Genomic DNA, 72089 nt, shown 5'->3' on the forward strand with positions numbered 1-72089 from the left:
GTGGGGTGTCCTGCTACACCCTGGAGTTAGATGAGTCTTTGATACTGGACAGTTTTTGTTTTATTCTCATCTAAAAACAGGGATGATAGCTCATATATGAGACTTCAAAGGTCTTTTATTTTGAAACTCTACATCAGAAAGTCCTGATTCTCCCTGAGTGACTAGGTGGGGTGTCCTGTTATCACCCTGAAGGGAAATGAGTATTTGATACTGGACAGTGTTTGTTTTATTCTTATCTAAATGCAGAGGGATGACAGCTCATATATGAGATTTCAAAGGTCTTTTATTTTGAAACTCTACATCAGAATGTCCTGATTTTTTCTGAGTGACTAGATGGGGTGTCCTGCTATCACACTGGAGTGAGATGCGTCTTTGATACTGGACAGTTTTTGTTTTATTCTCATCTAAAAACAGGGATGATAGCTCATGCAATAGAGATTTCAAATGTCTTTTATTTTGAAACTGTACATCAGAATGTCCTGATCTTTTCTGGGTTCACTAGGTGGGGTGTCCTGCTATCACCCTGGAGTGAGATGAGTCTTTAATACTGGAGAGTTTTGGTTTTATTCTCATCTAAACAGAGAGGGATGATAGCTCATACAATAGAGATTTCAAAGGTCTTTTATTTTGAAACTCTATATCAGAAAGTCCTGATTCTCCCTGAGTGACTAGGTGGGGTGTCCTGTTATCACCCTGGAGGGAAATGAGTATTTGATACTTGACAGTGTTTGTTTTATTCATATCTAAATACAGAGGGATGATAGCTCATATATGAGATTTCAAAGGTCTTTTATTTTGAAACTGTACATCAGAATCTCCTGATTCTCCCTGAGTGACTAGGTGGGGTGTCATGATATCACCCTGGATTGAGATGGGTCTTTGATACTGGACAGTGTTTGTTTTATTCTCATCTAAAAACAGGGATGATAGCTCATACAATAGAGATTTCAAAGGTCTTTTAATTTGAGACTCTACATCAGAAAGTCCTGATTCTCCCTGAGTGACTAGGTGGGGTGTCCTGTTATCACCCTGAAGGGAAATAAGTATTTGATACTGGACAGTGTTTGTTTTATTCTTATCTAAATACAGAGGGATTATAGCTCATATATGAGATTTCAAAGGTCTTTTATTTTGAAACTCTACATCAGAATGTCCTGTTTTTTTCTGAGGGACTAGATGGGGTGTCCTGCTATCACCATGGAGTTAGATGAGTCTTTGATACTGGACAGTTTTTGTTTTATTCCCATCTAAAAACAGGGATGATAGCTCATATATGAGACTTCAAAGGTATTTTATTTTGAAACTCTAAAGCAGAATGTCCTGATTGTCCCTGAGTGACTAGGTGGGGTTTCCTGCTATCACCCTGGAGTGAGATGAGTCTTTGATACTGGAGAGTTTTTGTTTTATTCTCATCTAAACAGAGAGGGATGATAGCTCATATATAAGATTTCAAAGGTCTTTTATTTTGAAACTCTACATCAGAAAGTCCTGATTCTCCCTGAGTGACTATATTGGGTGTCCTGCTATCACCATGGAGTTAGATGAGTCTTTGATACTGGACAGTGTTTGTTTTATTCCCATCTAAAACAGGGATGATAGCTCATATATGAGACTTCAAAGGTATTTTATTTTGAAACTCTAAAGCAGAATGTCCTGATTGTCCCTGAGTGACTAGGTGCGGTGTCCTGCTATCACCCTGGACTGAGATGTGTCTTTGATACTGGACATTTTTTGTTTTATTCTCATCTAAAAACAGGGATGATAGCTCATACAATAGAGATTTCAAAGGTCTTTTATTTTGAAACTCTACATCAGAAAGTCCTGATTCTCCCTGAGTGACTAGGTGGGGTGTCCTGTTATCACCCTGAAGGGAAATGAGTATTTGATACTGGACAGTGTTTGTTTTATTCTCATCTAAAAACAGGGATGATAGCTCATGCAATAGAGATTTCAAAGGTATTTTATTTTGAAACTGTACATCAGAATGTCCTGATTCTCCCTGAGTGACTAGGTGGGGTGTCCTGCTATCACCCTGGAGTGAGATGAGTCTTTGATACTGGACAGTTTTTATTTTATTCTCATCTATGAGATTTCAAAGGTCTTTTATTTTGAAATTCTACATCAGAATGTCCTGATTTTTTCTGAGTGACTAGATGGGGTGTCCTGCTATCACCATATAGTTAGATGACTCTTTGATACTGGACAGTTTTGTTTTATTCTCATCTAAAAACAGGGATAATAGCTCATACAATAGAGATTTCAAAGGTCTTTTATTTTGAAACTGTAGATCAGAATGTCCTGATTCTCCCTGAGTGACTAGGTGGGGTGTACTGCTATCACCCTGGAGTGAGATGAGTCTTTGATACTGGACAGTTTTTGTTTTATTCTCATCTAAAAACAGGGATGATAGCTCATACAATAGAGATTTCAAAGGTCTTTTATTTTGAAACTCTACATCAGAAAGTCCTGATTCTCCCTGAGTGACTAGGTGGGGTTTCCTGCTATCACCCTGGAGTGAGATGAGTTTTTGATATTGGACAGTATTTGTTTTATTCTCATCTAAAAACAGGGATGATAGCTAATACAATAGAGATTTCAAAAATATTTTATTTTGAAACTCTACATCAGAATGTCCTGATTTTTTCTCAGTGACTAGATGGGGTGTCCTGCTATCACCCTGGAGTGAGATGAGTCTTTGATACTGGAGAGATTTTTTTTTATTCTCATCTAAACAGAGAGGGATGATAGCTCATATATGAGATTTCAAAGGTCTTTTATTTTGAAACTCTACATCAGAATGTCCTGATTTTTTCTGAGTGACTTGATGGGGTGTCCTGCTATCACCATGGAGTTAGATGACTCTTTGATACTGGACAGTGTTTGTTTTATTCCCATCTAAAAACAGGGATGATAGCTCATATATGAGATTTCAAAGGTATTTTATTTTGAAACTCTAAATCAGAATGTCCTGATTTTTTCTGAGTGACTAGGTGGGGTGTCCTGCTATCACCCTGGAGTGAGATGCGTCTTTGATACTGGACAGTCTTTGTTTTATTCTCATCTAAAAATAGGGATGATAGCTCATACAATAGAGATTTCAAAGGTATTTTATTTTGAAACTCTACATCAGAATGTCCTGATTCTCCCTGAGTGACTAGGTGGGGTGTCCTGCTATCACCATAGAGTTAGATGACTCTTTGATACTGGACAGTTTTGTTTTATTCTCATCTAAACAGAGAGGGATGATAGCTCATATATGAGATTTCAAAGGTCTTTTATTTTGAAACTGTACATCAGAATGTCCTGATTTTTTCTGAGTGACTATGTGGCGTGTCCTGCTATCACCCTGGAGTGAGATCAGTCTTTGATACTTGAGAGTTTTTGTTTTATTCTCATCTAAACAGAGAGGGATTATAGCTCATATATGAGATTTCAAAAGTCTTTTATTTTGTAACTCTACATCAGAATGTCCTGATTCTCCCTGAGTGACTAGGTGGGGTGTCCTGCTATCACCCTGGAGTGAGATGCGTCTTTGATACTGGACAGTTTTTGTTTTATTCTCATCTAAAAACAGGGATGATAGCTCATACAATAGAGATTTCAAAGGTATTTTATTTTGAAACTCTACATCAGAATGTCCTGATTTTTTCTGAGTGACTAGATGGGGTGTGCTGCTATCACCCTGGAGTTTGATGAGTCTTTGATACTGGACAGTGTTTGTTTTATTCTCATCTAAAAACAGGGATGATAGCTCATGCAATAGAGATTTCAAAGGTATTTTATTTTGAAACTGTAAATCAGAATGTCCTGATTCTCCCTGAGTGACTAGGTGGGGTGTCCTGCTATCACCCTGGAGTGAGATGAGTCTTTGATACTGGACAGTTTTTATTTTATTCTCATCTAAACAGAGAGGGATGATATCTCATATATGAGATTTCAAAGGTCTTTTATTTTGAAATTCTACATCAGAATGTCCTGATTTTTTCTGAGTGACTAGATGGGGTGTCCTGCTATCACCATATAGTTAGATGACTCTTTGATACTGGACAGTTTTGTTTTATTCTCATCTAAACAGAGAGGGATGATAGCTCATATATGAGATTTCAAAGGTCTTTTATTTTGAAACTGTACATCAGAATGTCCTGATTTTTTCTGAGTGACTATGTGGCGTGTCCTGCTATCACCCTGGAGTGAGATCAGTCTTTGATACTTGAGAGTTTTTGTTTTATTCTCATCGAAACAGAGAGGGATTATAGCTCATATATGAGATTTCAAAGGTCTTTTATTTTGTAACTCTACATCAGAATGTCCTGATTCTCCGTGAGTGACTAGGTGGGATGTCCTGCTATCACCCTGGAGTGAGATGCGTCTTTGATACTGGACAGTTTTTGTTTTATTCTCATCTAAAAACAGGGATAATAGCTCATACAATAGAGATTTCAAAGGTCTTTTATTTTGAAACTGTAGATCAGAATGTCCTGATTCTCCCTGAGTGACTAGGTGGGGTGTACTGCCATCACCCTGGAGTGAGATGAGTCTTTGATACTGGACAGTTTTTGTTTTATTCTCATCTAAAAACAGGGATGATAGCTCATACAATAGAGATTTCAAAGGTCTTTTATTTTGAAACTCTACATCAGAAAGTCCTGATTCTCCCTGAGTGACTAGGTGGGGTTTCCTGCTATCACCCTGGAGTGAGATGAGTTTTTGATATTGGACAGTATTTGTTTTATTCTCATCTAAAAACAGGGATGATAGCTAATACAATAGAGATTTCAAAAATATTTTATTTTGAAACTCTACATCAGAATGTCCTGATTTTTTCTCAGTGACTAGATGGGGTGTCCTGCTATCACCCTGGAGTGAGATGAGTCTTTGATACTGGAGAGATTTTTTTTTATTCTCATCTAAACAGAGAGGGATGATAGCTCATATATGAGATTTCAAAGGTCTTTTATTTTGAAACTCTACATCAGAATGTCCTGATTTTTTCTGAGTGACTTGATGGGGTGTCCTGCTATCACCATGGAGTTAGATGACTCTTTGATACTGGACAGTGTTTGTTTTATTCCCATCTAAAAACAGGGATGATAGCTCATATATGAGATTTCAAAGGTATTTTATTTTGAAACTCTAAATCAGAATGTCCTGATTTTTTCTGAGTGACTAGGTGGGGTGTCCTGCTATCACCCTGGAGTGAGATGCGTCTTTGATACTGGACAGTCTTTGTTTTATTCTCATCTAAAAATAGGGATGATAGCTCATACAATAGAGATTTCAAAGGTATTTTATTTTGAAACTCTACATCAGAATGTCCTGATTTTTTCTGAGTGACTAGGTGGGGTGTCCTGCTATCACCCTGGAGTGAGATGAGTCTTTGATACTGGACAGTTTTGTTTTATTCTCATTTAAACAGAGAGGGATGATAGCTCATATATGAGATTTCAAAGGTCTGTTATTTTGAAACTCTACATCAGAATGTCCTGATTTTTTCTGAATGACTATGTGGCGTGTCTTGCTATCACCCTGGAGTTAGATCAGTCTTTGATACTTGAGAGTTTTTGTTTTATTCTCATCTAAACAGAGAGGGATGATAGCTCATATATGAGATGTCAAAGGTCTTTTATTTTGAAACTGTACATCAGAATGTCCTGATTCTTTCTGAGTGACTAGATGGGGTGTCCTGCTATCACCATGTAATTAGATGAGTCTTTGATACTGGACAGTGTTTGTTTTATTCCCATCTAAAAACAGGGATGATAGCTCATATATGAGATTTCAAAGGTATTTTATTTTGAAACTCTAAATCAGAATGTCCTGATTTTTTCTGAGTGACTAGGTGGGGTGTCCTGCTATCACCCTGGAGTGAGATGCGTCTTTGATACTGGACAGTCTTTGTTTTATTCTCATCTAAAAATAGGGATGATAGCTCATACAATAGAGATTTCAAAGGTATTTTATTTTGAAACTCTACATCAGAATGTCCTGATTTTTTCTGAGTGACTAGGTTGGGTGTCCTGCTATCACCCTGGAGTGAGATGAGTCTTTGATACTGGACAGTTTTGTTTTATTCTCATCTAAACAGAGAGGGATGATAGCTCATATATGAGATTTCAAAGGTCTTTTATTTTGAAACTGTACATCAGAATGTCCTGATTCTCCCTGAGTGACTAGGTGGGGTGTCATGCTATCACCCTGGAGTGAGATGAGTTTTTGATACTGGACAGTTATTGTTTTATTCTCATCTAAAAAATGGGATGATAGCTCATATATGAGAATTCAAAGGTATTTTATTTTGAAACTCTACATCAGAATGTCCTGATTTTTTCTGAGTGACTAGATGGGGTGTCCTGCTATCACCATGGAGTTAGATGAGTCTTTGATACTGGACAGTGTTTGTTTTATTCTCATCTAAAAACAGGGATGATAGCTCATACAATAGAGATTTCAAAGGTATTTTATTTTGAAACTCTACATCAGAATGTCCTGATTTTTTCTGAGTGACTAGGTGGGGTGTCCTGTTATCACCCTGGAGTTTGATGAGTCTTTGATACTGGACAGTGTTTGTTTTATTCTCATCTAAAAACAGGGATGATAGCTCATGCAATAGAGATTTCAAAGGTCTTTTATTTTGAAACTGGACATCAGAATGTCCTGATTCTCCCTGAGTGACTAGGTGGGGTGTACTGCTATCACCCTGGAGTGAGATGAGTCTTTGATACTGGACAGTTTTTGTTTTATTCTCATCTAAATACAGGGATGATAGCTCATACAATAGAGATGTCAAAGGTCTTTTATTTTGAAACTCTACATCAGAAAGTCCTGATTCTCCCTGAGTGACTAGGTGGGGTGTCCTGTTATCACCCTGAAGGGAAATGAGTATTTGATACTGGACAGTGTTTGTTTTATTCTTATCTAAATACAGAAGGATGATAGCTCATATATGAGATTTCAAAGGTCTTTTATATTGAAACTCTACATCAGAATGTCCTGATTCTCCCTGAGTGACTAGGTGGGGTGTCATGCTATCACCCTGGAGTGAGATGAGTTTTTGATACTGGACAGTTATTGTTTTATTCTCATCTAAAAAATGGGATGATAGCTCATATATGAGAATTCAAAGGTATTTTATTTTGAAACTCTACATCAGAATGTCCTGATTTTTTCTGAGTGACTAGATGGGGTGTCCTGCTATCACCATGGAGTTAGATGAGTCTTTGATACTGGACAGTGTTTGTTTTATTCTCATCTAAAAACAGGGATGATAGCTAATACAATAGAGATTTCAAAAATATTTTATTTTGAAACTCTACATCAGAATGTCCTGATTTTTTCTCAGTCACTAGATGGGGTGTCCTGCTATCACCCTGGAGTGAGATGAGTCTTTGATACTGGACAGTTTTTGTTTTATTCTCATCTAAAAACAGGGATGATAGCTAATACAATAGAGATTTCAAAAATATTTTATTTTGAAACTCTACATCAGAATGTCCTGATTTTTTCTCAGTGACTAGATGGGGTGTACTGCTATCACCCTGGAGTGAGATGAGTCTTTGATACTGGAGAGATTTTGTTTTATTCTCATCTAAACAGAGAGGGATGATAGCTCATATATGAGATTTCAAAGGTCTTTTATTTTGAAACTCTACATCACAATGTCCTGATTTGTTCTGAGTGACTTGATGGGGTGTCCTGCTATCACCATGGAGTTAGATGAGTCTTTGATACTGTACAGTGTTTGTTTTATTCCCATCTAAAAACAGGGATGATAGCTCATATATGAGATTTCAAAGGTATTTTATTTTGAAACTCTAAATCAGAATGTCCTGATTTTTTCTGAGTAACTAGGTGGGGTGTCCTGCTATCACCCTGGAGTGAGATGAGTCTTTGATACTGGACAGTCTTTGTTTTATTCTCATCTAAAAATAGGGATGATAGCTCATACAATAGAGATTTCAAAGGTATTTTATTTTGAAACTCTACATCAGAATGTCCTGATTTTTTCTGAGTGACTAGGTGGGGTGTCCTGCTATCACCCTGGAGTGAGATGAGTCTTTGATACTGGACAGTTTTGTTTTATTCTCATCTAAACAGAGAGGGATGATAGCTCATATATGAGATTTCAAAGGTCTTTTATTTTGAAACTGTACATCAGAATGTCCTGATTTGTTCTGAGTGACTATGTGGCGTGTCCTGCTATCACCCTGGAGTGAGATCAGTCTTTGATACTTGAGAGTTTTTGTTTTATTCTCATCTAAACAGAGAGGGATTATAGCTCATATATGACATTTCAAAGGTCTTTTATTTTAAAACTCTACATCAGAATGTCCTGATTCTCCCTGAGTGACTAGGTGGGGTGTCCTGCTATCACCCTGGAGTGAGATGCGTCTTTGATACTGGACAGTTTTTGTTTTATTCTCATCTAAAAACAGGGATGATAGCTCATGCAATAGAGATTTCAAAGGTCTTTTATTTTGAAACTGTACATCAGAATGTCCTGATTCTCCCTGAGTGACTAGGTGGGGTGTACTGCTATCACCCTGGAGTGAGATGAGTCTTTGATACTGGACAGTTTTTGTTTTATTCTCATCTAAATACAGGGATGATAGCTCATACAATAGAGATTTCAAAGGTCTTTTATTTTGAAACTCTACATCAGAAAGTCCTGATTCTCCCTGAGTGATTAGGTGGGGTGTCCTGTTATCACCCTGAAGGGAAATTAGTATTTGATACTGGACAGTGTTTGTTTTATTCTTATCTAAATACAGAAGGATGATAGCTCATATATGAGATTTCAAAGGTCTTTTATTTTGAAACTCTACATCAGAATGTCCTGATTCTCCCTGAGTGACTAGGTGGGGTGTCATGCTATCACCCTGGAGTGAGATGAGTTTTTGATACTGGACAGTTATTCTTTTATTCTCATCTAAGAAATGGGATGATAGCTCATATATGAGAATTCAAAGGTATTTTATTTTGAAACTCTACATCAGAATGTCCTGATTTTTTCTGAGTGACTAGATGGGGTGTCCTGCTATCACCATGGAGTTAGATGAGTCTTTGATACTGGACAGTGTTTGTTTTATTCTCATCTAAAAACAGGGATGATAGCTCATACAATAGAGATTTCAAAGGTATTTTATTTTGAAACTCTACATCAGAATGTCCTGATTTTTTCTGAGTGACTAGATGGGGTGTCCTGCTATCACCATGGAGTTAGATGAGTCTTTGATACTGGACAGTGTTTGTTTTATTCTCATCTAAAAACAGGGATGATAGCTAATACAATAGAGATTTCAAAAATATTTTATTTTGAAACTCTACATCAGAATGTCCTGATTTTTTCTCAGTCACTAGATGGGGTGTCCTGCTATCACCCTGGAGTGAGATGAGTCTTTGATACTGGACAGTTTTTGTTTTATTCTCATCTAAAAACAGGGATGATAGCTAATACAATAGAGATTTCAAAAATATTTTATTTTGAAACTCTACATCAGAATGTCCTGATTTTTTCTCAGTGACTAGATGGGGTGTCCTGCTATCACCCTGGAGTGAGATGAGTCTTTGATACTGGAGAGATTTTGTTTTATTCTCATCTAAACAGAGAGGGATGATAGCTCATATATGAGATTTCAAAGGTCTTTTATTTTGAAACTCTACATCAGAATGTCCTGATTTTTTCTGAGTGACTTGATGGGGTGTCCTGCTATCACCATGGAGTTAGATGAGTCTTTGATACTGGACAGTGTTTGTTTTATTCCCATCTAAAAAAGGGATGATAGCTCATATATGAGATTTCAAAGGTATTTTATTTTGAAACTCTAAATCAGAATGTCCTGATTTTTTCAAAGTGACTAGGTGGGGTGTCCTGCTATCAACCTGGAGTGAGATGCGTCTTTGATACTGGACAGTCTTTGTTTTATTCTCATCTAAAAATAGGGATGATAGCTCATACAATAGAGATTTCAAAGGTATTTTATTTTGAAACTCTACATCAGAATGTCCTGATTTTTTCTGAGTGACTAGATGGGGTGTCCTGTTATCACCCTGGAGTGAGATGAGTCTTTGATACTGGACAGTTTTGTTTTATTCTCATCTAAACAGAGAGGGATGATAGCTCATATATGAGATTTCAAAGGTCTTTTATTTTGAAACTGTACATCAGAATGTCCTGATTTTTTCTGAGTGACTATGTGGCGTGTCCTGCTATCACCCTGGAGTTAGATCAGTCTTTGATACTGGAGAGTTTTTGTTTTATTCTCATCTAAACAGAGAGGGATTATAGCTCATATATGAGATTTCAAAGGTCTTTTATTTTGAAACTCTACATCAGAATGTCCTGATTCTCCCTGAGTGACTAGGTGGGGTGTCATGCTATCACCCTGGAGTGAGATGAGTTTTTGATACTGGACAGTTATTGTTTTATTCTCATCTAAAAAATGGGATGATAGCTCATATATGAGAATTCAAAGGTATTTTATTTTGAAACTCTACATCAGAATGTCCTGATTTTTTCTGAGTGACTAGATGGGGTGTCCTGCTATCACCATGGAGTTAGATGAGTCTTTGATACTGGACAGTGTTTGTTTTATTCTCATCTAAAAACAGGGATGATAGCTCATACAATAGAGATTTCAAAGGTATTTTATTTTGAAACTCTACATCAGAATGTCCTGATTTTTTCTGAGTGACTAGGTGGGGTGTCCTGTTATCACCCTGGAGTTTGATGAGTCTTTGATACTGGACAGTGTTTGTTTTATTCTCATCTAAAAACAGGGATGATAGCTCATGCAATAGAGATTTCAAAGGTCTTTTATTTTGAAACTGGACATCAGAATGTCCTGATTCTCCCTGAGTGACTAGGTGGGGTGTACTGCTATCACCCTGGAGTGAGATGAGTCTTTGATACTGGACAGTTTTTGTTTTATTCTCATCTAAATACAGGGATGATAGCTCATACAATAGAGATTTCAAAGGTCTTTTATTTTGAAACTCTACATCAGAAAGTCCTGATTCTCCCTGAGTGACTAGGTGGGGTGTCCTGTTATCACCCTGAAGGGAAATGAGTATTTGATACTGGACAGTGTTTGTTTTATTCTTATCTAAATACAGAAGGATGATAGCTCATATATGAGATTTCAAAGGTCTTTTATTTTGAAACTCTACATCAGAATGTCCTGATTCTCCCTGAGTGACTAGGTGGGGTGTCATGCTATCACCCTGGAGTGAGATGAGTTTTTGATACTGGACAGTTATTGTTTTATTCTCATCTAAAAAATGGGATGATAGCTCATATATGAGAATTCAAAGGTATTTTATTTTGAAACTCTACATCAGAATGTCCTGATTTTTTCTGAGTGACTAGATGGGGTGTCCTGCTATCACCATGGAGTTAGATGAGTCTTTGATACTGGACATTGTTTGTTTTATTCTCATCTAAAAACAGGGATGATAGCTCATACAATAGAGATTTCAAAGGTATTTTATTTTGAAACTCTACATCAGAATGTCCTGATTTTTTCTGAGTGACTAGGTGGGGTGTCCTGTTATCACCCTGGAGTTTGATGAGTCTTTGATACTGGACAGTGTTTGTTTTATTCTCATCTAAAAACAGGGATGATAGCTCATGCAATAGAGATTTCAAAGGTCTTTTATTTTGAAACTGGACATCAGAATGTCCTGATTCTCCCTGAGTGACTAGGTGGGGTTTCCTGCTATCACCCTGGAGTGAGATGAGTCTTTGATACTGGACAGTTTTTGTTTTATTCTCATCTAAATACAGGGATGATAGCTCATACAATAGAGATTTCAAAGGTCTTTTATTTTGAAACTCTACATCAGAAAGTCCTGATTCTCCCTGAGTGACTAGGTGGGGTGTCCTGTTATCACCCTGAAGGGAAATGAGTATTTGATACTGGACAGTGTTTGTTTTATTCTTATCTAAATACAGAAGGATGATAGCTCATATATGAGATTTCAAAGGTCTTTTATTTTGAAACTCTACATCAGAATGTCCTGATTCTCCCTGAGTGACTAGGTGGGGTGTCATGCTATCACCCTGGAGTGAGATGAGTTTTTGATACTGGACAGTTATTGTTTTATTCTCATCTAAAACATGGGATGATAGCTCATATATGAGAATTCAAAGGTATTTTATTTTGAAACTCTACATCAGAATGTCCTGATTTTTTCTGAGTGACTAGATGGGGTGTCCTGCTATCACCATGGAGTTAGATGAGTCTTTGATACTGGACAGTGTTTGTTTTATTCTCATCTAAAAACAGGGATGATAGCTAATACAATAGAGATTTCAAAAATATTTTATTTTGAAACTCTACATCAGAATGTCCTGATTTTTTCTCAGTCACTAGATGGGGTGTCCTGCTATCACCCTGGAGTGAGATGAGTCTTTGATACTGGACAGTTTTTGTTTTATTCTCATCTAAAAACAGGGATGATAGCTAATACAATAGAGATTTCAAAAATATTTTATTTTGAAACTCTACATCAGAATGTCCTGATTTTTTCTCAGTGACTAGATGGGGTGTACTGCTGTCACCCTGGAGTGAGATGAGTCTTTGATACTGGAGAGATTTTGTTTTATTCTCATCTAAACAGAGAGGGATGATAGCTCATATATGAGATTTCAAAGGTATTTTATTTTGAAACTCTACATCACAATGTCCTGATTTTTTCTGAGTGACTTGATGGGGTGTCCTGCTATCACCATGGAGTTAGATGAGTCTTTGATACTGGACAGTGTTTGTTTTATTCCCATCTAAAAACAGGGATGATAGCTCATATATGAGATTTCAAAGGTATTTTATTTTGAAACTCTAAATCAGAATGTCCTGATTTTTTCTGAGTAACTAGGTGGGGTGTCCTGCTATCACCCTGGAGTGAGATGAGTCTTTGATACTGGACAGTCTTTGTTTTATTCTCATCTAAAAATAGGGATGATAGCTCATACAATAGAGATTTCAAAGGTATTTTATTTTGAAACTCTACATCAGAATGTCCTGATTTTTTCTGAGTGACTAGGTGGGGTGTCCTGCTATCACCCTGGAGTGAGATGAGTCTTTGATACTGGACAGTTTTGTTTTATTCTCATCTAAACAGAGAGGGATGATAGCTCATATATGAGATTTCAAAGGTCTTTTATTTTGAAACTGTACATCAGAATGTCCTGATTTGTTCTGAGTGACTATGTGGCGTGTCCTGCTATCACCCTGGAGTGAGATCAGTCTTTGATACTTGAGAGTTTTTGTTTTATTCTCATCTAAACAGAGAGGGATTATAGCTCATATATGACATTTCAAAGGTCTTTTATTTTAAAACTCTACATCAGAATGTCCTGATTCTCCCTGAGTGACTAGGTGGGGTGTCCTGCTATCACCCTGGAGTGAGATGCGTCTTTGATACTGGACAGTTTTTGTTTTATTCTCATCTAAAAACAGGGATGATAGCTCATGCAATAGAGATGTCAAAGGTCTTTTATTTTGAAACTGTACATCAGAATGTCCTGATTCTCCCTGAGTGACTAGGTGGGGTGTACTGCTATCACCCTGGAGTGAGATGAGTCTTTGATACTGGACAGTTTTTGTTTTATTCTCATCTAAATACAGGGATGATAGCTCATACAATAGAGATTTCAAAGGTCTTTTATTTTGAAACTCTACATCAGAAAGTCCTGATTCTCCCTGAGTGATTAGGTGGGGTGTCCTGTTATCACCCTGAAGGGAAATTAGTATTTGATACTGGACAGTGTTTGTTTTATTCTTATCTAAATACAGAAGGATGATAGCTCATATATGAGATTTCAAAGGTCTTTTATTTTGAAACTCTACATCAGAATGTCCTGATTCTCCCTGAGTGACTAGGTGGGGTGTCATGCTATCACCCTGGAGTGAGATGAGTTTTTGATACTGGACAGTTATTCTTTTATTCTCATCTAAGAAATGGGATGATAGCTCATATATGAGAATTCAAAGGTATTTTATTTTGAAACTCTACATCAGAATGTCCTGATTTTTTCTGAGTGACTAGATGGGGTGTCCTGCTATCACCATGGAGTTAGATGAGTCTTTGATACTGGACAGTGTTTGTTTTATTCTCATCTAAAAACAGGGATGATAGCTCATACAATAGAGATTTCAAAGGTATTTTATTTTGAAACTCTACATCAGAATGTCCTGATTTTTTCTGAGTGACTAGATGGGGTGTCCTGTTATCACCCTGGAGGGAAATTAGTATTTGATACTGGACAGTGTTTGTTTTATTCGTATCTAAATACAGAGGGATGATAGCTCATATATGAGATTTCAAAGGTCTTTTATTTTGAATCTCTATATCAGAATGTCCTGATTCTCCCTGAGTGACTAGGTGGGGTGTCATGCTATCACCCTAGAGTGAGATGAGTTTTTGATACTGGACAGTTATTTTTTTATTCTCATCTAAAAAATGGGATGATAGCTCATATATGAGAATTCAAAGGTATTTTATTTTGAAACTCTACATCAGAATGTCCTGATTCTCCCTGAGTGACTAGGTGGGGTGTACTGCTATCACCCTGGAGTGAGATGAGTCTTTGATACTGGACAGTTTTTGTTTTATTCTCATCTAAATACAGGGATGATAGCTCATACAATAGAGATTTCAAAGGTCTTTTATTTTGAAACTCTACATCAGAAAGTCCTGATTCTCCCTGAGTGACTAGGTGGGGTGTCCTGTTATCACCCTGAAGGGAAATGAGTATGTGATACTGGACAGTGTTTGTTTTATTCTTATCTAAATACAGAAGGATGATAGCTCATATATGAGATTTCAAAGGTCTTTTATTTTGAAACTCTACATCAGAATGTCCTGATTCTCCCTGAGTGACTAGGTGGGGTGTCATGCTATCACCCTGGAGTGAGATGAGTTTTTGATACTGGACAGTTATTGTTTTATTCTCATCTAAAAAATGGGATGATAGCTCATATATGAGAATTCAAAGGTATTTTATTTTGAAACTCTACATCAGAATGTCCTGATTTTTTCTGAGTGACTAGATGGGGTGTCCTGCTATCACCATGGAGTTAGATGAGTCTTTGATACTGGACAGTGTTTGTTTTATTCTCATCTAAAAACAGGGATGATAGCTCATACAATAGAGATTTCAAAGGTATTTTATTTTGAAACTCTACATCAGAATGTCCTGATTTTTTCTGAGTGACTAGGTGGGGTGTCCTGTTATCACCCTGGAGTTTGATGAGTCTTTGATACTGGACAGTGTTTGTTTTATTCTCATCTAAAAACAGGGATGATAGCTCATGCAAAAGAGATTTCAAAGGTCTTTTATTTTGAAACTGTACATCAGAATGTCCTGATTCTCCCTGAGTGACTAGGTGGGGTTTCCTGCTATCACCCTGGAGTGAGATGAGTTTTTGATATTGGACAGTATTTGTTTTATTCTCATCTAAAAACAGGAATGATAGCTAATACAATAGAGATTTCAAAAATATTTTATTTTGAAACTCTACATCAGAATGTCCTGATTTTTTCTCAGTGACTAGATGGGGTGTCCTGCTATCACCCTGGAGTGAGATGAGTCTTTGATACTGGAGAGATTTTGTTTTATTCTCATCTAAACAGAGAGGGATGATAGCTCATATATGAGATTTCAAAGGTCTTTTATTTTGAAACTCTACATCAGAATGTCCTGATTTTTTCTGAGTGACTTGATGGGGTGTCCTGCTATCACCATGGAGTTAGATGAGTCTTTGATACTGGACAGTGTTTGTTTTATTCCCATCTAAAAAAGGGATGATAGCTCATATATGAGATTTCAAAGGTATTTTATTTTGAAACTCTAAATCAGAATGTCCTGATTTTTTCAAAGTGACTAGGTGGGGTGTCCTGCTATCAACCTGGAGTGAGATGCGTCTTTGATACTGGACAGTCTTTGTTTTATTCTCATCTAAAAATAGGGATGATAGCTCATACAATAGAGATTTCAAAGGTATTTTATTTTGAAACTCTACATCAGAATGTCCTGATTTTTTCTGAGTGACTAGGTGGGGTGTCCTGCTATCACCCTGGAGTGAGATGAGTCTTTGATACTGGACAGTTTTGTTTTATTCTCATCTAAACAGAGAGGGATGATAGCTCATATATGAGATTTCAAAGGTCTTTTATTTTGAAACTGTACATCAGAATGTCCTGATTTTTTCTGAGTGACTATGTGGCGTGTCCTGCTATCACCCTGGAGTTAGATCAGTCTTTGATACTTGAGAGTTTTTGTTTCATTCTCATCTAAACAGAGAGGGATTATAGCTCATATATGAGATTTCAAAGGTCTTTTATTTTGAAACTCTACATCAGAATGTCCTGATTCTCCCTGAGTGACTGGGTGGGGAGTCCTGTTATCACCCTGGAGTCTTTGATATTGGACAGTTATTGTTTTATTCTCATCTAAAAACAGGGATGATAGCTCATATATGAGACTTCAAAGGTATTTTATTTTGAAACTCTACATCAGAATGTCCTGATTTTTTCGGAGTGACTAGATGGGGTGTCCTGTTATCACCCTGAAGGGAAATTAGTATTTGATACTGGACAGTGTTTGTTTTATTCGTATCTAAATACAGAGGGATGATAGCTCATATATGAGATTTCAAAGGTATTTTATTTTGAATCTCTATATCAGAATGTCCTGATTCTCCCTGAGTGACTAGGTGGGGTGTCATGCTATCACCCTGGAGTGAGATGAGTTTTTGATACTGGACAGTTATTGTTTTATTCTCATCTAAAAAATGGGATGATAGCTCATATATGAGAATTCAAAGGTCTTTTATTTTGAAACTCTACATCAGAATGTCCTGATTTTTTCTGAGTGACTAGATGGGGTGTCCTGCTATCACCATGGAGTTAGATGAGTCTTTGATACTGGACAGTGTTTGTTTTATTCTCATCTAAAAACAGGGATGATAGCTCATACAATAGAGATTTCAAAGGTATTTTATTTTGAAACTCTACATCAGAATGTCCTGATTTTTTCTGAGTGACTAGGTGGGGTGTCCTGTTATCACCCTGGAGTTTGATGAGTCTTTGATACTGGACAGTGTTTGTTTTATTCTCATCTAAAAACAGGGATGATAGCTCATGCAATAGAGATTTCAAAGGTCTTTTATTTTGAAACTGGACATCAGAATGTCCTGATTCTCCCTGAGTGACTAGGTGGGGTTTCCTGCTATCACCCTGGAGTGAGATGAGTTTTTGATATTGGACAGTATTTGTTTTATTCTCATCTAAAAACAGGGATGATAGCTAATACAATAGAGATTTCAAAAATATTTTATTTTGAAACTCTACATCAGAATGTCCTGATTTTTTCTCAGTGACTAGATAGGGTGTCCTGCTATCACCCTGGAGTGAGATGAGTCTTTGATACTGGAGAGATTTTGTTTTATTCTCATCTAAACAGAGAGGGATGATAGCTCATATATGAGATTTCAAAGGTCTTTTATTTTGAAACTCTACATCAGAATGTCCTGATTTTTTCTGAGTGACTTGATGGGGTGTCCTGCTATCACCATGGAGTTAGATGAGTCTTTGATACTGGACAGTGTTTGTTTTATTCCCATCTAAAAAAGGGATGATAGCTCATATATGAGATTTCAAAGGTATTTTATTTTGAAACTCTAAATCAGAATGTCCTGATTTTTTCAAAGTGACTAGGTGGGGTGTCCTGCTATCAACCTGGAGTGAGATGCGTCTTTGATACTGGACAGTCTTTGTTTTATTCTCATCTAAAAATAGGGATGATAGCTCATACAATAGAGATTTCAAAGGTATTTTATTTTGAAACTCTACATCAGAATGTCCTGATTTTTTCTGAGTGACTAGGTGGGGTGTCCTGCTATCACCCTGGAGTGAGATGAGTCTTTGATACTGGACAGTTTTGTTTTATTCTCATCTAAACAGAGAGGGATGATAGCTCATATATGAGAATTCAAAGGTCTTTTATTTTGAAACTGTACATCAGAATGTCCTGATTTTTTCTGAGTGACTATGTGGCGTGTCGTGCTATCATCCTGGAGTTAGATCAGTCTTTGATACTTGAGAGTTTTTGTTTTATTCTCATCTAAACAGAGAGGGATTATAGCTCATATATGAGATTTCAAAGGTCTTTTATTTTGAAACTCTACATCAGAATGTCCTGATTCTCCCTGAGTGACTGGGTGGGGAGTCCTGTTATCACCCTGGAGTTTGATGAGTCTTTGATATTGGACAGTTATTGTTTTATTCTCATCTAAAAACAGGGATGATAGCTCATATATGAGACTTCAAAGGTATTTTATTTTGAAACTGTACATCAGAATGTCCTGATTTTTTCTGAGTGACTAGATGGGGTGTCCTGCTATCACCCTGGAGTGAGATGAGTCTTTGATACTGGACAGTTTTTGTTTTATTCTCATCTAAAAACAGGGATGATAGCTCATGCAATAGAGATTTCAAAGGTCTTTTATTTTGAAACTGTACATTAGAATTTCCTGATTCTCCCTGAGTGACTAGATGGGGTGTCCTCTTATCACCCTGAAGGGAAATTAGTATTTGATACTGGACAGTGTTTGTTTTATTCGTATCTAAATACAGAGGGATGATAGCTCATATATGAGATTTCAAAGGTATTTTATTTTGAATCTCTATATCAGAATGTCCTGATTCTCCCTGAGTGACTAGGTGGGGTGTCATGCTATCACCCTGGAGTGAGATGAGTTTTTTATACTGGACAGTTATTTTTTTATTCTCATCTAAAAAATGTGATGATAGCTCATATATGAGAATTCAAAGGTATTTTATTTTGAAACTCTACATCAGAATGTCCTGATTTTTTCTGAGTGACTAGATGGGGTGTCCTGCTATCACCCTGGAGTGAGATGAGTCTTTGATACTGGACAGTCTTTGTTTTATTCTCATCTAAAAACAGGGATGATAGCTCATACAATAGAGATTTCAAAGGTCTTTTATTTTGAAACTGTACATTAGAATGTCCTGATTCTCCCTGAGTGACTAGGTGGGGTTTCTTGCTATCACCCTGGAGTGAGATGAGTTTTCGATATTGGACAGTATTTGTTTTACTCTCATCTAAAAACAGGGATGATAGCTCATATATGAGACTTCAAAGGTATTTTATTTTGAAACTCTACATCAGAATGTCCTGATTTTTTCGGATTGACTAGAAAGGGTGTCCTGCTATCACCATGGAGTGAGATGAGTCTTTGATACTGGACAGTCTTTGTTTTATTCACATCTAAAAACAGGGATGATAGCTCATAAAATAGAGATTTCAAAGGTCTTTTATTTTGAAACTCTACATCAGAAAGTCCTGATTCTCCCTGAGTGACTAGGTGGGGTGGCCTGTTATAACCCTGAAGGGAAATGAGTATTTGATACTGGACAGTTTTTGTTTTATTCTTATCTAAATACAGAGGGATGATAGCTCATATATGAGATTTCAAAGGTCTTTTATTTTGAAACTGTACATCAGAATGTCCTGATTCTCCCTTAGTGACTAGGTGGGGTTTCATGCTATCACCCTGCAGTGAGATGAGTCTTTGATACTGGACATTTTTTGTTTTATTCTCATCTAAAAACAGGGATGATAGCTAATACAATAGAGATTTCAAACATATTTTATTTTGAAACTCTACATCAGAATGTCCTGATTTTTTCTCAGTGACTAGATGGGGTGTCCTGTTATCACCCTGGAGTGAGATGAGTATTTGATACTGGACAGTTTTTGTTTTATTCTCATCTAAATACAGGGATGATAGCTAATACAATAGAGATTTCAAAAATATTTTATTTTGAAACTCTACATCAGAATGTCCTGATTTTTTCTCAGTGACTAGATGGGGTGTCCTGCTATCACCCTGGAGTGAGATGAGTCTTTGATACTGGAGATATTTTGTTTTATTCTCATCTAAACAGAGAGGGATGATAGCTCATATATGAGATTTCAAAGGTCTTTTATTTTGAAACTGTACATCAGAATGTCCTGATTCTCCCTGAGTGACTAGGTGGGGTGTCCTGTTATCACCCTGGAGTTTGATGAGTCTTTGATATTGGACAGTTACTGTTTTATTCTCATCTAAAAACAGGGATGATAGCTCATATATGAGACTTCAAAGGTATTTTATTTTGAAACTGTACATCAGAATGTCCTGATTTTTTCTGAGTGACTAGATGGGGTTTCCTGCTATCACCCTGGAGTAAGATGAGTCTTTGATACTGGACAGTTTTTCTTTTATTCTCATCTAAAAACAGGGATGATAGCTCATGCAATAGAGATTTCAAAGGTCTTTTATTTTGAAACTGTACATCAGAATGTCCTGATTCTCCCTGAGTGACTAGGTGGGGTTTCCTGCTATCACCCTGGAGTGAGATGAGTTTTTGATATTGGACAGTATTTGTTTTATTCTCATCTAAAAACAGGGATGATAGCTCATATATGAGACTTCAAAGGTATTTTATTTTGAAACTCTACATCAGAATGTCCTGATTTTTTCGGAGTGACTAGAAACGGTGTCCTGCTATCACCATGGAGTGAGATGAGTCTTTGATACTGGACAGTCTTTGTTTTATTCTCATCTAAAAACAGGGATGATAGCTCATACAATAGAGATTTCAAAGGTCTTTTATTTTGAAACTCTACATCAGAAAGTCCTGATTCTCCCTGAGTGACTAGGTGGGGTGTCCTGTTATAACCCTGAAGGGAAATGAGTATTTGATACTGGACATTTTTGTTTTATTCTCATCTAAACAGAGAGGGATGATAGCTCATATATGAGATTTCAAAGGTCTTTTATTTTGAAACTCTACATCAGAATGTCCTGATTCTCCCTGAGTGACTGGGTGGGGAGTCCTGTTATCACCCTGGAGTTTGATGAGTCTTTGATATTGGACAGTTATTGTTTTATTCTCATCTAAAAACAGGGATGATAGCTCATATATGAGACTTCAAAGGTATTTTATTTTGAAACTCTACATCAGAATGTCCTGATTTTTTCGGAGTGACTAGATGGGGTGTCCTGTTATCACCCTGAAGGGAAATTAGTATTTGATACTGGACAGTGTTTGTTTTATTCGTATCTAAATACAGAGGGATGATAGCTCATATATGAGATTTCAAAGGTATTTTATTTTGAATCTCTATATCAGAATGTCCTGATTCTCCCTGAGTGACTAGGTGGGGTGACATGCTATCACCCTGGAGTGAGATGAGTTTTTGATACTGGACAGTTATTGTTTTATTCTCATCTAAAAAATGGGATGATAGCTCATATATGAGAATTCAAAGGTATTTTATTTTGAAACTCTACATCAGAATGTCCTGATTTTTTCTGAGTGACTAGATGGGGTGTCCTGCTATCACCATGGAGTTAGATGAGTCTTTGATACTGGACAGTGTTTGTTTTATTGTCATCTAAAAACAGGGATGATAGCTCATACAATAGAGATTTCAAAGGTATTTTATTTTGAAACTCTACATCAGAATGTCCTGATTTTTTCTGAGTGACTAGGTGGGGTTTCCTGCTATCACCCTGGAGTGAGATGAGTCTTTGATACTGGAGAGATTTTGTTTTATTCTCATCTAAACAGAGAGGGATGATAGCTCATATATGAGATTTCAAAGGTCTTTTATTTTGAAACTCTACATCAGAATGTCCTGATTTTTTCTGAGTGACTTGATGGGGTGTCCTGCTATCACCATGGAGTTAGATGAGTCTTTGATACTGGACAGTGTTTGTTTTATTCCCATCTAAAAAAGGGATGATAGCTCATATATGAGATTTCAAAGGTATTTTATTTTGAAACTCTAAATCAGAATGTCCTGATTTTTTCAAAGTGACTAGGTGGGGTGTCCTGCTATCAACCTGGAGTGAGATGCGTCTTTGATACTGGACAGTCTTTGTTTTATTCTCATCTAAAAATAGGGATGATAGCTCATACAATAGAGATTTCAAAGGTATTTTATTTTGAAACTCTACATCAGAATGTCCTGATTTTTTCTGAGTGACTAGGTGGGGTGTCCTGCTATCACCCTGGAGTGAGATGAGTCTTTGATACTGGACAGTTTTTCTTTTATTCTCATCTAAAAACAGGGATGATAGCTCATGCAATAGAGATTTCAAAGGTCTTTTATTTTGAAACTGTACATCAGAATGTCCTGATTCTCCCTGAGTGACTAGGTGGGGTTTCCTGCTATCACCCTGGAGTGAGATGAGTTTTTGATATTGGACAGTATTTGTTTTATTCTCATCTAAAAACAGGGATGATAGCTCATATATGAGACTTCAAAGGTATTTTATTTTGAAACTCTACATCAGAATGTCCTGATTTTTTCGGAGTGACTAGAAAGGGTGTCCTGCTATCACCATGGAGTGAGATGAGTCTTTGATACTGGACAGTCTTTGTTTTATTCTCATCTAAAAACAGGGATGATAGCTCATACAATAGAGATTTCAAAGGTCTTTTATTTTGAAACTCTACATCAGAAAGTCCTGATTCTCCCTGAGTGACTAGGTGGGGTGTCCTGTTATAACCCTGAAGGGAAATGAGTATTTGATACTGGACATTTTTGTTTTATTCTCATCTAAACAGAGAGGGATGATAGCTCATATATGAGATTTCAAAGGTCTTTTATTTTGCAACTGTACATCAGAATGTCCTGATTCTCCCTGAGTGACTTGATGGGGTGTCCTGCTATCACCATGGAGTTAGATGAGTCTTTGATACTGGACAGTGTTTGTTTTATTCCCATCTAAAAACAGGGATGATAGCTCATATATGAGATTTCAAAGGTATTTTTATTTTGAAACTCTAAATCAGAATATCCTGATTTTTTCTGAGTGACTAGGTGGGGTGTCCTGCTATCACCCTGGAGTGAGATGCGTCTTTGATACTGGACAGTCTTTGTTTTATTCTCATCTAAAAAAAGGGATGATAGCTCATACAATAGAGATTTCAAAGGTCTTTTATTTTGAAATTCTACATCAGAATGTCCTGATTCTCCCTGAGTGACTAGATGGGTGTCCTGCTATCACCCTGGAGTGAGATGAGTCTTTGATAATGGACAGTTTTTGTTTTATTCTCATATAAAAACAGGGATGATAGCTCATGCAATAGAGATTTCAAAGGTATTTTATTTTGAAACTGTACATCAGAATGTCCTGATTTTTTCTGAGTGACTAGATGGGGTGTCCTGCTATCACCCTGGAGTGAGATGAGTCTTTGATACTGGAGATATTTTGTTTTATTCTCATCTAAACAGAGAGGGATGATAGCTCATGCAATAGAGATTTCAAAGGTCTTTTATTTTTAAACTGTACATCAGAATGTCCTGATTCTCCCTGAGTGACTAGGTGGGGTGTCCTGCTATCACCCTGGAGTGAGATGAGTCTTTGATATTGGACAGTATTTGTTTTATTCTCATCTAAAAACAGGGATTATAGCTCATGCAATAGAGATTTCAAAGGTCTTTTATTTTGAAACTCTACATCAGAAAGTCCTGATTCTCCCTGAGTGACTAGGTGGGGTGTCCTGTTATCACCCTGAAGGGAAATGAGTATTTGATACTGGACAGTGTTTGTTTTATTCATATCTAAATACAGAGGGATGATAGCTCATATATGAGATTTCAAAGGTCTTTTATTTTGAAACTCTACATCAGAATGTCCTGATTCTCCCTGAGTGACTAGGTGGGGTGTAATGCTATCACCCTGGAGTGAGATGAGTTGTTGATACTGGACAGTTATTGTTTTATTCTCATCTAAAAAATGGGATGATAGCTCATATATGAGAATTCAAAGGTATTTTATTTTGAAACTCTAAATCAGAATGTCCTGATTCTTTCTGAGTGACTAGATGGGGTGTCCTGCTATCACCCTGGAGTGAGATGAGTCTTTGATACTGGAGAGTTTTTGTTTTATTCTCATCTAAACAGAGAGGGATGATAGCTCATATATGAGATTTCAAAGGTCTTTTATTTTGAAACTCTACATCAGAATGTCCTGATTTTTTCTGAGTGACTAGATGGGGTGTCCTGCTATCATCATGGAGTTAGATGAGTCTTTGATACTGGACAGTGTTTGTTTTATTCCCATCTAAAAACAGGGATGATAGCTCATATATGAGACTTCAAAGGTATTTTATTTTGAAACTCTAAATCAGAATGTCCTGATTCTCCCTGAGTGACTAGGTGGGGTATCCTGCTATTACCCTGGAGTGAGATGCGTCTTTGAGACTGGACAGTTTTTGTTTTATTCACATCTAAAAACAGGGATGATAGCTCATACAATAGAGATTTCAAAGGTATTTTATTTTGAAACTCTACATCAGAATGTCCTGATTTTTTCTGAGTGACTAGATGGGGTGTCCTGCTATCACCATGGAGTTAGATGAGTCTTTGATACTGGACAGTGTTTGTTTTATTCTCATCTAAAAACAGGGATGATAGCTCATACAATAGAGATTTCAAAGGTATTTTATTTTGAAACTCTACATCAGAATGTCCTGATTTTTTCTGAGTGACTAGGTGGGGTGTCCTGTTATCACCCTGGAGTTTGATGAGTCTTTGATACTGGACAGTGTTTGTTTTATTCTCATCTAAAAACAGGGATGATAGCTCATGCAATAGAGATTTCAAAGGTCTTTTATTTTGAAACTCTACATCAGAATGTCCTGATTTTTTCGGAGTGACTAGATGGGGTGTCCTGTTATCACCCTGAAGGGAAATTAGTATTTGATACTGGACAGTGTTTGTTTTATTCATATCTAAATACAGAGGGATGATAGCTCATATATGAGATTTCAAAGGTCTTTTATTTTGAATCTCTATATCAGAATGTCCTGATTCTCCCTGAGTGACTAGGTGGGGTGTCATGCTATCACCCTGGAGTGAGATGAGTTTTTGATACTGGACAGTTATTTTTTTATTCTCATCTAAAAAATGGGATGATAGCTCATATATGAGAATTCAAAGGTATTTTATTTTGAAACTCTACATCAGAATGTCCTGATTCTCCCTGAGTGACTAGGTGGGGTGTCCTGCGTCTTTGATACTGGACAGTTTTTGTTTTATTCTCATCTAAACAGAGAGGGATTATAGCTCATATATGAGATTTCAAAGGTCTTTTATTTTGAAACTCTACATCAGAATGTCCTGATTCTCCCTGAGTGACTAGGTGGGGTGTCCTGCTATCACCCTGGGGTGAGATGCGTCTTTGATACTGGACAGTTTTTTTTTTATTCTCATCTAAAAACAGGGATGATAGCTCATACAATAGAGATTTCAAAGGTATTTTATTTTGAAACTCTACATCAGAATGTCCTGATTTTTTCTGAGTGACTAGATGGGGTGTCCTGCTATCAACATGGAGTTAGATGAGTCTTTGATACTGGACAGTGTTTGTTTTATTCTCATCTAAAAACAGGGATGATAGCTCATACAATAGAGATTTCAAAGGTATTTTATTTTGAAACTCTACATCAGAATGTCCTGATTTTTTCTGAGTGACTAGGTGGGGTGTCCTGTTACCACCCTGGAGTTTGATGAGTCTTTGATACTGGACAGTGTTTGTTTTATTCTCATCTAAAAACAGGGATGATAGCTCATGCAATAGAGATTTCAAAGGTCTTTTATTTTGAAACTCTACATCAGAATGTCCTGATTTTTTCGGAGTGACTAGATGGGGTGTCCTGTTATCACCCTGAAGGGAAATTAGTATTTGATACTGGACAGTGTTTGTTTTATTCATATCTAAATACAGAGGGATGATAGCTCATATATGAGATTTCAAAGGTCTTTTATTTTGAATCTCTATATCAGAATGTCCTGATTCTCCCTGAGTGACTAGGTGGGGTGTCCTGCTATCACCCTGGAGTGAGATGAGTTTTTGATACTGGACAGTTATTTTTTTATTCTCATCTAAAAAATGGGATGATAGCTCATATATGAGAATTCAAAGGTATTTTATTTTGAAACTCTACATCAGAATGTCCTGATTTTTTCTGAGTGACTAGATGGGGTGTGCTGCTATCACCCTGGAGTGAAATGAGTCTTTGATACTGGATAGTTTTTGTTTTATTCTCATCTAAAAACAGGGATGATAGCTCATGCAATAGAGATTTCAAAGGTCTTTTATTTTGAAACTGTACATCAGAATGTCCTGATTCTCCCTGAGTGACTAGGTGGGGTGTCCTGATATCACCCTGGATTGAGATGAGTCTTTGATACTGGAAAGTTTTTGTTTTATTCTCATCTAAAAACAGGGATGATAGCTCATACAATAGAGATTTTCAAAGGTCTTTTATTTTGAAACTGTACATCAGAATGTCCTGATTCTCCCTGAGTGACTAGGTGGGGTGTCCTGCTATCACCCTGGAGTGAGATGAGTCTTTAATACTGGAGAGTTTTTGTTTTATTCTCATCTAAAAACAGGGATGATAGCTCATACAATAGAGATTTCAAAGGTCTTTTATTTTGAAACTCTACATCAGAATGTCCTGATCTTTTCTGAGTGACTTGGTGGGGTGTCCTGTTATCACCCTGGAGTTTGATGAGTCTTTGATATTGGACAGTTACTGTTTTATTCTCATCTAAAAACAGGGATGATAGCTCATATATGAGACTTCAAAGGTATTTTATTTTGAAACTGTACATCAGAATGTCCTGATTTTTTCTGAGTGACTAGATGGGGTTTCCTGCTATCACCCTGGAGTGAGATGAGTCTTTGATACTGGACAGTTTTTCTTTTATTCTCATCTAAAAACAGGGATGATAGCTCATGCAATAGAGATTTCAAAGGTCTTTTATTTTGAAACTGTACATCAGAATGTCCTGATTCTCCCTGAGTGACTAGGTGGGGTTTCCTGCTATCACCCTGGAGTGAGATGAGTTTTTGATATTGGACAGTATTTGTTTTATTCTCATCTAAAAACAGGGATGATAGCTCATATATGAGACTTCAAAGGTATTTTATTTTGAAACTCTACATCAGAATGTCCTGATTTTTTCGGAGTGACTAGAAAGGGTGTCCTGCTATCACCATGGAGTGAGATGAGTCTTTGATACTGGACAGTCTTTGTTTTATTCTCATCTAAAAACAGGGATGATAGCTCATATTTGAGATTTCAAAGGTCTTTTATTTTGAAACTGTACATCAGAATGTCCTGATTCTCCCTGAGTGACTTGATGGGGTGTCCTGCTATCACCATGGAGTTAGATGAATCTTTGATACTGGACAGTGTTTGTTTTATTCCCATCTAAAAACAGGGATGATAGCTCATATATGAGATTTCAAAGGTATTTTATTTTGAAACTCTAAATCAGAATGTCCTGATTTTTTCTGAGTGACTAGATGGGTGTCCTGCTATCACCCTGGAGTGAGATGAGTCTTTGATACTGGAGATATTTGGTTTTATTCTCATCTAAACAGAGAGGGATGATAGCTCATGCAATAGAGATTTCAAAGGTCTTTTATTTTGAAACTCTACATCAGAAAGTCCTGATTCTCCCTGAGTGACTAGGTGGGGTGTCCTGTTATCACCCTGAAGGGAAATGAGTATTTGATACTGGACAGTGTTTGTTTTATTCGTATCTAAATACAGAGGGATGATAGCTCATATATGAGATTTCAAAGGTCTTTTATTTTGAACCTCTACATCAGAATGTCCTGATTCTCCCGGAGTGACTAGGTGGGGTGTCATGCTATCACCCTGGAGTGAGATGAGTTTTTGATACTGGACAGTTATTTTTTTATTCTCATCTAAAAAATGGGATGATAGCTCATATATGAGAATTCAAAGGTATTTTATTTTGAAACTCTACATCAGAATGTCCTGATTTTTTCTGAGTGACTAGATGGGGTGTCCTGCTATCACCCTGAAGGGAAATGAGTATTTGATACTGGACAGTTTTTGTTTTATTCTTATCTAAATACAGAGGGATGATAGCTCATATATGAGATTTCAAAGGTCTTTTATTTTGAAACTGTACATCAGAATGTCCTGATTCTCCCTGAGTGACTAGGTGGGGTTTCATGCTATCACCCTGCAGTGAGATGAGTCTTTGATACTGGACAGTTTTTGTTTTATTCTCATCTAAAAACAGGGATGATAGCTCATGCAATAGAGATTTCAAAGGTCTTTTATTTTGAAACTGTACATCAGAATGTCCTGATTCTCCCTGAGTGACTAGCTGGGGTGTCCTGATATCACCCTGGAGTGAGATGAGTCTTTGATACTGTACAGTTTTTGTTTTATTCTCATCTAAAAACAGGGATGATAGCTCATACAATAGAGATTTTCAAAGGTCTTTTATTTTGAAACTGTACATCACAATGTCCTGATTTTTTCTGAGTGACTTGATGGGGTGTCCTGCTATCACCATGGAGTTAGATGAGTCTTTGATACTGGACAGTGTTTGTTTTATTCCCATCTAAAAACAGCGATGATAGCTCATATATGAGATTTCAAAGGTATTTTATTTTGAAACTCTAAATCAGAATGTCCTAATTTTTTCTGAGTAACTAGGTGGGGTTACCTGCTATCACCCTGGAGTGAGATGCGTCTTTGATACTGGACAGTCTTTGTTTTATTCTCATCTAAAAACAGGCATGATAGCTCATATATGAGACTTCAAAGGTATTTTATTTTGAAACTCTACATCAGAATGTCATGATTTTTTCGGAGTGACTAGAAAGGGTGTCCTACTATCACCATGGAGTGAGATGAGTCTTTGATACTGGACAGTCTTTGTTTTATTCTCATCTAAAAACAGGGATGATAGCTCATACAATAGAGATTTCAAAGGTCTTTTATTTTGAAACTCTACATCAGAAAGTCCTGATTCTCCCTGAGTGACTAGGTGGGGTGTCCTGTTATAACCCTGAAGGGAAATGAGTATTTGATACTGGACAGTTTTGTTTTATTCTCATCTAAACAGAGAGGGATGATAGCTCATATATGAGATTTCAAAGGTCTTTCATTTTGAAACTGTACATCAGAATGTCCTGATTCTCCCTGAGTGACTTGATGGGGTGTCCTGCTATCACCATGGAGTTAGATGAGTCTTTGATACTGGACAGTGTTTGTTTTATTCCCATCTAAAAACAGGGATGATAGCTCATATATGAGATTTCAAAGATATTTTATTTTGAAACTCTAAATCAGAATGTCCTGATTTTTTCTGAGTGACTAGGTGGGGTGTCCTGCTATCACCCTGGAGTGAGATGCGTCTTTGATACTGGACAGTCTTTGTTTTATTCTCATCTAAAAATAGGGATGATAGCTCATACAATAGAGATTTCAAAGGTCTTTTATTTTGAAATTCTACATCAGAATGTCCTGATTCTCCCTGAGTGACTAGATGGGTGTCCTGCTATCACCCTGGAGTGAGATGAGTCTTTGATACTGGAGAGATTTTGTTTTATTCTCATCTAAACAGAGAGGGATGATAGCTCATGCAATAGAGATTTCAAAGGTCTTTTATTTTGAAACTCTACATCAGAAAGTCCTGATTCTCCCTGAGTGACTAGGTGGGGTGTCCTGTTATCACCCTGAAGGGAAATGAGTATTTGATACTGGACAGTGTTTGTTTTATTCGTATCTAAATACAGAGGGATGATAGCTCATATATGAGATTTCAAAGGTCTTTTATTTTGAATCTCTACATCAGAATGTCCTGATTCTCCCTGAGTGACTAGGTGGGGTGTCCTGCTATCACCCTGGAGTGAGATGTGTCTTTGATACTGGACAGTTTTTATTTTATTCTCATCTAAAAACAGGGATGATAGCTCATACAATAGAGATTTCAAAGGTATTTTATTTTGAAACTCTACATCAGAATGTCCTGATTTTTTCTGAGTGACTAGGTGGGGTGTCCTGTTATCACCCTGGAGTTTGATGAGTCTTTGATATTGGACAGTTATTGTTTTATTCTCATCTAAAAACAGGGATGATAGCTCATATATGAGACTTCAAAGGTATTTTATTTTGAAACTCTACATCAGAATGTCCTGATTTTTTCTGAGTGACTAGATGGGGTGTCCTGCTATCACCCTGGAGTTAGATGAGTCTTTGATACTGGACAGTTTTTTTTTTATTCTCATCTAAAAACAGGGATGATAGCTCATACAATAGAGATTTCAAAAATATTTTATTTTGAAACTCTACATCAGAATGTCCTGATTTTTTCTCAGTGACTAGATGGGGTGTCCTGCTATCACCCTGGAGTGAGATGAGTCTTTGATACTGGAGAGATTTTGTTTTATTCTCATCTAAACAGAGAGGGATGATAGCTCATGCAATAGAGATTTCAAAGGTCTTTTATTTTGAAACTCTTCATCAGAAAGTCCTGATTCTCCCTGAGTGACTAGGTGGGGTGTCCTGTTATCACCCTGAAGGGAAATGAGTATTTGATACTGGACAGTGTTTGTTTTATTCGTATCTAAATACAGAGGGATGATAGCTCATATATGAGATTTCAAAGGTCTTTTATTTTGAATCCCTACATCAGAATGTCCTGATTCTCCCGGAGTGACTAGGTGGGGTGTCATGCTATCACCCTGGAGTGAGATGAGTTTTTGATACTCGACAGTTATTTTTTTATTCTCATCTAAAAAATCGGATGATATCTCATATATGAGAATTCAAAGGTATTTTATTTTGAAACTCTACATCAGAATGTCCTGATTTTTTCTGAGTGACTAGGTGGGGTGTCCTGTTATCACCCTGGAGTTTGATGAGTCTTTGATATTGGACAGTTATTGTTTTATTCTCATCTAAAAACAGGGATGATAGCTCATATATGAGACTTCAAAGGTATTTTATTTTGAAACTCTACATCAGAATGTCCTGATTTTTTCTGAGTGACTAGATGGGGTGTCCTGCTATCACCCTGGAGTTAGATGAGTCTTTGATACTGGACAGTTTTTTTTTTATTCTCATCTAAAAACAGGGATGATAGCTCATACAATAGAGATTTCAAAAATATTTTATTTTGAAACTCTACATCAGAATGTCCTGATTTTTTCTCAGTGACTAGATGGGGTGTCCTGCTATCACCCTGGAGTGAGATGAGTCTTTGATACTGGAGAGATTTTGTTTTATTCTCATCTAAACAGAGAGGGATGATAGCTCATGCAATAGAGATTTCAAAGTTCTTTTATTTTGAAACTCTACATCAGAAAGTCCTGATTCTCCCTGAGTGACTAGGTGGGGTGTCCTGTTATCACCCTGAAGGGAAATGAGTATTTGATACTGGACAGTGTTTGTTTTATTCGTATCTAAATACAGAGGGATGATAGCTCATATATGAGATTTCAAAGGTCTTTTATTTTGAATCCCTACATCAGAATGTCCTGATTCTCCCGGAGTGACTAGGTGGGGTGTCATGCTATCACCCTGGAGTGAGATGAGTTTTTGATACTCGACAGTTATTTTTTTATTCTCATCTAAAAAATCGGATGATATCTCATATATGAGAATTCAAAGGTATTTTATTTTGAAACTCTACATCAGAATGTCCTGATTTTTTCTGAGTGACTAGATGGGGAGTCCTGCTATCACCCTGGAGTGAGATGAGTCTTTAATACTGGAGAGTTTTTGTTTAATTGTCATCTAAACAGAGAGGGATGATAGCTCATATATGAGATTTCAAAGGTCTTTTATTTTGAAACTCTACATCAGAATGTCCTGATTTTTTCTGAGTGACTAGATGGGGTGTCCTGCTATCACCATGGAGTTAGATGAGTCTTTGATACTGGACAGTGTTTGTTTTATTCCCATCTAAAAACAGGGATGATAGCTCATATATGAGACTTCAAAGGTATTTTATTTTGAAACTCTAAATCAGAATGTCCTGATTCTCCCTGAGTGACTAGGTGGGGTGTCCTGCTATCACCCTGGAGTGAGATGTGTCTTTGATACTGGACAGTTTTTGTTTTATTCTCATCTAAAAACAGGGATGATAGCTCATACAATAGAGATTTCAAAGGTATTTTATTTTGAAACTCTACATCAGAATGTCCTGATTTTTTCTGAGTGACTAGGTGGGGTGTCCTCTTATCACCCTGGAGTTTGATGAGTCTTTGATATTGGACAGTTATTGTTTTATTCTCATCTAAAAACAGGGATGATAGCTCATATATGAGACTTCAAAGGTATTTTATTTTGAAACTCTACATCAGAATGTCCTGATTTTTTCTGAGTGACTAGATGGGGTGTCCTGCTATCACCCTGGAGTGAGATGAGTCTTTGATACTGGACAGTTTTTGTTTTATTCTCATCTAAAAAAAGGGATGATAGCTCATACAATAGAGATTTCAAAAATATTTTATTTTGAAACTCTACATCAGAATGTGCTGATTTTTTCTCAGTGACTAGATGGGGTGTCCTGCTATCACCCTAGAGTGAGATGAGTCTTTGATACTGGAGAGATTTTGTTTTATTCTCATCTAAACAGAGAGGGATGATAGCTCATATATGAGATTTCAAAGGTCTTTTATTTTGAAAATCTACATCACAATGTCCTGATTTTTTTCTGAGTGACTTGATGGGGTGTCCTGCTATCACCCTGGAGTGAGATGAGTCTTTGATACTGGACAGTTTTGTTTTATTCTCATCTAAACAGAGAGGGATGATAGCTCATATATGAGATTTCAAAGGTCTTTTATTTTGAAACTGTACATCAGAATGTCCTGATCTTTTCTGAGTGACTATGTGGCGTGTCCTGCTATCACCCTGGAGTTAGATCAGTCTTTGATACTTGAGAGTTTTTGTTTTATTCTCATCTAAACAGAGAGGGATTATAGCTCATATATGAGATTTCAAAGGTCTTTTATTTTGAAACTCTACATCAGAATGTCCTGATTCTCCCTGAGTGACTATATGGGGTGTCCTGTTATCACCCTGGAGTGAGATGCGTCTTTGATACTGGACAGTTTTTGTTTTATTCTCATCTAAAAACAGGGATGATAGCTCATACAATAGAGATTTCAAAGGTATTTTATTTTGAAACTCTACATCAGAATGTCCTGATTTTTTCTCAGTGACTAGATGGGGTGTCCTGCTATCACCCTGGAGTGAGATGAGTCTTTGATACTGGACAGTTTTTGTTTTATTCTCATCTAAAAACAGGGATGATAGCTCATACAATAGAGATTTCAAAGGTCTTTTATTTTGAAACTCTACATCAGAATGTCCTGATTTTTTCTGAGTGACTAGGTGGGGTGTCCTGTTATCACCTTGGAGTTTGATGAGTCTTTGATATTGGACAGTTATTGTTTTATTCTCATCTAAAAACAGGGATGATAGCTCATATATGAGACTTCAAAGGTATTTTATTTTGAAACTGTACATCAGAATGTCCTGATTTTTTCTGAGTGACTAGATGGGGTTTCCTGCTATCACCCTGGAGTGAGATGAGTCTTTGATACTGGACAGTTTTTCTTTTATTCTCATCTAAAAACAGGGATGATAGCTCATGCAATAGAGATTTCAAAGGTCTTTTATTTTGAAACTGTACATCAGAATGTCCTGATTCTCCCTGAGTGACTAGGTGGGGTTTCCTGCTATCACCCTGGAGTGAGATGAGTTTTTGATATTGGACAGTATTTGTTTTATTCTCATCTAAAAACAGGCATGATAGCTCATATATGAGACTTCAAAGGTATTTTATTTTGAAACTCTACATCAGAATGTCCTGATTTTTTCGGAGTGACTAGAAAGGGTGTCCTGCTATCACCATGGAGTGAGATGAGTCTTTGATACTGGACAGTCTTTGTTTTATTCTCATCTAAAAACAGGGATGATAGCTCATACAATAGAGATTTCAAAGGTCTTTTATTTTGAAACTGTACATCAGAATGTCCTGATTCTCCCTGAGTGACTTGATGGGGTGTCCTGCTATCACCATGGAGCTAGATGAGTCTTTGAAACTGGACAGTGTTTGTTTTATTCCCATCCAAAAACAGGGATGATAGCTCATATATGAGATTTCAAAGGTATTTTATTTTGAAACTCTAAATCAGAATGTCCTGATTTTTTCTGAGTGACTAGGTGGGGTGTCCTGCTATCACCCTGGAGTGAGATGCGTCTTTGATACTGGACAGTCTTTGTTTTATTTTCATCTAAAAATAGGGATGATAGCTCATACAATAGAGATTTCAAAAGTCTTTTATTTTGAAATTCTACATCAGAATGTCCTGATTCTCCCTGAGTGACTAGATGGGTGTCCTGCTATCACCCTGGAGTGAGATGAGTCTTTGATAATGGACAGTTTTTGTTTTATTCTCATATAAAAACAGGGATGATAGCTCATGCAATAGAGATTTCAAAGGTATTTTATTTTGAAACTGTACATCAGAATGTCCTGATTTTTTCTGAGTGACTAGATGGGGTGTCCTGCTATCACCCTGGAGTGAGATGAGTCTTTGATACTGGAGATATTTTGTTTTATTCTCATCTAAACAGAGAGGGATGATAGCTCATGCAATAGAGAATTCAAAGGTATTTTATTTTGAAACTCTACATCAGAATGTCCTGATTTTTTCTGAGTGACTAGATAGGGTGTCCTGCTATCACCCTGGAGTGAGATGAGTCTTTAATACTGGAGAGTTTTTGTTTTATTCTCATCTAAACAGAGAGGGATGATAGCTCATATATGAGATTTCAAAGGTCTTTTATTTTGAAACTGTACATCAGAATGTCCTGATTCTCCCTGAGTGACTAGGTGGGGTTTCATGCTATCACCCTGCAGTGAGATGAGTCTTTGATACTGGACAGTTTTTGTTTTATTCTCATCTAAAAACAGGGATGATAGCTCATGCAATAGAGATTTCAAAGGTCTTTTATTTTGAAACTGTACATCAGAATGTCCTGATTCTCCCTGAGTGACTAGGTGGGGTGTCCTGATATCACCCTGGAGTGAGATGAGTCTTTGATACTGTACAGTTTTTGTTTTATTCTCATCTAAAAACAGGGATGATAGCTCATACAATAGAGATTTTCAAAGGTCTTTTATTTTGAAACTCTACATCATAATGTCCTGATTCTCCCTGAGTGACTAGGTGGGGTGTCCTGTTATCACCCTGGAGTTTGATGAGTCTTTGATATTGGACAGTTATTGTTTTATTCTCATCTAAAAACAGGGATGATAGCTCATATATGAGACTTCAAAGGTATTTTATTTTGAAACTGTAAATCAGAATGTCCTGATTTTTTCTCAGTGACTAGATGGGGTGTCCTGCTATCACCCTGGAGTGAGATGAGTCTTTGATACTGGAGAGATTTTGTTTTATTCTCATCTAAATACAGGGATGATAGCTAATACAATAGAGATTTCAAAAATATTTTATTTTGAAACTCTACATCAGAATGTCCTGATTTTTTCTCAGTGACTAGATGGGGTGTCCTGCTATCACCCTGGAGTGAGATGAGTCTTTGATACTGGAGAGATTTTGTTTTATTCTCATCTAAACATAGAGGGATGATAGCTCATATATGAGATTTCAAAGGTCTTTTATTTTGAAACTCTACATCACAATGTCCTGATTTTTTCTGAGTGACTTGATGGGGTGTCCTGCTATCACCATGGAGTTAGATGAGTCTTTGATACTGGACAGTGTTTGTTTTATTCCCATCTAAAAACAGGGATGATAGCTCATATATGAGATTTCAAAGGTATTTTATTTTGAAACTCTAAATCAGAATGTCCTAATTTTTTCTGAGTAACTAGGTGGGGTTACCTGCTATCACCCTGGAGTGAGATGCGTCTTTGATACTGGACAGTCTTTGTTTTATTCTCATCTAAAAACAGGCATGATAGCTCATATATGAGACTTCAAAGGTATTTTATTTTGAAACTCTACATCAGAATGTCATGATTTTTTCGGAGTGACTAGAAAGGGTGTCCTACTATCACCATGGAGTGAGATGAGTCTTTGATACTGGACAGTCTTTGTTTTATTCTCATCTAAAAACAGGGATGATAGCTCATACAATAGAGATTTCAAAGGTCTTTTATTTTGAAACTCTACATCAGAAAGTCCTGATTCTCCCTGAGTGACTAGGTGGGGTGTCCTGTTATAACCCTGAAGGGAAATGAGTATTTGATACTGGACAGTTTTGTTTTATTCTCATCTAAACAGAGAGGGATGATAGCTCATATATGAGATTTCAAAGGTCTTTCATTTTGAAACTGTACATCAGAATATCCTGATTCTCCCTGAGTGACTTGATGGGGTGTCCTGCTATCACCATGGAGTTAGATGAGTCTTTGATACTGGACAGTGTTTGTTTTATTCCCATCTAAAAACAGGGATGATAGCTCATATATGAGATTTCAAAGATATTTTATTTTGAAACTCTAAATCAGAATGTCCTGATTTTTTCTGAGTGACTAGGTGGGGTGTCCTGCTATCACCCTGGAGTGAGATGCGTCTTTGATACTGGACAGTCTTTGTTTTATTCTCATCTAAAAATAGGGATGATAGCTCATACAATAGAGATTTCAAAGGTCTTTTATTTTGAAATTCTACATCAGAATGTCCTGATTCTCCCTGAGTGACTAGATGGGTGTCCTGCTATCACCCTGGAGTGAGATGAGTCTTTGATAATGGACGGTTTTTGTTTTATTCTCATATAAAAACAGGGACGATAGCTCATGCAATAGAGATTTCCAAGGTATTTTATTTTGAAACTGTACATCAGAATGTCCTGATTTTTTCTGAGTGACTAGATGGGGTGTCCTGCTATCACCCTGGAGTGAGATGAGTCTTTGATACTGGAGAGATTTTGTTTTATTCTCATCTAAACAGAGAGGGATGATAGCTCATGCAATAGAGATTTCAAAGGTCTTTTATTTTGAAACTCTACATCAGAAAGTCCTGATTCTCCCTGAGTGACTAGGTGGGGTGTCCTGTTATCACCCTGAAGGGAAATGAGTATTTGATACTGGACAGTGTTTGTTTTATTCGTATCTAAATACAGAGGGATGATAGCTCATATATGAGATTTCAAAGGTCTTTTATTTTGAATCTCTACATCAGAATGTCCTGATTCTCCCTGAGTGACTAGGTGGGGTGTCCTGCTATCACCCTGGAGTGAGATGTGTCTTTGATACTGGACAGTTTTTGTTTTATTCTCATCTAAAAACAGGGATGATAGCTCATACAATAGAGATTTCAAAGGTATTTTATTTTGAAACTCTACATCAGAATGTCCTGATTTTTTCTGAGTGACTAGGTGGGGTGTCCTGTTATCACCCTGGAGGTTGATGAGTCTTTGATATTGGACAGTTATTGTTTTATTCTCATCTAAAAACAGGGATGATAGCTCATATATGAGACTTCAAAGGTATTTTATTTTGAAACTCTACATCAGAATGTCCTGATTTTTTCTGAGTGACTAGATGGGGTGTCCTGCTATCACCCTGGAGTTAGATGAGTCTTTGATACTGGACAGTGTTTTTTTTATTCTCATCTAAAAACAGGGATGATAGCTCATACAATAGAGATTTCAAAAATATTTTATTTTGAAACTCTACATCAGAATGTCCTGATTTTTTCTCAGTGACTAGATGGGGTGTCCTGCTATCACCCTGGAGTCAGATGAGTCTTTGATACTGGAGAGATTTTGTTTTATTCTCATCTAAACAGAGAGGGATGATAGCTCATGCAATAGAGATTTCAAAGGTCTTTTATTTTGAAACTCTACATCAGAAAGTCCTGATTCTCCCTGAGTGACTAGGTGGGGTGTCCTGTTATCACCCTGAAGGGAAATGAGTATTTGATACTGGACAGTGTTTGTTTTATTCGTATCTAAATACAGAGGGATGATAGCTCATATATGAGATTTCAAAGGTCTTTTATTTTGAATCCCTACATCAGAATGTCCTGATTCTCCCGGAGTGACTAGGTGGGGTGTCATGCTATCACCCTGGAGTGAGATGAGTTTTTGATACTCGACAGTTATTTTTTTATTCTCATCTAAAAAATCGGATGATATCTCATATATGAGAATTCAAAGGTATTTTATTTTGAAACTCTACATCAGAATGTCCTGATTTTTTCTGAGTGACTAGGTGGGGTGTCCTCTTATCACCCTGGAGTTTGATGAGTCTTTGATATTGGACAGTTATTGTTTTATTCTCATCTAAAAACAGGGATGATAGCTCATATATGAGACTTCAAAGGTATTTTATTTTGAAACTCTACATCAGAATGTCCTGATTTTTTCTGAGTGACTAGATGGGGTGTCCTGCTATCACCCTGGAGTGAGATGAGTCTTTGATACTGGACAGTTTTTGTTTTATTCTCATCTAAAAAAAGGGATGATAGCTCATACAATAGAGATTTCAAAAATATTTTATTTTGAAACTCTACATCAGAATGTCCTGATTTTTTCTCAGTGACTAGATGGGGTGTCCTGCTATCACCCTGGAGTGAGATGAGTCTTTGATACTCGAGAGATTTTGTTTTATTCTCATCTAAACAGAGAGGGATGATAGCTCATATATGAGATTTCAAAGGTCTTTTATTTTGAAACTCTACATCACAATGTCCTGATTTTTTCTGAGTGACTTGATGGGGTGTCCTGCTATCACCATGGAGTTAGATGAGTCTTTGATACTGGACAGTCTTTGTTTTATTATCATCTAAAAATAGGGATGATAGCTCATACAATAGAGATTTCAAAGGTATTTTATTTTGAAACTCTACATCAGAATGTCCTGATTTTTTCTGAGTGACTAGGTGGGGTGTCCTGCTATCACCCTGGAGTGAGATGAGTCTTTGATACTGGACAGTTTTGTTTTATTCTCATCTAAACAGAGAGGGATGATAGCTCATATATGAGATTTCAAAGGTCTTTTATTTTGAAACTGTATATCAGAATGTCCTGATTTTTTCTGAGTGACTATGTGGCGTGTCCTGCTATCACCCTGGAGTGAGATCAGTCTTTGATACTTGAGAGTTTTTGTTTTATTCTCATCTAAACAGAGAGGGATTATAGCTCATATATGAGATTTCAAAGGTATTTTATTTTGAAACTCTACATCAGAATGTCCTGATTCTCCCTGAGTGACTAGGTGGGGTGTCCTGCTATCACCCTGGAGTGAGATGCGTCTTTGATACTGGACAGTTTTTGTTTTATTCTCATCTACAAACAGGGATGATAGCTCATACAATAGAGATTTCAAAGGTATTTTATTTTGAAACTCTACATCATAATGTCCTGATTTTTTCTGAGTGACTAGATGGGGTGTCCTGCTATCACCCTGAAGGGAAATGAGTATTTGATACTGGACAGTTTTTGTTTTATTCTTATCTAAATACAGAGGGATGATAGCTCATATATGAGATTTCAATGGTCTTTTATTTTGAAACTGTACATCAGAATGTCCTGATTCTCCCTGAGTGACTAGGTGGGGTTTCATGCTATCACCCTGCAGTGAGATGAGTCTTTGATACTGGACAGTTTTTGTTTTATTCTCATCTAAAAACAGGGATGATAGCTCATGCAATAGAGATTTCAAAGGTCTTTTATTTTGAAACTGTACATCAGAATGTCCTGATTCTCCCTGAGTGACTAGGTGGGGTGTCCTGATATCACCCTGGAGTGAGATGAGTCTTTGATACTGTACAGTTTTTGTTTTATTCTCATCTAAAAACAGGGATGATAGCTCATACAATAGAGATTTTCAAAGGTCTTTTATTTTGAAACTCTACATCATAATGTCCTGATTCTCCCTGAGTGACTAGGTGGGGTGTCCTTTTATCACCCTGGAGTTTGATGAGTCTTTGATATTGGACAGTTATTGTTTTATTCTCATCTAAAAACAGGGATGATAGCTCATATATGAGACTTCAAAGGTATTTTATTTTGAAACTGTAAATCAGAATGTCCTGATTTTTTCTCAGTGACTAGATGGGGTGTCCTGCTATCACCCTGGAGTGAGATGAGTCTTTGATACTGGAGAGATTTTGTTTTATTCTCATCTAAATACAGGGATGATAGCTAATACAATAGAGATTTCAAAAATATTTTATTTTGAAACTCTAAATCAGAATGTCCTGATTTTTTCTCAGTGACTAGATGGGGTGTCCTGCTATCACCCTGGAGTGAGATGAGTCTTTGATACTGGAGAGATTTTGTTTTATTATCATCTAAACATAGAGGGATGATAGCTCATATATGAGATTTCAAAGGTCTTTTATTTTGAAACTCTACATCACAATGTCCTGATTTTTTCTGAGTGACTTGATGGGGTGTCCTGCTATCACCATGGAGTGAGATGAGTCTTTGATACTGGACAGTGTTTGTTTTATTCCCATCTAAAAACAGGGATGATAGCTCATATATGAGATTTCAAAGGTATTTTATTTTGAAACTCTAAATCAGAATGTCCTAATTTTTTCTGAGTAACTAGGTGGGGTTACCTGCTATCACCCTGGAGTGAGATGCGTCTTTGATACTGGACAGTCTTTGTTTTATTATCATCTAAAAACAGGCATGATAGCTCATATATGAGACTTCAAAGGTATTTTATTTTGAAACTCTACATCAGAATGTCCTGATTTTTTCGGAGTGACTAGAAAGGGTGTCCTGCTATCACCATGGAGTGAGATGAGTCTTTGATACTGGACAGTCTTTGTTTTATTCTCATCTAAAAACAGGGATGATAGCTCATACAATAGAGATTTCAAAGGTCTTTTATTTTGAAACTCTACATCAGAAAGTCCTGATTCTCCCTGAGTGACTAGGTGGGGTGTCCTGTTATAACCCTGAAGGAAAATGAGTATTTGATACTGGACAGTTTTGTTTTATTCTCATCTAAACAGAGAGGGATGATAGCTCATATATGAGATTTCAAAGGTCTTTCATTTTGAAACTGTACATCAGAATGTCCTGATTCTCCCTGAGTGACTTGATGGGGTGTCCTGCTATCACCATGGAGTTAGATGAGTCTTTGATACTGGACAGTGTTTGTTTTATTCCCATCTAAAAACAGGGATGATAGCTCATATATGAGATTTCAAAGGTATTTTATTTTGAAACTCTAAATCAGAATGTCCTGATTTTTTCTGAGTGACTAGGTGGGGTGTCCTGCTATCACCCTGGAGTGAGATGCGTCTTTGATACTGGACAGTCTTTGTTTTATTCTCATCTAAAAATAGGGATGATAGCTCATACAATAGAGATTTCAAAGGTCTTTTATTTTGAAATTCTACATCAGAATGTCCTGATTCTCCCTGAGTGACTAGATGGGTGTCCTGCTATCACCCTGGAGTGAGATGAGTCTTTGATAATGGACGGTTTTTGTTTTATTCTCATATAAAAACAGGGACGATAGCTCATGCAATAGAGATTTCCAAGGTATTTTATTTTGAAACTGTACATCAGAATGTCCTGATTTTTTCTGAGTGACTAGATGGGGTGTCCTGCTATCACCCTGGAGTGAGATGAGTCTTTGATACTGGAGAGATTTTGTTTTATTCTCATCTAAACAGAGAGGGATGATAGCTCATGCAATAGAGATTTCAAAGGTCTTTTATTTTGAAACTCTACATCAGAAAGTCCTGATTCTCCCTGAGTGACTAGGTGGGGTGTCCTGTTATCACCCTGAAGGGAAATGAGTATTTGATACTGGACAGTGTTTGTTTTATTCGTATCTAAATACAGAGGGATGATAGCTCATATATGAGATTTCAAAGGTCTTTTATTTTGAATCCCTACATCAGAATGTCCTGATTCTCCCGGAGTGACTAGGTGGGGTGTCATGCTATCACCCTGGAGTGAGATGAGTTTTTGATACTCGACAGTTATTTTTTTATTCTCATCTAAAAAATCGGATGATATCTCATATATGAGAATTCAAAGGTATTTTATTTTGAAACTCTACATCAGAATGTCCTGATTTTTTCTGAGTGACTAGATGGGGAGTCCTGCTATCACCCTGGAGTGAGATGAGTCTTTAATACTGGAGAGTTTTTGTTTAATTCTCATCTAAACAGAGAGGGATGATAGCTCATATATGAGATTTCAAAGGTCTTTTATTTTGAAACTCTACATCAGAATGTCCTGATTTTTTCTGAGTGACTAGATGGGGTGTCCTGCTATCACCATGGAGTTAGATGAGTCTTTGATACTGGACAGTTTTTGTTTTATTCTCATCTAAAAACAGGGATGATAGCTCATACAATAGAGATTTCAAAAATATTTTATTTTGAAACTCTACATCAGAATGTCCTGATTTTTTCTCAGTGACTAGATGGGGTGTCCTGCTATCACCCTGGAGTGAGATGAGTCTTTGATACTGGAGAGATTTTGTTTTATTCTCATCTAAACAGAGAGGGATGATAGCTCATATATGAGATTTCAAAGGTCTTTTATTTTGAAAATCTACATCACAATGTCCTAATTTTTTCTGAGTAACTAGGTGGGGTTACCTGCTATCACCCTGGAGTGAGATGCGTCTTTGATACTGGACAGTCTTTGTTTTATTCTCATCTAAAAACAGGGATGATAGCTCATGCAATAGAGATTTCAAAGGTCTTTTATTTTGAAACTGTACATCAGAATGTCCTGATTCTCCCTGAGTGACTATGTGGGGTGTCCTGTTATAACCCTGAAGGGAAATGAGTATTTGATACTAGACAGTTTTGTTTTATTCTCATCTAAACAGAGAGGGATGATAGCTCATATATGAGATTTCAAAGGTCTTTTATTTTGAAACTGTACATCAGAATGTCCTGATTCTCCCTGAGTGACTTGATGGGGTGTCCTGCTATCACCATGGAGCTAGATGAGTCTTTGATACTGGACAGTTTTTCTTTTATTCTCATCTAAAAACAGGGATGATAGCTCATGCAATAGAGATTTCAAAGGTCTTTTATTTTGAAACTCTACATCAGAATGTCCTGATTTTTTCTGAGTGACTAGGTGGGGTGTCCTGTTATCACCTTGGAGTTTGATGAGTCTTTGATATTGGACAGTTATTGTTTTATTCTCATCTAAAAACAGGGATGATAGCTCATATATGAGATTTCAAAGGTATTTTATTTTGAAACTGTACATCAGAATGTCCTGATTTTTTCTGAGTGACTAGATGGGGTTTCCTGCTATCACCCTGGAGTGAGATGAGTCTTTGATACTGGACAGTTTTTCTTTTATTCTCATCTAAAAACAGGGATGATAGCTCATGCAATAGAGATTTCAAAGGTCTTTTATTTTGAAACTGTACATCAGAATGTCCTGATTCTCCCTGAGTGACTATGTGGGGTGTCCTGTTATAACCCTGAAGGGAAATGAGTATTTGATACTAGACAGTTTTGTTTTATTCTCATCTAAACAGAGAGGGATGATAGCTCATATATGAGATTTCAAAGGTCTTTTATTTTGAAACTGTACATCAGAATGTCCTGATTCTCCCTGAGTGACTTGATGGGGTGTCCTGCTATCACCATGGAGCTAAATGAGTCTTTGAAACTGGACAGTGTTTGTTTTATTCCCATCCAAAAACAGGGATGATAGCTCATATATGAGATTTCAAAGGTATTTTATTTTGAAACTCTAAATCAGAATGTCCTGATTTTTTCTGAGTGACTAGGTGGGGTGTCCTGCTATCACCCTGGAGTGAGATGCGTCTTTGATACTGGACAGTCTTTGTTTTATTTTCATCTAAAAATAGGGATGATAGCTCATACAATAGAGATTTCAAAGGTCTTTTATTTTGAAATTCTACATCAGAATGTCCTGATTCTCCCTGAGTGACTAGATGGGTGTCCTGCTATCACCCTGGAGTGAGATGAGTCTTTGATAATGGACAGTTTTTGTTTTATTCTCATATAAAAACAGGGATGATAGCTCATGCAATAGAGATTTCAAAGGTATTTTATTTTGAAACTGTACATCAGAATGTCCTGATTTTTTCTGAGTGACTAGATGGGGTGTCCTGCTATCACCCTGGAGTGAGATGAGTCTTTGATACTGGAGATATTTTGTTTTATTCTCATCTAAACAGAGAGGGATGATAGCTCATGCGATAGAGATTTCAAAGGTCTTTTATTTTGAAACTCTACATCAGAAAGTCCTGATTCTCCCTGAGTGACTAGGTGGGGTGTCCTGTTATCACCCTGAAGGGAAATGAGTATTTGATACTGGACAGTGTTTGTTTTATTCATATCTAAATACAGAGGGATGATAGCTCATATATGAGATTTCAAAGGTCTTTTATTTTGAATCTCTAAATCAGAATGTCCTGATTCTCCCTGAGTGACTAGGTGGGGTGTCATGCTATCACCCTGGAGTGAGATGAGTTTTTGATACTGGACAGTTATTATTTTATTCTCATCTAAAAAATGGGATGATAGCTCATATATGAGAATTCAAAGGTATTTTATTTTGAAACTCTACATCAGAATGTCCTGATTTTTTCTGAGTGACTAGATAGGGTGTCCTGCTATCACCCTGGAGTGAGATGAGTCTTTAATACTGGAGAGTTTTTGTTTTATTCTCATCTAAACAGAGAGGGATGATAGCTCATATATGAGATTTCAAAGGTCTTTTATTTTGAAACTCTAAATCAGAATGTCCTGATTTTTTCTGAGTGACTAGATGGGGTGTCCTGCTATCACCATGGATTTAGATGAGTCTTTGATACTGGACAGTGTTTGTTTTATTCCCATCTAAAAACAGGGATGATAGCTCATATATGAGACTTCAAAGGTATTTTATTTTGAAACTCTAAATCAGAATGTCCTGATTCTCCCTGAGTGACTAGGTGGGGTGTCCTGCTATCACCCTGGAGTGAGATGCGTCTTTGATACTGGACAGTCTTTGATTTATTCTCATCTAAAAACAGGGATGATAGCTCATATATGAGACTTCAAAGGTATTTTATTTTGAAACTGTACATCAGAATGTCCTGATTTTTTCTGAGTGACTAGATGGGGTGTCCTGCTATCACCCTGGAGTGAGATGAGTCTTTGATACTGGACAGTTTTTGTTTTATTCTCATCTAAAAACAGCGATGATAGCTCATGCAATAGAGATTTCAAAGGTCTTTTATTTTGAAACATTACATTAGAATGTCCTGATTCTCCCTGAGTGACTAGGTGGGGTTTCCTGCTATCACCCTGGAGTGAGATGAGTTTTTGATATTGGACAGTGTTTGTTTTATTCGTATCTAAATACAGAGGGATGATAGCTCATATATGAGATTTCAAAGGTCTTTTATTTTGAATCCCTACATCAGAATGTCCTGATTCTCCCGGAGTGACTAGGTGGGGTGTCATGCTATCACCCTGGAGTGAGATGAGTTTTTGATACTCGACAGTTATTTTTTTATTCTCATCTAAAAAATCGGATGATATCTCATATATGAGAATTCAAAGGTATTTTATTTTGAAACTCTACATCAGAATGTCCTGATTTTTTCTGAGTGACTAGATGGGGAGTCCTGCTATCACCCTGGAGTGAGATGAGTCTTTAATACTGGAGAGTTTTTGTTTAATTCTCATCTAAACAGAGAGGGATGATAGCTCATATATGAGATTTCAAAGGTCTTTTATTTTGAAACTCTACATCAGAATGTCCTGATTTTTTCTGAGTGACTAGATGGGGTGTCCTGCTATCACCATGGAGTTAGATGAGTCTTTGATACTGGACAGTTTTTGTTTTATTCTCATCTAAAAACAGGGATGATAGCTCATACAATAGAGATTTCAAAAATATTTTATTTTGAAACTCTACATCAGAATGTCCTGATTTTTTCTCAGTGACTAGATGGGGTGTCCTGCTATCACCCTGGAGTGAGATGAGTCTTTGATACTGGAGAGATTTTGTTTTATTCTCATCTAAACAGAGAGGGATGATAGCTCATATATGAGATTTCAAAGGTCTTTTATTTTGAAAATCTACATCACAATGTCCTAATTTTTTCTGAGTAACTAGGTGGGGTTACCTGCTATCACCCTGGAGTGAGATGCGTCTTTGATACTGGACAGTCTTTGTTTTATTCTCATCTAAAAACAGGGATGATAGCTCATGCAATAGAGATTTCAAAGGTCTTTTATTTTGAAACTGTACATCAGAATGTCCTGATTCTCCCTGAGTGACTATGTGGGGTGTCCTGTTATAACCCTGAAGGGAAATGAGTATTTGATACTAGACAGTTTTGTTTTATTCTCATCTAAACAGAGAGGGATGATAGCTCATATATGAGATTTCAAAGGTCTTTTATTTTGAAACTGTACATCAGAATGTCCTGATTCTCCCTGAGTGACTTGATGGGGTGTCCTGCTATCACCATGGAGCTAGATGAGTCTTTGATACTGGACAGTTTTTCTTTTATTCTCATCTAAAAACAGGGATGATAGCTCATGCAATAGAGATTTCAAAGGTCTTTTATTTTGAAACTCTACATCAGAATGTCCTGATTTTTTCTGAGTGACTAGGTGGGGTGTCCTGTTATCACCTTGGAGTTTGATGAGTCTTTGATATTGGACAGTTATTGTTTTATTCTCATCTAAAAACAGGGATGATAGCTCATATATGAGATTTCAAAGGTATTTTATTTTGAAACTGTACATCAGAATGTCCTGATTTTTTCTGAGTGACTAGATGGGGTTTCCTGCTATCACCCTGGAGTGAGATGAGTCTTTGATACTGGACAGTTTTTCTTTTATTCTCATCTAAAAACAGGGATGATAGCTCATGCAATAGAGATTTCAAAGGTCTTTTATTTTGAAACTGTACATCAGAATGTCCTGATTCTCCCTGAGTGACTATGTGGGGTGTCCTGTTATAACCCTGAAGGGAAATGAGTATTTGATACTAGACAGTTTTGTTTTATTCTCATCTAAACAGAGAGGGATGATAGCTCATATATGAGATTTCAAAGGTCTTTTATTTTGAAACTGTACATCAGAATGTCCTGATTCTCCCTGAGTGACTTGATGGGGTGTCCTGCTATCACCATGGAGCTAGATGAGTCTTTGAAACTGGACAGTGTTTGTTTTATTCCCATCCAAAAACAGGGATGATAGCTCATATATGAGATTTCAAAGGTATTTTATTTTGAAACTCTAAATCAGAATGTCCTGATTTTTTCTGAGTGACTAGGTGGGGTGTCCTGCTATCACCCTGGAGTGAGATGCGTCTTTGATACTGGACAGTCTTTGTTTTATTTTCATCTAAAAATAGGGATGATAGCTCATACAATAGAGATTTCAAAGGTCTTTTATTTTGAAATTCTACATCAGAATGTCCTGATTCTCCCTGAGTGACTAGATGGGTGTCCTGCTATCACCCTGGAGTGAGATGAGTCTTTGATAATGGACAGTTTTTGTTTTATTCTCATATAAAAACAGGGATGATAGCTCATGCAATAGAGATTTCAAAGGTATTTTATTTTGAAACTGTACATCAGAATGTCCTGATTTTTTCTGAGTGACTAGATGGGGTGTCCTGCTATCACCCTGGAGTGAGATGAGTCTTTGATACTGGAGATATTTTGTTTTATTCTCATCTAAACAGAGAGGGATGATAGCTCATGCGATAGAGATTTCAAAGGTCTTTTATTTTGAAACTCTACATCAGAAAGTCCTGATTCTCCCTGAGTGACTAGGTGGGGTGTCCTGTTATCACCCTGAAGGGAAATGAGTATTTGATACTGGACAGTGTTTGTTTTATTCATATCTAAATACAGAGGGATGATAGCTCATATATGAGATTTCAAAGGTCTTTTATTTTGAATCTCTAAATCAGAATGTCCTGATTCTCCCTGAGTGACTAGGTGGGGTGTCATGCTATCACCCTGGAGTGAGATGAGTTTTTGATACTGGACAGTTATTATTTTATTCTCATCTAAAAAATGGGATGATAGCTCATATATGAGAATTCAAAGGTATTTTATTTTGAAACTCTACATCAGAATGTCCTGATTTTTTCTGAGTGACTAGATAGGGTGTCCTGCTATCACCCTGGAGTGAGATGAGTCTTTAATACTGGAGAGTTTTTGTTTTATTCTCATCTAAACAGAGAGGGATGATAGCTCATATATGAGATTTCAAAGGTCTTTTATTTTGAAACTCTAAATCAGAATGTCCTGATTTTTTCTGAGTGACTAGATGGGGTGTCCTGCTATCACCATGGATTTAGATGAGTCTTTGATACTGGACAGTGTTTGTTTTATTCCCATCTAAAAACAGGGATGATAGCTCATATATGAGACTTCAAAGGTATTTTATTTTGAAACTCTAAATCAGAATGTCCTGATTCTCCCTGAGTGACTAGGTGGGGTGTCCTGCTATCACCCTGGAGTGAGATGCGTCTTTGATACTGGACAGTCTTTGATTTATTCTCATCTAAAAACAGGGATGATAGCTCATATATGAGACTTCAAAGGTATTTTATTTTGAAACTGTACATCAGAATGTCCTGATTTTTTCTGAGTGACTAGATGGGGTGTCCTGCTATCACCCTGGAGTGAGATGAGTCTTTGATACTGGACAGTTTTTGTTTTATTCTCATCTAAAAACAGCGATGATAGCTCATGCAATAGAGATTTCAAAGGTCTTTTATTTTGAAACATTACATTAGAATGTCCTGATTCTCCCTGAGTGACTAGGTGGGGTTTCCTGCTATCACCCTGGAGTGAGATGAGTTTTTGATATTGGACAGTGTTTGTTTTATTCTCATCTAAAAACAGGGATGATAGCTCATATATGAGACTTCAAAGGTATTTTATTTTGAAACTCAACATCAGAATGTCCTGATTTTTTCTCAGTGACTAGATGGGGTGTCCTGTTATCACCCTGGAGTGAGATGAGTCTTTGATACTGGACAGTTTTTGTTTTATTCTCATCTAAATACAGGGATGATAGCAAATACAATAGAGATTTCAAAAATATTTTATTTTGAAACTCTACATCAGAATGTCCTGATTTTTTCTCAGTGACTAGATGGGGTGTCCTGCTATCACCCTGGAGTGAGATGAGTCTTTGATACTCGAGAGATTTTGTTTTATTCTCATCTAAACAGAGAGGGATGATAGCTCATATATGAGATTTCAAAGGTCTTTTATTTTGAAACTCTACATCACAATGTCCTGATTTTTTCTGAGTGACTTGATGGGGTGTCCTGCTATCACCATGGAGTTAGATGAGTCTTTGATACTGGACAGTCTTTGTTTTATTATCATCTAAAAATAGGGATGATAGCTCATACAATAGAGATTTCAAAGGTATTTTATTTTGAAACTCTACATCAGAATGTCCTGATTTTTTCTGAGTGACTAGGTGGGGTGTCCTGCTATCACCCTGGAGTGAGATGAGTCTTTGATACTGGACAGTTTTGTTTTATTCTCATCTAAACAGAGAGGGATGATAGCTCATATATGAGATTTCAAAGGTCTTTTATTTTGAAACTGTATATCAGAATGTCCTGATTTTTTCTGAGTGACTATGTGGCGTGTCCTGCTATCACCCTGGAGTGAGATCAGTCTTTGATACTTGAGAGTTTTTGTTTTATTCTCATCTAAACAGAGAGGGATTATAGCTCATATATGAGATTTCAAAGGTATTTTATTTTGAAACTCTACATCAGAATGTCCTGATTCTCCCTGAGTGACTAGGTGGGGTGTCCTGCTATCACCCTGGAGTGAGATGCGTCTTTGATACTGGACAGTTTTTGTTTTATTCTCATCTACAAACAGGGATGATAGCTCATACAATAGAGATTTCAAAGGTATTTTATTTTGAAACTCTACATCATAATGTCCTGATTTTTTCTGAGTGACTAGATGGGGTGTCCTGCTATCACCCTGAAGGGAAATGAGTATTTGATACTGGACAGTTTTTGTTTTATTCTTATCTAAATACAGAGGGATGATAGCTCATATATGAGATTTCAATGGTCTTTTATTTTGAAACTGTACATCAGAATGTCCTGATTCTCCCTGAGTGACTAGGTGGGGTTTCATGCTATCACCCTGCAGTGAGATGAGTCTTTGATACTGGACAGTTTTTGTTTTATTCTCATCTAAAAACAGGGATGATAGCTCATGCAATAGAGATTTCAAAGGTCTTTTATTTTGAAACTGTACATCAGAATGTCCTGATTCTCCCTGAGTGACTAGGTGGGGTGTCCTGATATCACCCTGGAGTGAGATGAGTCTTTGATACTGTACAGTTTTTGTTTTATTCTCATCTAAAAACAGGGATGATAGCTCATACAATAGAGATTTTCAAAGGTCTTTTATTTTGAAACTCTACATCATAATGTCCTGATTCTCCCTGAGTGACTAGGTGGGGTGTCCTTTTATCACCCTGGAGTTTGATGAGTCTTTGATATTGGACAGTTATTGTTTTATTCTCATCTAAAAACAGGGATGATAGCTCATATATGAGACTTCAAAGGTATTTTATTTTGAAACTGTAAATCAGAATGTCCTGATTTTTTCTCAGTGACTAGATGGGGTGTCCTGCTATCACCCTGGAGTGAGATGAGTCTTTGATACTGGAGAGATTTTGTTTTATTCTCATCTAAATACAGGGATGATAGCTAATACAATAGAGATTTCAAAAATATTTTATTTTGAAACTCTAAATCAGAATGTCCTGATTTTTTCTCAGTGACTAGATGGGGTGTCCTGCTATCACCCTGGAGTGAGATGAGTCTTTGATACTGGAGAGATTTTGTTTTATTATCATCTAAACATAGAGGGATGATAGCTCATATATGAGATTTCAAAGGTCTTTTATTTTGAAACTCTACATCACAATGTCCTGATTTTTTCTGAGTGACTTGATGGGGTGTCCTGCTATCACCATGGAGTGAGATGAGTCTTTGATACTGGACAGTGTTTGTTTTATTCCCATCTAAAAACAGGGATGATAGCTCATATATGAGATTTCAAAGGTATTTTATTTTGAAACTCTAAATCAGAATGTCCTAATTTTTTCTGAGTAACTAGGTGGGGTTACCTGCTATCACCCTGGAGTGAGATGCGTCTTTGATACTGGACAGTCTTTGTTTTATTATCATCTAAAAACAGGCATGATAGCTCATATATGAGACTTCAAAGGTATTTTATTTTGAAACTCTACATCAGAATGTCCTGATTTTTTCGGAGTGACTAGAAAGGGTGTCCTGCTATCACCATGGAGTGAGATGAGTCTTTGATACTGGACAGTCTTTGTTTTATTCTCATCTAAAAACAGGGATGATAGCTCATACAATAGAGATTTCAAAGGTCTTTTATTTTGAAACTCTACATCAGAAAGTCCTGATTCTCCCTGAGTGACTAGGTGGGGTGTCCTGTTATAACCCTGAAGGAAAATGAGTATTTGATACTGGACAGTTTTGTTTTATTCTCATCTAAACAGAGAGGGATGATAGCTCATATATGAGATTTCAAAGGTCTTTCATTTTGAAACTGTACATCAGAATGTCCTGATTCTCCCTGAGTGACTAGATGGGTGTCCTGCTATCACCCTGGAGTGAGATGAGTCTTTGATAATGGACGGTTTTTGTTTTATTCTCATATAAAAACAGGGACGATAGCTCATGCAATAGAGATTTCCAAGGTATTTTATTTTGAAACTGTACATCAGAATGTCCTGATTTTTTCTGAGTGACTAGATGGGGTGTCCTGCTATCACCCTGGAGTGAGATGAGTCTTTGATACTGGAGAGATTTTGTTTTATTCTCATCTAAACAGAGAGGGATGATAGCTCATGCAATAGAGATTTCAAAGGTCTTTTATTTTGAAACTCTACATCAGAAATTCCTGATTCTCCCTGAGTGACTAGGTGGGGTGTCCTGTTATCACCCTGAAGGGAAATGAGTATTTGATACTGGACAGTGTTTGTTTTATTCGTATCTAAATACAGAGGGATGATAGCTCATATATGAGATTTCAAAGGTCTTTTATTTTGAATCCCTACATCAGAATGTCCTGATTCTCCCGGAGTGACTAGGTGGGGTGTCATGCTATCACCCTGGATTGAGATGAGTTTTTGATACTCGACAGTTATTTTTTTATTCTCATCTAAAAAATCGGATGATATCTCATATATGAGAATTCAAAGGTATTTTATTTTGAAACTCTACATCAGAATGTCCTGATTTTTTCTGAGTGACTAGATGGGGAGTCCTGCTATCACCCTGGAGTGAGATGAGTCTTTAATACTGGAGAGTTTTTGTTTAATTCTCATCTAAACAGAGAGGGATGATAGCTCATATATGAGATTTCAAAGGTCTTTTATTTTGAAACTCTACATCAGAATGTCCTGATTTTTTCTGAGTGACTAGATGGGGTGTCCTGCTATCACCATGGAGTTAGATGAGTCTTTGATACTGGACAGTTTTTGTTTTATTCTCATCTAAAAACAGGGATGATAGCTCATACAATAGAGATTTCAAAAATATTTTATTTTGAAACTCTACATCAGAATGTCCTGATTTTTTCTCAGTGACTAGATGGGGTGTCCTGCTATCACCCTGGAGTGAGATGAGTCTTTGATACTGGAGAGATTTTGTTTTATTCTCATCTAAACAGAGAGGGATGATAGCTCATATATGAGATTTCAAAGGTCTTTTATTTTGAAAATCTACATCACAATGTCCTAATTTTTTCTGAGTAACTAGGTGGGGTTACCTGCTATCACCCTGGAGTGAGATGCGTCTTTGATACTGGACAGTCTTTGTTTTATTCTCATCTAAAAATAGGGATGATAGCTCATACAATAGAGATTTCAAAGGTATTTTATTTTGAAACTCTACATCAGAATGTCCTGATTTTTTCTGAGTGACTAGGTGGGGTGTCCTGCTATCACCCTGGAGTGAGATGAGTCTTTGATACTGGACAGTTTTGTTTTATTCTCATCTAAACAGAGAGGGATGATAGCAAATGCAATAGAGATTTCAAAGGTCTTTTATTTTGAAATTCTACATCAGAATGTCCTGATTCTCCCTGAGTGACTAGATGGGTGTCCTGCTATCACCCTGGAGTGAGATGAGTCTTTGATACTGGACAGTTTTTGTTTTATTCTCATCTAAAAACAGGGATGATAGCTCATACAATAGAGATTTCAAAGGTCTTTTATTTTGAAACTGTACATCAGAATGTCCTGATTCTCCCTGAGTGACTAGATGGGGTGTGCTGCTATCACCCTGGAGTGAGATGAGTCTTTGATACTGGACAGTTTTTGTTTTATTCTCATCTAAAAACAGGGATGATAAAGGTCTTTTATTTTGAAACTCTACATCAGAATGTCCTGATTCTCCCTGAGTGACTAGATGGGGTGTGCTGCTATCACCCTGGAGTGAGATGAGTCTTTGATACTGGACAGTTTTTGTTTTATTCTCATCTAAAAACAGGGATGATAGCTCATGCAATAGAGATTTCAAAGGTCTTTTATTTTGAAACTGTACATCAGAATGTCCTGATTATCCCTGAGTGACTAGGTGGGGTGTCCTGCTATCACCCTGGAGTGAGATGAGTCTTTGATACTGGACAGTTTTTGTTTTATTCTCATCTAAAAACAGGGATGATAGCTCATACAATAGAGATTTCAAAGGTCTTTTATTTTGAAACTCTACATCAGAATGTCCTGATTTTTTCTGAGTGACTAGGTGGGGTGTCCTGTTATCACCTTGGAGTTTGATGAGTCTTTGATATTGGACAGTTATTGTTTTATTCTCATCTAAAAACAGGGATGATAGCTCATATATGAGACTTCAAAGGTCTTTTATTTTGAAACTCTACATCAGAATGTCCTGATTTTTTCTCAGTGACTAGATGGGGTGTCCTGCTATCACCCTGGAGTGAGATGAGTCTTTGATACTGGAGAGATTTTGTTTTATTCTCATCTAAACAGAGAGGGATGATAGCTCATATATGAGATTTCAAAGGTATTTTATTTTGAAACTCTAAATCAGAATGTCCTCATTTTTTCTGAGTGACTAGGTGGGGTGTCCTGCTATCACCCTGGAGTGAGATGCGTCTTTGATACTGGACAGTCTTTGTTTTATTCTCATCTAAAAATAGGGATGATAGCTCATACAATAGAGATTTCAAAGGTATTTTATTTTGAAACTCTACATCAGAATGTCCTGATTTTTTCTGAGTGACTAGGTTGGGTGTCCTGCTATCACCCTGGAGTCAGATGAGTCTTTGATACTGGACAGTTTTGTTTTATTCTCATCTAAACAGAGAAGGATGATAGCTCATATATGAGATTTCAAAGGTCTTTTATTTTGAAACTGTACATCAGAATGTCCTGATTCTCCCTGAGTGACTAGGTGGGGTGTCCTGCTTTCACCCTGGAGTGAGATGCGTCTTTGATACTGGACAGTTTTTGTTTTATTATCATCTAAAAACAGGGATGATAGCTCATACAATAGAGATTTCAAATGTATTTTATTTTGAAACTCTACATCAGAATGTCCTGATTTTTTCTCAGTGACTAGATGGGGTGTCCTGCTATCACCCTGGAGTGAGATGAGTCTTTGATACTGGACAGTTTTTGTTTTATTCTCATCTAAAAACAGGGATGATAGCTCATACAATAGAGATTTCAAATGTATTTTATTTTGAAACTCTACATCAGAATGTCCTGATTCTCCCTGAGTGACTAGGTGGGGTGTCCTGCTATCACCCTGGAGTGAGATGAGTCTTTGATATTGGACAGTATTTGTTTTATTCTCATCTAAAAACAGGGATGATAGCTCATGCAATAGAGATTTCAAAGCTCTTTTATTTTGAAACTCTATATCAGAAAGTCCTGATTCTCCCTGAGTGACTAGGTGGGGTGTCCTGTTATCACCCTGAATGGAAATGAGTATTTGATACTGGACAGTGTTTGTTTTATTCGTATCTAAATACAGAGGGATGATAGCTCATATATGAGATTTCAAAGGTCTTTTATTTTGAAACTCTACATCAGAATGTCCTGATTCTCCCTGAGTGACTAGGTGGGGTGTCATGCTATCACCCTGGAGTGAGATGAGTTTTTGATACTGGACAGTTATTGTTTTATTCTCATCTAAAAAATGGGATGATAGCTCATATATGAGAATTCAAAGGTATTTTATTTTGAAACTCTACATCAGAATGTCCTGATTTTTTCTGAGTGACTACATGGGGTGTCCTGTTATCACCCTGGAGTGAGATGAGTCTTTGATACTGGAGAATTTTTGTTTTATTCTCATCTAAACAGAGAGGGATGATAGCTCATATATGAGATTTCAAAGGTCTTTTATTTTGAAACTCTACATCAGAATGTCCTGATTCTCCCTGAGTGACTAGGTGGGGTGTCCTGTCATCACCCTGGAGTGAGATGCGTCTTTGATACTGGAGAGATTTTGTTTTATTCTCATCTAAACAGAGAGGGATGATAGCTCATATATGAGATTTCAAAGGTATTTTATTTTGAAACTCTACATCAGAATGTCCTGATTTTTTCTGAGTGACTTGATGGGGTGTCCTGCTATCACCATGGAGTTAGATGAGTCTTTGATACTGGACAGTGTTTGTTTTATTCCCATCTAAAAACAGGCATGATAGCTCATATATGAGATTTCAAAGGTATTTTATTTTGAAACTCTAAATCAGAATGTCCTAATTTTTTCTGAGTGACTAGGTTGGGTGTCCTGCTATCACCCTGGAGTCAGATGAGTCTTTGATACTGGACAGTTTTGTTTTATTCTCATCTAAACAGAGAAGGATGATAGCTCATATATGAGATTTCAAAGGTCTTTTATTTTGAAACTCTACATCAGAATGTCCTGATTCTCCCTGAGTGACTAGGTGGGGTGTCCTGCTTTCACCCTGGAGTGAGATGCGTCTTTGATACTGGACAGTTTTTGTTTTATTATCATCTAAAAACAGGGATGATAGCTCATACAATAGAGATTTCAAATGTATTTTATTTTGAAACTCTACATCAGAATGTCCTGATTTTTTCTCAGTGACTAGATGGGGTGTCCTGCTATCACCCTGGAGTGAGATGAGTCTTTGATACTGGACAGTTTTTGTTTTATTCTCATCTAAAAACAGGGATGATAGCTCATACAATAGAGATTTCAAATGTATTTTATTTTGAAACTCTACATCAGAATGTCCTGATTCTCCCTGAGTGACTAGGTGGGGTGTCCTGCTATCACCCTGGAGTGAGATGAGTCTTTGATATTGGACAGTATTTGTTTTATTCTCATCTAAAAACAGGGATGATAGCTCATGCAATAGAGATTTCAAAGGTCTTTTATTTTGAAACTCTATATCAGAAAGTCCTGATTCTCCCTGAGTGACTAGGTGGGGTGTCCTGTTATCACCCTGAATGGAAATGAGTATTTGATACTGGACAGTGTTTGTTTTATTCGTATCTAAATACAGAGGGATGATAGCTCATATATGAGATTTCAAAGGTCTTTTATTTTGAAACTCTACATCAGAATGTCCTGATTCTCCCTGAGTGACTAGGTGGGGTGTCATGCTATCACCCTGGAGTGAGATGAGTTTTTGATACTGGACAGTTATTGTTTTATTCTCATCTAAAAAATGGGATGATAGCTCATATATGAGAATTCAAAGGTATTTTATTTTGAAACTCTAAATCAGAATGTCCTGATTTTTTCTGAGTGACTAGATGGGGTGTCCTGCTATCACCCTGGAGTGAGATGAGTCTTTGATACTGGAGAATTTTTGTTTTATTCTCATCTAAACAGAGAGGGATGATAGCTCATATATGAGATTTCAAAGGTCTTTTATTTTGAAACTCTACATCAGAATGTCCTGATTCTCCCTGAGTGACTAGGTGGGGTGTCCTGTCATCACCCTGGAGTGAGATGCGTCTTTGATACTGGACAGTTTTTGTTTTATTCTCATCTAAAAACAGGGATGATAGCTCATACAATAGAGATTTCAAAGGTATTTTATTTTGAAACTCTACATCAGAATGTCCTGATTTTTTCTGAGTGACTAGATGGGGTGTCCTGCTATCACCCTGGAGTGAGATGAGTCTTTGATACTGGACAGTTTTTGTTTTATTCTCATCTAAAAACAGGGATGATAGTTCATGCAATAGAGATTTCAAAGGTCTTTTATTTTGAAATTCTAAATCAGAATGTCCTGATTCTCCCTGAGTGACTAGATGGGTGTCCTGCTATCACCCTGGAGTGAGATGAGTCTTTGATAATGGACAGTTTTTGTTTTATTCTCATTTAAAAACAGGGATGATAGCTCATGCAATAGAGATTTCAAAGGTATTTTATTTTGAAACTGTACATCAGAATGTCCTGATTTTTTCTGAGTGACTAGATGGGGTGTCCTGATATCACCCTGGAGTGAGATGAGTCTTTGATACTGGAGAGATTTTGTTTTATTTTCATCTAAACAGAGAGGGATGATAGCTCATATATGAGATTTCAAAGGTATTTTATTTTGAAACTGTACACCAGAATGTCCTGATTTTTTCTGAGTGACTAGATGGGGTGTCCTGCTATCACCCTGGAGTGAGATGAGTCTTTGATACTGGACAGTGTTTGTTTTATTCTCATTTAAAAACAGGGATGATAGCTCATGCAATAGAGATTTCAAAGGTCTTTTATTTTGAAACTGTACATCAGAATGTCCTGATTCTCCCTGAGTGACTAGATGGGGTGTCCTGCTATCACCCTGGAGTGAGATGAGTCTTTGATACTGGACAGTTTTTGTTTTATTCTCATCTAAAAACAGGGATGATAGCTAATACAATAGAGACTTCAAAAATATTTTATTTTGAAACTCTAGATCAGAATGTCCTGATTTTTTCTGAGTGACTAGATGGGGTGTCCTGCTATCACCCTGGAGTGAGATGAGTCTTTGATACTGGACAGTTTTTGTTTTATTCTCATCTAAACAGAGAGGGATGATAGCTCATATATGATATTTCAAAGGTCTTTTATTTTGAAACTGTACATCAGAATGTCCTGATTTTTTCTGAGTGACTAGGTGGCGTGTCCTGCTATCACCCTGGAGTGAGATCAGTCTTTGATACTTGAGAATTTTTGTTTTATTCTCATCTAAACAGAGAGGGATTATAGCTCATATATGAGATTTCAAAGGTCTTTTATTTTGAAACTGTACATCAGAATGTCCTGATTCTCCCTGAGTGACTAGGTGGGGTGTCCTGCTATCACCCTGGAGTGAGATGCGTCTTTGATACTGGACAGTTTTTGTTTTATTCTCATCTAAAAACAGGGATGATAGCTCATACAATAGAGATTTCAAAGGTATTTTATTTTGAAACTCTACATCAGAATTTCCTGATTTTTTCTGAGTGACTAGGTGGGGTGTCCTGCTATCACCCTGGAGTGAGATGCGTCTTTGATACTGGACAGTTTTTGTTTTATTCTCATCTAAAAACAGGGATGATAGCTCATACAATAGAGATTTCAAAGGTATTTTATTTTGAAACTCTACATCAGAATGTCCTGATTTTTTCTGAGTGACTAGATGGGGTGTCCTGCTATCACCCTGGAGTGAGATGAGTCTTTGATATTGTCCAGGTTTTGTTTTATTCTCATCTAAAAACAGGGATGATAGCTCATATATGAGATTTCAAAGGTATTTTATTTTGAAACTCTACATCACAATGTCCTGATTTTTTCTGAGTGACTTGATGGGGTGTCCTGCTATCACCATGGAGTTAGATGAGTCTTTGATACTGGACAGTGTTTGTTTTATTCCCATCTAAAAACAGGGATGATAGCTCATATATGAGATTTCAAAGGTATTTTATTTTGAAACTCTAAATCAGAATGTCCTAATTTTTTCTGAGTAACTAGGTGGGGTTACCTGCTATCACCCTGGAGTGAGATAAGTCTTTGATACTGGACAGTCTTTGTTTTATTCTCATCTAAAAATAGGGATGATAGCTCATACAATAGAGATTTCAAAGGTATTTTATTTTGAAACTCTACATCAGAATGTCCTGATTTTTTCTGAGTGACTAGGTGGGGTGTCCTGCTATCACCCTGGAGTGAGATGAGTCTTTGATACTGGACAGTTTTGTTTTATTCTCATCTAAACAGAGAGGGATGATAGCTCATATATGAGATTTCAAAGGTCTTTTATTTTGAAACTGTACATCAGAATGTCCTGATTTTTTCTGAGTGACTATGTGGCGTGTCCTGCTATCACCATGGAATTAGATGAGTCTTTGATACTGGACAGTTTTTGTTTTATTCTCATCTAAAAACAGGGATGATAGCTCATACAATAGAGATTTCAAAGGTATTTTATTTTGAAACTCTACATCAGAATGTCCTGATTTTTTCTGAGTGACTAGGTGGGGTGTCCTGCTATCACCCTGGAGTGAGATGCGTCTTTGATACTGGACAGTCTTTGTTTTATTCTCATCTAAAAATAGGGATGATAGCTCATACAATAGAGATTTCAAAGGTCTTTTATTTTGAAACAGTACATCAGAATGTCCTGATTTTTTCTGAGTGACTATGTGGCGTGTCCTGCTATCACCCTGGGGTGAGATCAGTCTTTGATACTTGAGAGTTTTTGTTTTATTCTAATCTAAACAGAGAGGGATTATAGCTCATATATGAGATTTCAAAGGTCTTTTATTTTGAAACTCTACATCAGAATGTCCTGATTCTCCCTGAGTGACTAGGTGGGGTGTCCTGGTATCACCCTGGAGTGAGATGCGTCTTTGATACTGGACAGTTTTTGTTGTATTCTCATCTAAAAACAGGGATGATAGCTAATACAATAGAGATTTCAAAAATATTTTATTTTGAAACTCTACATCAGAATGTCCTGATTTTTTCTCAGTGACTATATGGGGTGTCCTGCTATCACCCTGGAGTGAGATGAGTCTTTGATACTGGAGAGATTTTGTTTTATTCTCATCTAAACAGAGAGGGATGATAGCTCATATATGAGATTTCAAAGGTCTTTTATTTTGAAACTCTATATCAGAATGTCCTGATTTTTTCTGAGTGACTTGATGGGGTGTCCTGCTATCACCATGGAGTTGGATTGAGTATTTGATACTGGACAGTGTTTCTTTTATTCCCATCTAAAAACAGGGATGGTAGCTCATATATGAGATTTCAAAGGTATTTTATTTTGAAACTCTAAATCAGAATGTCCTCATTTTTTCTGAGTGACTAGATGGGGTGTCCTGCTATCACCCTGGAGTGAGATGAGTCTTTGATACTGGAGAGATTTTGTTTTATTCTCATCTAAACATAGAGGGATGATAGCTCATATACTGTATGATATTTCAAAGGTCTTTTATTTTGAAACTCTACATCACAATGTCCTGATTTTTTCTGAGTGACTTGATGGGGTGTCCTGCTATCACCATGGAGTTAGATGAGTCTTTGATACTGGACAGTGTTTGTTTTATTCCCATCTAAAACCAGGGATGATAGCTCATATATGAGATTTCAAAGGTATTTTATTTTGAAACTCTAAATCAGAATGTCCTAATTTTTTCTGAGTAACTAGGTGGGGTTACCTGCTATCACCCTGAAGTGAGATTTGTCTTTGATACTGGACAGTCTTTGTTTTATTCTCATCTAAAAATAGGGATGATAGCTCATACAATAGAGATTTCAAAGGTATTTTATTTTGAAACTCTACATCAGAATGTCCTGATTTTTTCTGAGTGACTAGGTGGGGTGTCCTGCTATCACCCTGGAGTGAGATGAGTCTTTGATACTGGACAGTTTTGTTTTATTCTCATCTAAACAGAGAGGGATGATAGCTCATATGAGATTTCAAAGGTCTTTTATTTTGAAACTGTACATCAGAATGTCCTGATTTTTTCTGAGTGACTATGTGGTGTGTCCTGCTATAACCCTGGAGTGGGATCAGTCTTTGATACTGGACAGTTTTTGTTTTATTCTCATCTAAAAACAGGGATGATAGCTCATGCAATAGAGATTTCAAAGGTCTTTTATTTTGAAACTCTACATCAGAATGTCCTGATTCTCCCTGAGTGACTAGATGGGGTGTGCTGCTATCACCCTGGAGTGAGATGAGTCTTTGATACTGGACAGTTTTTGTTTTATTCTCATCTAAAAACAGGGATGATAGCTCATGCAATAGAGATTTCAAAGGTCTTTTATTTTGAAACTGTACATCAGAATGTCCTGATTCTCCCTGAGTGACTAGGTGGGGTGTCCTGCTATCACCCTGGAGTGAGATGAGTCTTTGATACTGGACAGTTTTTGTTTTATTCTCATCTAAAAACAGGGATGATAGCTCATACAATAGAGATTTCAAAGGTCTTTTATTTTGAAACTCTACATCAGAATGTCCTGATTTTTTCTGAGTGACTAGGTGGGGTGTCCTGTTATCACCTTGGAGTTTGATGAGTCTTTGATATTGGACAGTTATTGTTTTATTCTCATCTAAAAACAGGGATGATAGCTCATATATGAGACTTCAAAGGTCTTTTATTTTGAAACTCTACATCAGAATGTCCTGATTCTCCCTGAGTGACTAGGTGGGGTGTCCTGCAATCACCCTGGAGTGAGATGCGTCTTTGATACTGGACAGTTTTTGTTTTATTCTCATCTAAAAACAGGGATGATAGCTAATACAATAGAGATTTCAAAGGTCTTTTATTTTGAAACTGTACATCAGAATGTCCTGATTTTTTCTGAGTGACTATGTGGCGTGTCCTGCTATCACCCTGGAGTTAGATCAGTCTTTGATACTTGAGAGTTTTTGTTTTATTCTCATCTAAACAGAGAGGGATTATAGCTCGTATATATGAGATTTCAAAGGTCTTTTATTTTGAAACTCTACATCAGAATGTCCTGATTCTCCCTGAGTGAATAGGTGGGGTGTCCTGCTTTCACCCTGGAGTGAGATGCGTCTTTGATACTGGACAGTTTTTGTTTTATTATCATCTAAAAACAGGGATGATAGCTCATACAATAGAGATTTCAAATGTATTTTATTTTGAAACTCTACATCAGAATGTCCTGATTTTTTCTCAGTGACTAGATGGGGTGTCCTGCTATCACCCTGGAGTGAGATGAGTCTTTGATACTGGACAGTTTTTGTTTTATTCTCATCTAAAAACAGGGATGATAGCTCATACAATAGAGATTTCAAATGTATTTTATTTTGAAACTCTACATCAGAATGTCCTGATTCTCCCTGAGTGACTAGGTGGGGTGTCCTGCTATCACCCTGGAGTGAGATGAGTCTTTGATATTGGACAGTATTTGTTTTATTCTCATCTAAAAACAGGGATGATAGCTCATGCAATAGAGATTTCAAAGGTCTTTTATTTTGAAACTCTATATCAGAAAGTCCTGATTCTCCCTGAGTGACTAGGTGGGGTGTCCTGTTATCACCCTGAATGGAAATGAGTATTTGATACTGGACAGTGTTTGTTTTATTCGTATCTAAATACAGAGGGATGATAGCTCATATATGAGATTTCAAAGGTCTTTTATTTTGAAACTCTACATCAGAATGTCCTGATTCTCCCTGAGTGACTAGGTGGGGTGTCATGCTATCACCCTGGAGTGAGATGAGTTTTTGATACTGGACAGTTATTGTTTTATTCTCATCTAAAAAATGGGATGATAGCTCATATATGAGAATTCAAAGGTATTTTATTTTGAAACTCTAAATCAGAATGTCCTGATTTTTTCTGAGTGACTAGATGGGGTGTCCTGCTATCACCCTGGAGTGAGATGAGTCTTTGATACTGGAGAATTTTTGTTTTATTCTCATCTAAACAGAGAGGGATGATAGCTCATATATGAGATTTCAAAGGTCTTTTATTTTGAAACTCTACATCAGAATGTCCTGATTCTCCCTGAGTGACTAGGTGGGGTGTCCTGTCATCACCCTGGAGTGAGATGCGTCTTTGATACTGGACAGTTTTTGTTTTATTCTCATCTAAAAACAGGGATGATAGCTCATACAATAGAGATTTCAAAGGTATTTTATTTTGAAACTCTACATCAGAATGTCCTGATTTTTTCTGAGTGACTAGATGGGGTGTCCTGCTATCACCCTGGAGTGAGATGAGTCTTTGATACTGGACAGTTTTTGTTTTATTCTCATCTAAAAACAGGGATGATAGTTCATGCAATAGAGATTTCAAAGGTCTTTTATTTTGAAATTCTAAATCAGAATGTCCTGATTCTCCCTGAGTGACTAGGTGGGGTGTCCTGCTATCACCCTGGAGTGAGATGAGTCTTTGATACTGGAGAGATTTTGTTTTATTTTCATCTAAACAGAGAGGGATGATAGCTCATATATGAGATTTCAAAGGTATTTTATTTTGAAACTGTACATCAGAATGTCCTGATTTTTTCTGAGTGACTAGATGGGGTGTCCTGCTATCACCATGGAGTTAGATGAGTCTTTGATACTGGACAGTGTTTGTTTTATTCCCATCTAAAAACAGGGATGATAGCTCATATATGAGACTTCAAAGGTATTTTATTTTGAAACTCTAAATCAGAATGTCCTGATTCTCCCTGAGTGACTAGATGGGGTGTCCTGCTATCACCCTGGAGTGAGATGCGTCTTTGATACTGGACAGTTTTTGTTTTATTCTCATCTAAAAACAGGGATGATAGCTCATACAATAGAGATTTCAAAGGTATTTTATTTTGAAACTCTACATCAGAATGTCCTGATTTTTTCTGAGTGACTAGGTGGGGTGTCCTGCTATCACCCTGGTGTTTGATGAGTCTTTGATATTGGACAGTTATTGTTTTATTCTCATCTAAAAACAGGGATGATAGCTCATATATGAGACTTCAAAGGTATTTTATTTTGAAACTGTACACCAGAATGTCCTGATTTTTTCTGAGTGACTAGATGGGGTGTCCTGCTATCACCCTGGAGTGAGATGAGTCTTTGATACTGGACAGTGTTTGTTTTATTCTCATCTAAAAACAGGGATGATAGCTCATGCAATAGAGATTTCAAAGGTCTTTTATTTTGAAACTGTACATCAGAATGTCCTGATTCTCCCTGAGTGACTAGATGGGGTGTCCTGCTATCACCCTGGAGTGAGATGAGTCTTTGATACTGGACAGTTTTTGTTTTATTCTCATCTAAAAACAGGGATGATAGCTAATACAATAGAGACTTCAAAAATATTTTATTTTGAAACTCTAGATCAGAATGTCCTGATTTTTTCTGAGTGACTAGATGGGGTGTCCTGCTATCACCCTGGAGTGAGATGAGTCTTTGATACTGGACAGTTTTTGTTTTATTCTCATCTAAACAGAGAGGGATGATAGCTCATATATGATATTTCAAAGGTCTTTTATTTTGAAACTGTACATCAGAATGTCCTGATTTTTTCTGAGTGACTAGGTGGCGTGTCCTGCTATCACCCTGGAGTGAGATCAGTCTTTGATACTTGAGAATTTTTGTTTTATTCTCATCTAAACAGAGAGGGATTATAGCTCATATATGAGATTTCAAAGGTCTTTTATTTTGAAACTGTACATCAGAATGTCCTGATTCTCCCTGAGTGACTAGGTGGGGTGTCCTGCTATCACCCTGGAGTGAGATGCGTCTTTGATACTGGACAGTTTTTGTTTTATTCTCATCTAAAAACAGGGATGATAGCTCATACAATAGAGATTTCAAAGGTATTTTATTTTGAAACTCTACATCAGAATTTCCTGATTTTTTCTGAGTGACTAGGTGGCGTGTCCTGCTATCACCCTGGAGTGAGATGAGTCTTTGATACTGGAGAATTTTTGTTTTATTCTCATCTAAACAGAGAGGGATGATAGCTCATATATGAGATTTCAAAGGTCTTTTATTTTGAAACTCTACATCAGAATGTCCTGATTCTCCCTGAGTGACTAGGTGGGGTGTCCTGTCATCACCCTGGAGTGAGATGCGTCTTTGATACTGGACAGTTTTTGTTTTATTCTCATCTAAAAACAGGGATGATAGCTCATACAATAGAGATTTCAAATGTATTTTATTTTGAAACTCTATATCAGAATGTCCTGATTTTTTCTGAGTGACTAGATGGGGTGTCCTGCTATCACCCTGGAGTGAGATGAGTCTTTGATACTGGACAGTTTTTGTTTTATTCTCATCTAAAAACAGGGATGATAGTTCATGCAATAGAGATTTCAAAGGTCTTTTATTTTGAAATTCTAAATCAGAATGTCCTAATTTTTTCTGAGTAACTAGGTGGGGTTACCTGCTATCACCCTGGAGTGAGATAAGTCTTTGATACTGGACAGTCTTTGTTTTATTCTCATCTAAAAATAGGGATGATAGCTCATACAATAGAGATTTCAAAGGTCTTTTATTTTGAAACTGTACATCAGAATGTCCTGATTTTTTCTGAGTGACTAGGTGGGGTGTCCTGCTATCACCCTGGAGTGAGATGAGTCTTTGATACTGGACAGTTTTGTTTTATTCTCATCTAAACAGAGAGGGATGATAGCTCATATATGAGATTTCAAAGGTCTTTTATTTTGAAACTGTACATCAGAATGTCCTGATTTTTTCTGAGTGACTATGTGGCGTGTCCTGCTATCACCATGGAATTAGATGAGTCTTTGATACTGGACAGTTTTGTTTTATTCTCATCTAAACAGAGAGGGATGATTGCTCATATGAGATTTCAAAGGTCTTTTATTTTGAAACTGTACATCAGAATGTCCTGATTTTTTCTGAGTGACTATGTGGTGTGTCCTGCTATAACCCTGGAGTGGGATCAGTCTTTGATACTTGAGAGTTTTTGTTTTATTCTCATCTAAACAGAGAGGGATTATAGCTCATATATGAGATTTCAAAGGTCTTTTATTTTGAAACTCTACATCAGAATGTCCTGATTCTCCCTGAGTGACTAGGTGGGGTGTCCTGCTATCACCCTGGAGTGAGATGAGTCTTTGATACTGGACAGTTTTTGTTTTATTCTCATCTAAAAACAGGGATGATAGCTCATATATGAGACTTCAAAGGTCTTTTATTTTGAAACTCTACATCAGAATGTCCTGATTCTCCCTGAGTGACTAGGTGGGGTGTCCTGCAATCACCCTGGAGTGAGATGCGTCTTTGATACTGGACAGTTTTTGTTTTATTCTCATCTAAAAACAGGGATGATAGCTAATACAATAGAGATTTCAAAAATATTTTATTTTGAAACTCTACATCAGAATGTCCTGATTTTTTCTCAGTGACTAGATGGGGTGTCCTGCTATCACCCTGGAGTGAGATGTGTGTTTGATACTGGAGAGATTTTGTTTTATTCTCATCTAAACAGAGAGGGATGATAGCTCATATATGAGATTTCAAAGGTCTTTTATTTTGAAACTCTACATCAGAATGTCCTGATTCTCCCTGAGTGAATAGGTGGGGTGTCCTGCTTTCACCCTGGAGTGAGATGTGTCTTTGATACTGGACAGTTATTGTTTTATTCTCATCTAAAAAATGGGATGATAGCTCATATATGAGAATTCAAAGGTATTTTATTTTGAAACTCTAAATCAGAATGTCCTGATTTTTTCTGAGTGACTAGATGGGGTGTCCTGCTATCACCCTGGAGTGAGATGAGTCTTTGATACTGGAGAATTTTTGTTTTATTCTCATCTAAACAGAGAGGGATGATAGCTCATATATGAGATTTCAAAGGTCTTTTATTTTGAAACTCTACATCAGAATGTCCTGATTCTCCCTGAGTGAATAGGTGGGGTGTCCTGTCATCACCCTGGAGTGAGATGCGTCTTTGATACTGGACAGTTTTTGTTTTATTCTCATCTAAAAACAGGGATGATAGCTCATACAATAGAGATTTCAAAGGTCTTTTATTTTGAAACTCTACATCAGAATGTCCTGATTTTTTCTGAGTGACGAGGTGGGGTGTCCTGCTATCACCCTGGAGTGAGATGAGTCTTTGATACTGGACAGTTTTGTTTTATTCTCATCTAAACAGAGAGGGATGATAGCTCATATATGAGATTTCAAAGGTCTTTTATTTTGAAACTGTACATCAGAATGTCCTGATTCTCCCTGAGTGACTAGATGGGGTGTGCTGCTATCACCCTGGAGTGAGATGAGTCTTTGATATTGGACAGTATTTGTTTTATTCTCATCTAAAAACAGGGATGATAGCTCATGCAATAGAGATTTCAAAGGTCTTTTATTTTGAAACTCTACATCAGAAAGTCCTGATTCTCCCTGAGTGACTAGGTGGGGAGTCCTGTTATCACCCTGAAGGGAAATGAGTATTTGATACTGGACAGTGTTTGTTTTATTCTTATCTAAATACAGAGGGATGATAGCTCATATATGAGATTTCAAAGGTCTTTTATTTTGAAACTCTACATCAGAATGTCCTGATTCTCCCTGAGTGACTAGGTGGGGAGTCCTGCTATGACCCTGGAGTGAGATGAGTCTTTGATATTGGACAGTATTTGTTTTATTCTCATCTAAATACAGGGATGATAGCTCATGCAATAGAGATTTCAAAGGTCTTTTATTTTGAAACTCTAAATCAGAAAGTCCTGATTCTCCCTGAGTGACTAGGTGGGGTGTCCTGTTATCACCCTGAAGGGAAATGAGTATTTGATACTGGACAGTGTTTGTTTTATTCTTATCTAAATACAGAGGGATGATAGCTCATATATGAGATTTCAAAGGTCTTTTATTTTGAAACTCTAAATCACAATGTCCTGATTTTTTCTGAGTGACTTGATGGGGTGTCCTGCTATCACCATGGAGTTAGATGAGTCTTTGATACTGGACAGTGTTTGTTTTATTCCCATCTAAAAACAGGGATGATAGCTCATATATGAGATTTCAAAGGTATTTTATTTTGAAACTCTACATCAGAATGTCCTGATTTTTTCTGAGTGACTAGGTGGGGTGTCCTGCTATCACCCTGGATTGAGATGAGTCTTTGATACTGGACAGTTTTGTTTTATTCTCATCTAAACAGAGAGGGATGATAGCTCATATATGAGATTTCAAAGGTCTTTTATTTTGAAACTGTACATCAGAATGTCCTGATTCTCCCTGAGTGACTAGATGGGGTGTGCTGCTATCACCCTGGAGTGAGATGAGTCTTTGATACTGGACAGTTTTTGTTTTATTCTCATCTACAAACAGGGATGATAGCTCATGCAATAGAGATTTCAAAGGTATTTTATTTTGAAACTCTACATCAGAATGTCCTGATTCTCCCTGAGTGACTAGGTGGGGTGTCCTGTTATCACCCTGGAGTTTGATGAGTCTTTGATATTGGACAGTTATTGTTTTATTCTCATCTAAAAACAGGGATGATAGCTCATATATGAGACTTCAAAGGTATTTTATTTTGAAACTGTACATCAGAATGTCCTGATTTTTTCTGAGTGACTAGATGGGGTTTCCTGCTATCACCCTGGAGTGAGATGAGTCTTTGATACTGGACAGTCTTTGTTTTATTCTCATATAAAAACAGGGATGATAGCTCATACAATAGAGATTTCAAAGGTCTTTTATTTTGAAACTCTACATCAGAAAGTCCTGATTCTCCCTGAGTGACTAGGTGGGGTGTCCTGTTATAACCCTGCAGGGAAATGAGTATTTGATACTGGACAGTTTTGTTTTATTCTCATCTAAACAGAGAGGGATGATAGCTCATATATGAGATTTCAAAGGTCTTTTATTTTGAAACTGTACATCAGAATGTCCTGATTCTCCCTGAGTGACTTGATGGGGTGTCCTGCTATCACCATGGAGTTAGATGAGTCTTTGATACTGGACAGTGTTTGTTTTATTCCCATCTAAAAACAGGGATGATAGCTCATATATGAGATTTCAAAGGTATTTTATTTTGAAACTCTAAATCAGAATGTCCTGATTTTTTCTGAGTGACTAGGTGGGGTGTCCTGCTATCACCCTGGAGTGAGATGCGTCTTTGATACTGGACAGTCTTTGTTTTATTCTCATCTAAAAATAGGGATGATAGCTCATACAATAGAGATTTCAAAGGTATTTTATTTTGAAACTCTACATCAGAATGTCCTGATTTTTTCTGAGTGACTAGGTGGGGTGTCCTGCTATCACCCTGGAGTGAGATGAGTCTTTGATACTGGACAGTTTTGTTTTATTCTCATCTAAACAGAGAGGGATGATAGCTCATATATGAGATTTCAAAGGTCTTTTATTTTGAAACAGTACATCAGAATGTCCTGATTTTTTCTGAGTGACTATGTGGCGTGTCCTGCTATCACCCTGGAGTTAGATCAGTCTTTGATACTTGAGAGTTTTTGTTTTATTCTCATCTAAACAGAGAGGGATTATAGCTCATATATGAGATTTCAAAGGTCTTTTATTTTGAAACTCTACATCAGAATGTCCTGATTCTCCCTGAGTGACTAGGTGGGGTGTCCTGTTATCACCCTGGAGTGAGATGCGTCTTTGATACTGGACAGTTTTTGTTTTATTCTCATCTAAAAACAGGGATGATAGCTCATACAATAGAGATTTCAAAGGTATTTTATTTTGAAACTCTACATCAGAATGTCCTGATTTTTTCTGAGTGACTAGATGGGGTGTCCTGCTATCACCCTGGAGTGAGATGAGTCTTTGATACTGGACAGTTTTTGTTTTATTCTCATCTAAAAACAGGGATGATAGCTCATGCAATAGAGATTTCAAAGGTCTTTTATTTTGAAATTCTACATCAGAATGTCCTGATTCTCTCTGAGTGACTAGATGGGTGTCCTGCTATCACCCTGGAGTGAGATGAGTCTTTGATAATGGACAGTTTTTGTTTTATTCTCATCTAAAAACAGGGATGATAGCTCATGCAATAGAGATTTCAAAGGTATTTTATTGTGAAACTGTACATCAGAATGTCCTGATTTTTTCTGAGTGACTAGATGGGGTGTCCTGCTATCACCCTGGAGTGAGATGAGTCTTTGATACTGGAGAGATTTTGTTTTATTCTCATCTAAACAGAGAGGGATGATAGCTCATATATGAGATGTCAAAGGTATTTTATTTTGAAACTCTACATCAGAATGTCCTGATTTTTTCTGAGTGACTAGGTGGGGTGTCCTGATATCACCCTGGAGTTTGATGAGTCTTTGAAATTGGACAGTTATTGTTTTATTCTCATCTAAAAACAGGGATGATAGCTCATATATGAGACTTCAAAGGTATTTTATTTTGAAACTGTACATCAGAATGTCCTGATTTTTTCTGAGTGACTAGATGGGGTGTCCTGCTATCACCCTGGAGTGAGATGAGTCTTTGATACTGGAGAGTTTTTGTTTTATTCTCATGTAAAAACAGGGATGATAGCTCATGCAATAGAGATTTCAAAGGTCTTTTATTTTGAAACTGTACATCAGAAAGTCCTGATTCTCCCTGAGTGACTAGGTGTGGTGTCCTGCTATCACCCTGGAGTGAGATGAGTCTTTGATACTGGACAGTTTTTGTTTTATTCTCATCAAAAAACAGGGATGATAGCTAATACAATAGAGACTTCAAAAATATTTTATTTTGAAACTCTACATCAGAATGTCCTGATTTTTTCTGAGTGACTAGGTGGGGTGTCGTCTTTGATACTGGACAGTTTTTGTTTTATTCTCATCTAAACAGAGAGGGATGATAGCTCATATATGAGATTTCAAAGGTCTTTTATTTTGAAACTGTACATCAGAATGTCCTGATTTTTTCTGAGTGACTAGGTGGCGTGTCCTGCTATCAACCTGGAGTGAGATCAGTCTTTGATACGGGACAGTTTTTGTTTTATTCTCATCTAAACAGAGAGGGATTATAGCTCATATATGAGATTTCAAAGGTCTTTTATTTTGAAACTCTACATCAGAATGTCCTGATTCTCCCTGAGTGACTAGGTGGGGTGTCCTGCTATCACCCTGGAGTGAGATGCGTCTTTGATACGGGACAGTTTTTGTTTTATTCTCATCTAAAAACAGAGATGATAGCTCATGCAATATAGATTTCAAAGGTCTTTTATTTTGAAACTGTACTTCAGAATGTCCTGATTCTCCCTGAGTGACGAGGTGGGGTGTTATTGTGTTATTCTCATCTAAAAACAGGGATGATAGCTCATATATGAGATTTCAAAGGTATTTTATTTTGAAACTCTACTTCAGAATGTCCTGATTTTTTCTGAGTGACTAGGTGGGGTGTCCTGCTATCACCCTGGAGTGAGATGAGTCTTTGATACTGGAGAGATTTTGTTTTATTCTCATCTAAACAGAGAGGGATGATAGCTCATATATGAGATTTCAAAGGTCTTTTATTTTGAAACTCTACATCAGAATGTCCTGATTTTTTCTGAGTGACTTGATGGGGTGTCCTGCTATCACCATGGAGTTAGATGAGTCTTTGATACTGGACAGTGTTTGTTTTATTCCCATCTAAAAAAGGGATGATAGCTCATATATGAGATTTCAAAGGTATTTTATTTTGAAACTCTAAATCAGAATGTCCTGATTTTTTCAAAGTGACTAGGTGGGGTGTCCTGCTATCAACCTGGAGTGAGATGCGTCTTTGATACTGGACAGTCTTTGTTTTATTCTCATCTAAAAATAGGGATGATAGCTCATACAATAGAGATTTCAAAGGTATTTTATTTTGAAACTCTACATCAGAATGTCCTGATTTTTTCTGAGTGACTAGGTGGGGTGTCCTGCTATCACCCTGGAGTGAGATGAGTCTTTGATACTGGACAGTTTTGTTTTATTCTCATCTAAACAGAGAGGGATTATAGCTCATATATGAGATTTCAAAGGTCTTTTATTTTGAAACTCTACATCAGAATGTCCTGATTCTCCCTGAGTGACTAGGTGGGGTGTCCTGTTATCACCCTGGAGTGAGATGCGTCTTTGATATTGGACAGTTATTGTTTTATTCTCATCTAAAAACAGGGATGATAGCTCATATATGAGACTTCAAAGGTATTTTATTTTGAAACTGTACACCAGAATGTCCTGATTTTTTCTGAGTGACTAGATGGGGTGTCCTGCTATCACCCTGGAGTGAGATGAGTCTTTGATAC

Source organism: Notothenia rossii (genome assembly GCF_949606895.1).
Source record: "Notothenia rossii genome assembly, contig: scaffold_24, whole genome shotgun sequence".
Classification (NCBI taxonomy): Eukaryota; Metazoa; Chordata; class Actinopteri; order Perciformes; family Nototheniidae; genus Notothenia; species Notothenia rossii.